This window comes from Corvus hawaiiensis, chromosome 5 (genome assembly GCF_020740725.1).
Source record: "Corvus hawaiiensis isolate bCorHaw1 chromosome 5, bCorHaw1.pri.cur, whole genome shotgun sequence".
NCBI lineage: Eukaryota > Metazoa > Chordata > Aves > Passeriformes > Corvidae > Corvus > Corvus hawaiiensis.
The window spans coordinates 25,303,782-25,375,870 of NC_063217.1; the positions used below are offsets into that span (position 1 = coordinate 25,303,782).

Here is a 72,089-nt window from a genome sequence, read left to right on the forward strand (position 1 = left end):
CATGGAAACAGTACGATACGGTTAACTTTGGCATAGGTAGCAGACTAAGTAATTTCTCCAGGTATCTTGCAGCCCTGTTTGGATAATTCTGTAAAAGACACTTTGAAATATTCATTCTGCTACAGAATGCTCTTTGTTCTGAGTCACATTTTAGTAATAATGAACTATATTTCTTGTCAAAACTCCTGTGGGCAAGTGGCTATGACACAATCAATGTGATTCAGCATCCTCCTCCTCAAATGAATTTCACAAAAAATCTTATAACTGCATTCAATATTAGTACAGACTTTGATACAAGATGTTTCTTTTCTTTGAAAGATAAGTAACAATGTATTTTAACTCTTGTAACTTCTTATTTTTACCTATTTTTTCTGTATTAATTGTAGTAGTTAATAATATGGTGAGTCATCTTATTTAGGAAAGTGTGGCAAACACTCGTGCTATGAAATGCCACTAATCATTGTGTTTCCATTTTGTGGATCGGAAATAAGTAATTTTAGACTTCAGACTTAAAAATCGTGATTTCATTTGGGCTGAAGAGCAATATTTTCGTCACTCTTGTTTGAACTAAAGTCACAGTAACTCCCACATAATTGTTGAAAGATTTGAGCCTGCATTTCTGAAATCTTGACCAGAAAGTCTCTGATGCTTGAAGCTCTGCAGCTGCTCGTGACTGCAGGCATTACCATTCTGGGTTGGCTGAGGATCTAGGGACTCATTTCATGCCTACACTATTGAGGGGTCACTGGCTTCAGGAAGCAATTCAATATTCATGAACCTAGAGAGAAAAATGAAGCTGTAGAGAGTGTCTAGGGAATGTTTGTCGGGAAAGTGAGAAGGGGATTGAGTTCTTGATGCTGCATTTTTCTTTAAATGGAGAAAACACAGAAATAGCACTGTAAGTAGGAATCATCATGCAAACTCAGAACCAGCTTGGGGGTTTAAGGTGCTACTACATGATATTGAGTAGACATAGGCAGAAACTTCAAGTGTGGGTTGGTTATTTTTACATCTAGAGCTGAGTGCTAAACACCATGGCAAACGCTACTTGTGATTTGCTAGGATATAGCAATGTGATTCCCCATGGATGAATCCACGCTACCCTACTTCTCACTGTTGATCCTTGACACCTCAATTAATTAGCTTTCTCCTACTCCTTGTTCAGATTGCTTTGCCCAGTCCCTGACAAAACAGAACATACACTGTGATTGCTGTGTGGTACTAGCCTAGCTATGGCTCAGTTTTATTTAATAACATTGTGTTACTCTGTGCAACAAATTCTGACTAATTGCTTCCCACCACTCTGCCAGTCTGTGAAAAGGTCAGCATTGAAAACCATCAAGTCAAAGCACCCTGACGAATCTCCATAAGGTTGTACAAAAATAGCAGACTTTGGTGAATGAGGTCTGACTGGTAGGGAAGTTAAGTGTTTTGATGAAAGAACTGTGCTCATCATTGATTCAGGTGCTGAAGTTTTGATTTTCCCCCCAGGTGCAATGAACATAAACAGTTTTGACTTTGTAGATCTTGTGAAAAACTCTTCCTTTTTGCCTTTTTTAGCAAATCAAACTACTTTCATATAAACTTGCGTAATTGCTGTTGATTAGTTTATTGCAGAATCACAGACTCAGAGAATATTATGAGTTAGAAGGGATCTATGAGGATCATCAAAGTCCAAGTCCTGGCCCTGCGCAGGACGCCCCAAGAGGTCCTTGCGCCTGAGAGCATTGTCCAAATGCTTCTTGAACTCTGTTGGGCTTGGTACTCCTCTCCTCTCCTCTCCTCTCCTCTCCTCTCCTCTCCTCTCCTCTCCTCTCCTCTCCTCTCCTCTCCTCTCCTCTCCTCTCCTCTCCTCTCCTCTCCTCTCCTCTCCTCTCCTCTCCTCTCCTCTCCTCTCCTCTCCTCTCCTCTCCTCTCCTCTCCTCTCCTCTCCTCTCCTCTCCTCTCCTCTCCTCTCCTCTCCTCTCCTCTCCTCTCCTCTCCTCTCCTCTCCTCTCCTCTCCTCTCCTCTCCTCTCCTCTCCTCTCCTCTCCTCTCCTCTCCTCTCCTCTCCTCTCCTCTCCTCTCCTCTCCTCTCCTCTCCTCTCCTCTCCTCTCCTCTCCTCTTCCCTTAGCTTGAATTTTTATTTTAATCAATGAATATAATTTCTCCCTTTCTTGCTTTCTTCCTCAGTGCTAAAAAGTACACAATGTCTTTTTAATATTTAATTAATGAGATCACTTTACAGGTGTTAGTTTAAAGGTAACCATAGCACAAATGCATCCATTATTAACTGCAGAACTACAGTGGCTTCTTGGGAACCCTCTTCAGTTTAATATGAGAACCCCTGTCAACAGAAAACAGCGCTGATATTGTTGTTAAGTGTGACAGACTGGCAAATGCAATGGGCACCACGCTGGAACAATGCAAACTGCTCATATCAATGAAAGAGGCAACATTTAAAAGCGAGGTGAAGGCGGACAGCGAGAGGCTGGCCAGGAAGGTTCGGTTCCGCGTGGCGTCCTCGCACAGCGGGCGGGTGCTGAAGGAGGTGTACGCTGATGGGGAGGCTGCCGACTCTCTGGACTCCGAGTATGCCAGTAGCTCAGAGACTGACCAAACCAGCCGGCTGAGTGAAGTGGACGGGCAGCAGAATGGACACGTAGGGTCGGAGTGTGATGAAAATGAGAATGAGCAGGATGACTTGCTCATTTTAGTCAGAGCCACAAAAGAGAAAGGATTTGGTACAAAGAGAGTCAACATCCTCAGCAAAAATGGCACAGTCAGGGGAGTCAAGCATAAAGTCAGCGCTGGTCAAACCCTTTTTGACAATTTGGCAAAAGTATTTCAGGTAGGTGATGCAGATCTGCTGTCTGTAAACCCTCTCTCTGTCCCTTTTAACTCCATACATTATTCTTTGCTTTCTTCAAACTGCGCTCATTTCGGATTTCTCAATATTCTGTCTCGTTCCCATTGCTATCCACCTGCTGTTGTTGCACAAGAGAGGCACACTGGTCCTTCTAGTACAAAACAGCTCTGCACTCCATATTGACTGTGAACTTTGTTCTTCAAAATTGACCCAATATTTGCTGAGTAGAAATATGTGTGTTGTGCTTCCCATGCATGGATTAGGAAAGAAATGTAACAGAGGATTTAACTGGGGCTTTTCTGGAGATCCATACAGGTCTCCTGTACAGGGATGTGTCATGTTTCCACTCCTGCTGTATTAAGTCTAACGAGTTTACGATGTTATCTACTGTCCCTACATGTAAATATGTATACTTGCAAATTCCATTCTGTTTAATCTGCAAAGTAGATCGAATTAGGTGCAGGGTGGCAGCAATGATGGTTTTCCCATATGAAAATTTCAGGGGAATGAAATCTTAGTCGGAGGTCTCTTTTATCTATTTTCTATCTATTTTGTAGAAGGAGCAGAATATCTGTATTTGAAACAGTATATGCCACACTAATGCCTTAGGCAGAGAAACACAGGCCTTCAGAAAAATTAAGATAAAAGTTCTAAAATATTTATCTCATATGTATAATTTATCTATATATGCTATTCAAGCCTTTAAACCATTAATCTTCACACAGATAGCAACAAGTGTGCAACCAGACTCTTTCTCAAGGTTCTTAGAATCCAGAATTATGCTTTTCAATTAAATTATCCTGTGATGGCTTCAGGGCATTATTTTAAAACTTTTATGCAGTTTTAAATCATGGGGAATTTGATATTAATAACGAGTGTTTTTACATTTTGAAATTACTTTGAAATGAGGTAATTTCATATTACATTAATAAATGGCAATAGATTAACATTCCCTTGCTTCTGGATATGAATTTATCCTCTATGTGGTACCTAAATTAACAGTCTTTTTGTCAATATGAATGTTCCTGTAGGAGTTGAAGTTTCAGAGAAGAATCGCCTGTTAATTTTTGTTCTTTACGTCACATCACAGAGCACTCAAGTAGTTTGCTTTCTTCCAAGCTGCTCAAAGAAGAGTTTGTCCTTAATTCCTTACTCTGGTAAAATTTGTAACAAACTCACTTTTTCTAAGTAGATTTGAATTTGTAAGTATTAACTGAGGCATGTTTGGGTTCTTACCTAGCTTCAATGCCACTGTTCTGTGCTATTTCATTATGCAGAGTACACCATTTCACCCCACTAACCTCATTCCCTTCTAAAAGCTGTCTTCTACTACATCAGTAACACCAAGCTAAGAAATTTGAATCAGCTAGATAAACAGATCTGCTTGAAGACATATGCACCTTAATTAGTGTCCTTGCCATATTGCTTTTTCTGTCCCCAGTTTTAGATTGGAAGTTCTTCAGGAAAGCCCATGGACTGAAATCAATGTACTTTGATTGCAAAGCTTCTTGTATTTCTAGCAGAGTTAATGCTAGGACCAGGGCTGTTTCCATGAGGTGTTTTGCCAGGAGAAAGTATTTTCTTGAAAGGAGGCATATCCATCTTATAACTTCAGAAAATTACATGTATCCAAGTCTACCACAGAAGTCCTTAATTAAAACCTGTAAAAGAATGAGTGGTTTAAAAGGTGGTAAGGATTTTTTTAATTGACAATATTTTACTGCAGAAGAAAGGGGAAAAATTAAATTATCAGATGAAAACAAACCAAAGTTTTTCATACAGCATTACTATGAAGAACTCTCTGCTACAGGCATTGTAAAGTCCAAAAGAAAAGGCAGATTTTCAAAGTGGATGAGGAAAATATATGTGGAACTGAGAAGCTTCTTCCAAGGCAGGTCTAGATGAGTGATTTCCGAAAATAACTGTATATTCTTACATTAAGCACCTACTGGATCAAAGACATATATTTAATAATACAGAGAATATAATGGTTTGAGGTTTCTACTCAACTTCCCATTTCCCCAGAGATAAAGTTCTAAGTCTAGTGAAAAAGAATGACGGTTTGCATGTCTTTTATGCCATACTGTGAGCCAATTGTGTATGCCACATGGTGAGCACAGAGGAGAGCAAAACACAAAGGTTGGCTTTGAGATGGATTTGAAACTGCTCTATCCTAATGAGAAATATGATTGAAATCCGTCCAATTACAAATGAAATAATGGCCTTTAGAAAGAGATTAGAGAATGATTTCTAGTTTTCTGTAAGCATGTTCCAGACAATTAATTGAGCTGTAATACCAGTTAGAGAACAGCAAGCGTTCTTCTTTCAAAGATTTAGTAATATAGAAAGATGTCTTTATTAGCAGGTAAAACACAAAATCTCCTTATCTGGGCAAGTTTCTAAGTTACCCCCTTGATTATGTGAGGTCATCTCCAGTTACATGTTTCTCTTAGATAAGCAGCAGCAGATGTATAACAATAGCTAAGAGGAGAATGCCCCTCCCTGAGGAGAGTCCATCTCTGCCCTTTTGATGTTTCAGCAGCAGGAACTCGTATGAGATGAATTCATTGTGCATTTCTCAGAGTTAGTGTCAAAGTCAGTATTTTTAATCTCAGAGTATGCATATGAGCTCTTGACAATCCCGTATTCTAGGCACTGATAAGTTCTTGTATGCAAACACTTCTTATTTAGTATTTACTATATCACTTCCTCACTAAAATGTGTATGTAAGAAGCCAAATACCCAGTGTGTGTGAGTGTCTTGTGACCCTAAAACTAGGGGGTGTTTTTCTACTGTAATATCAGCATTCTGCTTCTTCAGACTATATCTGCAAACTCTTCTAATATACTATTTCCCCAAATCCCTAGAGGCTGCCTGTGATAGAGGAGAGATCCTTTAAAGCAAATCACTTTGCTCAGATATTCTAGGGATAAGCATGGATTCATTAACTGGGCTTCGTTATGTTGTGCAGTCAAGACCTTTGATTTTGTCTGTTCAAGTACCTGTGCTAAAAGCACTCATGTATTTTAATATTCTATGGAAATATTTGGATTTTTGAATTTTTTTTACACATTTTCTTACTATAGCCTTTCTACAGAATTGGTTCAGACGCTTTCTTCCCACAAACTTACCTGAAAAAAATCACACCTTCTGGAGCTTTTTTCAATTTTAAGAGAGTGATGTAATGCAGGAAGTATTTCTAGAAGAAAAGGTGTTTCTGGTTGTTGTTTCTATATGATACAAGCCTGGTTTGACAACGTATATCTAGTAGATGTGTGTCCCCTGCAACATCTTCCCACAGTCACGCACTGAGTGCTTCTCTCACCCTCTCAATCCATGACGTCTCATTTCCACTGTTCCCTGAGAAGCTGAGTCCTTCACATTATTCTGTCTGAGGACTGTCTGTGTCCCCAGAGGAGAGCTGCTCCAATGCTGTGACAGTGAAAGGTCTCTCACAGGTCATCCCTGCACAGCTGGTGAAGCTGCTGCCAGGTGAGTGGGAGCAGCTGTGGCAGCTGGGGCTAACACAGCCATGGGGATGGAATGTGGGACAGAGCAGGAATGTGGGACAGAGCAGGACACATCCAGGGGTTGTCTCAGCTTCATGGAAGAACATTCTGGGGGAAGAAAGGTGGGGAAGAGGCCAGCTCTATTGATGCTACAGGAGAGCATGGTTTCCATGGCAACCCCTCCAGCCTTTTCCTCCTTGGGGTGGATGCCACAGGGAGACTGTTGACATAGCAACCACATCCTGTCGGGGTGAGACAGTGGTGGGTGGGGTGATGATGGGTGTTGACATAACAACCGCTCTGGGTGGGGAAAGTGGGAGGGAGGTCACCGGTGGTCATTGGTGGAGGGCAGGGACAGCCACATGTATCACCCAGCCTCCACTAGCACCTAACCTGGGCCTGGGGGTAGCCTCCCACAGTGCTGGAAATACAGGCGTCAGACAGCTGGGAACATTTTATTTGTGAGAAACACACACTACTGAAAATCCTGAAAAGCAGGAGGGGGCTGGAGCTCCCAGTCTCCCCGTTCATGTATCTCCTTGGTATAAATTTTCTCTGGCTGAGACACTAAAACTGACAGCGTCAGCAGCTCTGAAGCTGGGGACATGACTTGCCAATTATGTCAGAAGCATAAGCCCCTTCTTATCTGAAGTAATTGTGGTTGTATTTCAGAACACTATCAGAAATTTTGTTTTCTAATATCACAATACTGTTTAAATGCAAATGGGTATGAATATTTCCTGCGTCTTTATGTAAAAAGTAGTAGAGAAATAGTTCTTTTTTCCTTGAAATAAATACAATTCTCTTCACAACCAATTTTTGTGACGAAGCCATTCCTATGATGGCTTCCGAGTCACATAGAGCAAAAATCCTTGGTTTGTCTAATATATTACTAGGGAGTGCAATGATTATTGTATGCCAAACCGGGTTTCCATCCCAATGTGCAATGTAATGGAGCTCAGCCAAAGGTTTTACACAGGTTTCTCCTCATTTTCCACTGTTTCAGCATGGGTATTTTTCTTCCATTTCCATACTTACACACTCCACTGGCCTTCCAGCCTCCTCTGAAAGGTCACGTTCTGCTAAATTAGCCACAGACCTCATTCTCAGGCAGGGCTTGCTGACATCTATTGCAAAAGGGCAGGCCTGGTTAACAGACCTGATGAATGTCTTTGTGAGCATTGTGTCAGAGAGGATATGGGTGAAGAGTCAGACATAATATACGCAGAATATTTCCAAGCAGTTTCTCAGGTAGAGCTCACCTTTAAGATTGCGAAGTGCAAGTCATTATTCAGCCTGATGTAGAATGAGCTCATTAATGTTTAGAAAGGTGGGAAAGGATAAAGAATCATGTGGAAGTTTGTTAAGAGGAGGGATTTTGGGGTGGTTAAGGGCACTTTGATATTTCTTTACTTGTAGGTGACCTGGAAAAGTCAATACACAGCAGGACATGCAGAGCTTACAAACTGATAGGGCTAGCTAGTACCACAGACAAAATAAAGTGAAATACAGCAGGAAAACCAACCATCTTCCAAAGAAGACAGAGGCTAAAAAGTGATGTTAAGGAAAGTTTCTTGTGTCATAGTACAAGCAAAGGTTTTTAGGGTGGATGGCATGCTGTATACCACTCCAGCCTCTGGAGGATATATCGCTACAATCCCCAAAAGTCTGGGGAGACGAGAGAGAGATCTGCACCTTCACTGGAGAAGTCACAATACTCTCTTCCTCTCTGATCAGCTGATGATCAGCACTGGCACTCCAGAAATCATTGGACTATTTGAATTCAACATCCTCTTCTAGGACTGGACAAAGATTGTAAAAACTCTCCTGAACTTTGCCTTCATATTCTCCTCCATACACACTACTCTGTGACTCCCAAATGGACATAGCCCACCAGAGAAAACAATGGACTGGATTGCTTGCATAGATCATTTGTTGTAGTAATGTCCCTTGTATTGATAGAGATAAATCCCAGTGAGCTGCAGGTATCTGAGGTAGAAACATCCAGTGTATTTTCCTAATATTAGCAAGTCTGGAAGACTAATTACTGAACAGTGTTACACTGAAATCCACTGGAGAACAGGAAAAAATGTAATGACATGGAGGATGAAGTGATTATGAAAAGCAGGATTTCACTTGTTACAGAAAATTCAGAGTTAGAAGGACAACTGGATCACTACTGGGATGGGCATAGCATCCCTTCACCACTTGCTCTGTACCTTCAGAAGGGCTTTGATCTGTGACCACACTGCATGGGACAGTGATTCATCTGATGCCATTGATCATGTCACAGTTAAAACAAGTGGTTTCCGGAGCTGATATCTGAGCAGACACACTGAATTAGAAAGGAAGATGTTCAGGTCTGTGAGCTTTTAACTGGAACCTGGATTTAGCCAGTACTTAGGGTATTGGTTTTTTATTGTTCACATGTTCTTGTAGAAATCAGCTATAAAGCACTGAGGTCAGACAGGTCTATTACTAGACTATTCAGGACATTTTAGGATTTGCTTCTGTTGGACTTGAAATGTATTTGACATAGACTTGAAATGATCAGTAAATAGACTTTTAAATATCTAAACCTCTGGAAGTGATATACAAGTTTTGAGTTAAAAATGAGACTTACCCGTCTCATTTTCAAAAACTGTAGATATGGGATGTCTTGACTTCTCAATACACTCAACACTGGGAAGCTTACCAACAAAACTGTGATTAAATGTATTACTCTTTTGAGACTGAATCAATAACTGAAGAAAAAAATTTATAGGCTTTTATGCTGGCAGTCTGACCAGCATGTACTGGACATCTGTCCAACCTTCCAGTGCACTGCATGGCCTCAAAATTAGTCTTGCTGTGATGAGCAAGATCTTGATCCTTGTGAAGTGTCCATAAATGAGGTCAGTGTTCTTGAGACGCCTCGTCCCTTGCATGGGAAAGGGCATAGCAAGGAAGCTGTGGTATTACTGCAGTGACTATGTGTACACAGAATATGTAGTACTAGAGGGAATCAAGACTTTAGGTATGGATTCAAAAAACTCACAGGCCCCTGTGAGGAAGGACTTAGACATCAAGCTCCAAAACCAAGATTCTCCAAATCTCTCTTTGGTGTACCCTTGCATCAAAGGTGGCAAGAGCCTTTCCTTAATGAAAATTTGACTAATTCTCTGCCTTGGCCACATGCCTCAGCATCTCAGGATTGACAGGACCTGACAGTTACTTACTACCTGTGTCCTATGGGATCTGTAAAATAAGGGTTCCATTGCCTGTCCCACCTGCATGGCTTCATGCAGTAGGTGTTCCATGAGCATGCCTGGTGCCTCAGCTCCTACACAAACTACACATAAACAGATGCTGCTTTGTTATGAATTGTGCCTGCAGGAGGCAGCGGTGGGAAATATACTTTGAAATAGTCACAAGATAGTGAGAATAAGTTGTTGGAGCAGGAGTAGAACACAGGCTTGCTGATTCTCAACTTGCCATAGCAAATACTACTGTGCTCTTCAGCATCATCCTTCCCTTCCCTTCCCTTCCCTTCCCTTCCCTTCCCTTCCCTTCCCTTCCCTTCCCTTCCCTTCCCTTCCCTTCCCTTCCCTTCCCTTCCCTTCCCTTCCCTTCCCTTCCCTTCCCCTTCCCCTTCCCCTTCCCCTTCCCCTTCCCCTTCCCCTTCCCCTTCCCCTTCCCCTTCCCCTTCCCCTTCCCCTTCCCCTTCCCCTTCCCCTTCCCCTTCCCCTTCCCCTTCCCCTTCCATTTTCTCTTAAGCACTATAAGGATCACATTGTTCCAGCATAGAAGCATCCTAGAAAAGCTTGTAGCCTGTGACTTGCTTGTTAGGGAAAAGAGGTAGGGAGGAGACTGAATCAGGTATTCAAGACATGAGAGATTGCAAATTATGATGTTCTGCCACCTTGTTTCATCTTCTCTCTTTTAATCTAAAAATAGATTTTCTTTCTTTTTGAAAGAATAAATGCAAATGCCAAATGGAAAAAGGCTTCCTGGTTGTACTAAGTGGGATTCTTAAGTCATATTGGCCTCAGGAAATTCTCTGATCTGAAAATAGTCATAAAATGAAACAGTATTAGTAGGAAATGCCGTATATACTTTCCAGACTCTTACTTTTAATTATCTGTCTGGTAGATGGCCTGGGATACCAGATGAGCAGTAGGTCTGAGCCTATGTACTGCTCTGGGACTCTTACATAATGTCCCTTTGGGGGGCTGCTCAATAAGGTGCTCAGCCTTTGAATTACCATGGAAAATGCTTCATCTTGCTTCAAACTAACTTGAAAAAGAGTCATGTTACACAAGCAGCCTATCAAAAAAATCTTAGGATGCTAGTACATAATTTTTTTCTACTTATTCTAAGAGTAAGATTTTTTTTCCCCCTGAATTGGCCTCTTACAACAGAGATGAAAAAGATGAACTGATTAGCCTTAATCATTAATTAGTAGCAATAGCTCTTGTCTTTTGCCATCTGTGAAGCTCAATTTGGTAACACAGCAGGAAAATAAGGAGAAAATATCTTTTGAAGTATTCTTAAAACTAGGACTATCAAGAAAATTTGGGGCTATTCACTTTTCTTTGACATGGTAAAACAGGCTGCCTGCTAGTTCATTGCCCCATAATCTTTGCATGCCTTTGACACAGCAAATACAAATATTGTAGAACACATAAAGATGAAATAAATTGCCTATTTGCTTAATTCCTATCATCATACTTGGTCATTGACCCTTAATTTTGTATACAAATAAATTACTCTGCAGCCAAATATTTAAGGGTCCTCATTGCACTTGAGTGTCTTAGGTGAAGTATCTTTTACTTAAAACTTTACAAACATGGAAGCAAATATTTGGCTACATTGGGCTAATTTGTCACCAGAGTGCACAGCTGTGCAATTGCAAAAATATGGTAATAATGAAGATGAAAAAACAGCTCCTTTATTAAAACTTAAAAAAATTTTCTAACAAGTTAAGTGCATTAAAATCCCATTATTTAGTTTGCAGATCTCAAAACTGTTTCAGTTCTTAACTAGGATTTGCAAATACTAGGATTTGTGTAGGTTTACACAAGCTAGGAAATATCAATGTATATGTGCCACAGGTGTTGTGTTTCTAGACTGCTCTGTTCTGTCAACAGCTTGCTGTGATATTTGTCTACTAGGGTTGGCAGTTTATTACATACTGCACCAAAAAAAGGTACATGATTAACAGCTTGAAAGAAAGAAATGGTCAAAGACATCATATTTTTTTTTGGCTAGAACTTTAGCCTGTGACTGCAACATTTGGTGGTACCATAACTTTGTAGCTGAAATATAATAAAACATTCTTCAGAATGGAATTTGCTACCAGAGAGAAAAGAGTACAGCTTTCATGCATGAAAACCTTTCTAATGGCTGCAACATCCATTGCAAGGTAGTACAAAACATGAAAATCAAACCTCAGTGAATTTTCCCAAAGCTTGCAAGAGGAATAATAAATAGGACAGCATCCCCAGCATGTTGGTTTTGAAAAGAAGCTGGAAAGTTACAGCTCCCCATCCAAACAGGAAATCTTGTGGTTTTGCTTGATGCAGGAGTTATATTGTGGAGAAGCTGTCACAGCATGACTCTTTATAGCCTCCATCATAGAAAGCAACAGAAATGGTCACAGATGAGCAGCTGGATTCACTGAGGCAGAGACTCATTTCACGCATGGCAAGAAAGAAGACAGAAAAACTTCACTCATTGCTAGTATGAATTGTGGAAAGCATTTTAACAGCCTTAGTACCATTTTGCTTTGGAATTTTAACAAGAGACACCATCCTTCAATGTCAGACAAGTATGTCTTCTATACTGCAGTAAAACCACACACAGACTCATTCTTTCTCCATTTCTCAAAAAGAAATATAAAAAGCCTTACTGGCCAATATTTGCACACATTTATAACACCATGCAGTGTTACGAGCTGCACTGACAAATCAGCCAATGCTGCTACAAAGGCAAAGAATAGTTTCTTTGAAATTCACTCTCAGTACCCTTGTTTTGAATATTACTGATTGCTAATTATCTAACAAGCTTTAAAACTACTGGGAGTTGTCAGGAGTCATACACTGTTATTTAAGAAAAATCTGTTTCTCCTTGCAAATTCTGTAAGACAGAAAGAACTCAGTCTCTAAAGAACTTACAGCTTTTTAAAGAAAATGTGATATTTTCCTGCCCAGCTGCTCATGTCTTGCTATTGGTTTGCTATACCTAAATGCAAAGGACTCTCCCTCCTAGCCCTACAGGCAAATATGAAACATTTCATTGCTGTTCAAGTGGAGGATATCCTAAGAGGCAGACTGATAGACACAGTGAAAAAGGAGAGCTTTAAGCATTATTGCTTCTTTCCACCTGTCACAGGTCATAATCCGTACCTTGAGAACTTCCCTTTCCAGGTGTTGGCTGATGAGGTCTCTGGCGAGACCCCACCTGAAGTGCTGTGTCACCTCTGGATTTCAATGCGGGAGGGTTATTGTCCTGTTGGAGCAAGTCCAGAGAAAGGCCACCAAGTTGATCAGGCCCCTCTTATGAAGAAAGGCTGAGAGAATTTGGTTTGTTCAGCCTGGAAAAGACAAGTCTTTGGAGTGATCTAATTGTGGACTTCCAGTCCAAAGGGAACTTAGAGGAAAGATGGGGCAAGACTCTTTACAAGAGCATGTAGTGACAGACAAGGGGGAATGGGTTCAAATTCAAAGACAGTAGGTTTAGATTAGATCTTAGGAAAAAATTCCTTACTGTGAGGGTGGTGAGGCACTGGAACAGGTTGCCCAGGGAAGTTGTGAATACCTCAACCCTGGAAGTGTTCAAGGCCAGGTTGGATGAGTCTCTGAGTAACCTGGTCTAGTGAAAGGTGTCCTGCTGATGCCTTCTATGATTCTATGATGGTTTCAATCGGATTCACTCATGCAGTGGGTAAATCTGGTTGTTCTTTCAAATCCCACAATGATTCAAAAATATAAGCACCTACTCAGACCCTCCAAGTTCAAACTTAAACTTGTCATAAGGATTTAAAAGGCTCAGTTTCTAAATGACTTGTTCAGGAAATAGATTCTGTTCATCTAACTGTCTGCAAAATGTTGCCATGACAGCTATTGTTGTATTTGCTGGGTGGTCAAGCCTTTTGCAAACTGGTCTGCTTGGTGGGTGATGTTCTTGTGCATCCTCATGTGGAAGATTGTGGGGTGGAAGGACACTTTTACTGGCCAATATTTGCAGCTGAATGTAGGTAACTAATACTATGGGGAGCTTTTTTAGCTGTTTGTGAGTGGGAACAGACTTGAATAATGTAGTTCCTTCACCCAGGTGGTTTCATCATCAGCTGCTCCAGCAGTTCTCTTTTGAAGACACAACAGATAACAGCAAGAGGTTTCCAAAATGGAGAACTGTCTAGTGAACCTTCTGACCTGTTCTTTATGCTGTCTCAATTCTCATTTTGGCAGGCTATTCAGCTGGCAGAAGTGCAATCAAGTATGGGGTTTCAGCATTGTTTGAAGACATGATATGAAATTAGAATAAATGTTGTTATTGATTGTTCTTGCTACATGGTATTAAATGATATCTATGCAAAGAAGCCATTGAAATGTTGTTCCAAAAGAAAAGCAGACAGATGATTTAATAATCTCAGCTTCTTCATTTGTAGTCTTACTCCTTGAGCAGAACACATTTAACTCTATGACATTATATAGATGATATGATATAGATAAAGTATGATTATATGAACATGAGTTTCTGTTTTATTTAAAAAAATACACATCTCTGGGCGAAATCCTGAATCAGACTAGAATGTAAAGCTGCTTACACTGACCTTGCTAAAACATTAGTTCAACTGCAGATGTGATATATACAGAATAACTAACTCGGTGGCTATTTTGACCAACAGGTTTAGGACCTGGTATAAACCATACAACCTGCTAAATTCTGATTTCCAGACATTATACCTACATGGTTAAAAACCGAAAGAAAACAGAAGCTTATGCCTTAGTGTTTTTCCAGCAATGAAGTTTATAATTCTGCTTCATGAAGTTGACTTGTATTTTGCTCACATGGAACTGGTGGACGAGCCACCTGTCCCCTTTCATACATCAAGGCTAGCTGTGACAGTATAGGCTATTCTAGGTCAGAGCTGGTTTAGGTATGCTGTCTAGGAGTTGTATCTGCATAAAAAATCTCAAGCTCTCTGCCTTTTTTGAAAATCTATTGCTTAAAAAAGAAATTAACCTCTTTAAGTGTGCAATGTAGATGGATCTTTAATTTAAAAAATGGATATTGAGTATATAAGTAATAATTAACTACTCAAGGTTTGAAGATGAAGGTACCAAATATCTAGGTATTATTAAGTAATGAGATAGCTGAGAGCATAGTTCCAATTAGGTTAAGTAATATAGCAGGGAAACAAGGTCCTTCATCACTCAGTGCTAATGCAGAACAAAGTAGTGCTATAACTACAAGATACTCCTTTGCATCACTTCCATAAATTGAGTGATAGGGCTCTCTGAGAGGTGAGGACTGAATCAGCACTTTGGTGCACCAATCTCACTGTAACTTTGATCTTTGCCTCGTTCAAAGGTCTGTGCAGAATTCATTACCAGTTGCTGAGTGCTTTGTGACCCCAGGTGAGATAATGCTTCGTGTCCACCTGACAAATGGTTGTCCTTTTCTTTAACTGTGTAGTGCAAATGACAACTCCAACCTTTACAGAATAGCCTGTTTTTATCTCCACCCACGAGTAACATTTTCAGCTAGACTTCAAGTTGTATAAGGTGTCAGGGAAGAAAAAGTACATAGTTTGTCAGATGTTTGGCATTGAAAATTAAGGGAGGGTGGTGGTTTCTCTGATTTGCTCAACATTCCTTGAGAGTTTCTAGTGAATCTCATTTCAGCTTCCATTTGTAGAAATGCAGTAAAAGATAAAATAACTTTTGACAGAAAGCTTATTATCTGCTGAACATAAAAACTCCATGTATCCCAAATCAAAACCAGAATTTTTTTAACCCTGTCCTCTCATTTTATTGCTTAAGAAGGTTAATTGTGAAGAATTGATAGTAATTTTTCAATTTTCTCTGTTGATGATTGCAGTTGAGAATGACACTTATTTCATTAACGTTATTACCTTCTTTAGTTGTTTTTTGAGTGAGGAGTTCTGTTATATATGACAGACTGACTCTAGGCTGTAATTAATCCATGACAGTCTGAAACACTTTTCAATGAAAATGCAATATATTTTTGATTGAGCTAAGTGTAACTGATTAGGGCTTTCCTGAATACCAGTTTTACTTGCTGATTCTCTCTAGCACTAGGAGAATCACCAGTTGCAACACTGGTGCAAATATAATGAGTAATGGACTATTGTGCTGTTTCCTATCTGGTATATTGAAAGTAAGTGTTGGGAAAACAGGTTCACTTACCACACAAAGCATAGCTGACAAAGAAGGAAGAGCCATGAAATATCATAAGCAGGATCTCACCAGTTTCATTCTCCAGTCAGAAATATGATGAATGGCATTTGTAAGAAGCTCAACAGACTAGAATACAGTTTTCATAGACCTCTAATGCCTGTTAATGAACCAAACTAACTGACATTTGGGAACTATAAAGGGGATCACTGCATGAGTTAACTGCACCTGGCAATGTTTAAATGTAAAATGAGTCAGAGATCCCTGTATGTATGTATTATTATTATGTTATTATTAGCATTTATCAGTCTCTCCAGCAGTCTAAAGACACCAAGGGAATATTTTAGAAAGAATGAGTAGGGAACTGGTGAAAGGGAGGAGCAAAGAGAAAGAGGGAAGGGATAGAAATCTGCTTTTTTTTAAACTTCATCTGCCTGCCAGAGAACACTATACGGGGTATTCCAAAGCTGCTGCCAAGTTTAAAAGAAATGGACCAGAGTAGACATTGTAATTTTCATGGCAGCCATTTGCTGCTGATCACACAAGCCTGTTGCTCTGAAGCATGAAATGTTCTACTGAATGAAGCAGAAGTGATTACAGACAGATGGGGTCAGGGTTCACAAACAAGGACTCACTCAGAGCCATGCTGTTAGCTCACTTTTTCACATCGTCTGAGATAGCAAACACTTTCATCTTGATCTGTCTATTCTCATCAAGTCCTGTTCTAGTTCACTCCTGACTAAAGCCATCCTTACTTGCAGAATATTCTCAGAGAGGACATGAGCTGGCCAATGATTGTCCCCAGATAGACAACATAGGTTCAAACATCTAGAACACTGTGGTAAATAAGAAGCAAAATGAAAAGCTGGTCATGAGAAGAGAAAATAGGATTTGAACTCCACAACTGCTGTTTCAAGCAAATGCATTGTGTTTGTTTTTTAACAAGTCAGGGTGTCATCGTGGGAAATGGTACATAAAAAACCAGTAGAATTACCACCAAAGTCTGAGTATGTAGTAGGATTAAACGTTCCCTTCCAAGAGAATGAAACATATTTTAAAAATTCTATTAATATTATTAGAAAGAAATCCACAAAGTAGCTTAAAATGTGAATTGGTGGTATCAAAAATAATTATGTCAGAAAAATAACTAGTCATTTATCAAGTATTTCATACATGCATCCAAATATAAACAATTCTAGAAGTGTTTAAAGGTCCTTTTTGGTCAAGTGACCAAACACTAAGTGCTAAACAGAACACTTTCAAATGGACCTACATGCCCCCTCCTTTTATTTCCAACCCTTCTTGTTTTGAGTAGAGCCCAGAAAACAGAAAGGCCCAGAAGAAAAAAAAAGGAAAAATTGAACAATATTTTTTAAACTTCAGAAAATTTTCAATTTATCAAAGTTCAATTTTCATTTTACTCAGTCTATGTATTCCTGTTGCTAGCGATAAAAGATAGAAATGAAATAAACACTGATCAACTGTTGAATAATAATTATTTTTCATACTCCCACATATAACTGTTATCACCAAGTGGTAACTCGTAACTGTTAAGCAGCAGGAAATTAAATGATGTAATCTAGAACAAATCTTCTTCTAAGAACGGAGACTTATTCTCAGATTTCTGGGGATTGAAATTTGTTTAGAATTGTGTAATTAATACTAACATTATTCTCATGACCCATCTGTGATCCATTGTTTCAGTTCTCTGGTCTTCCACACTATTTACAGGCACAGCTTCAGGTAGGCAGATGCTATGCAGCTCAAGCCATACATTTTTAATTTACCGATAGCAGCATTTCCTTAGGTGACATGCTGTAGTCTTATTTTCCCTCTTTTACATTAATTCGTTTCTGTTTGCAAGGTACATTGAAATAACAGTGACCTTCAAATTTGCCTGTTCTCTAACTATGTGTCATATGTTAGTAGACACAGAAAATGTGTAGGAATGATAAACTGTGAACAATTTTTACTTTCACATTTAGTTTTACTTCCGCATTTCCCAGCCACTTTAAAGTGCCTGTATCTTACTCATGTCCAAGGCACACTGCGTAAAGTGTTATGCTGCTGTTCTGTGAGCAAAGTCTTCAGTAAACTTTCTCCAGATAAACAGCTGAAAATAGCCAAAGAAATTCAGCTCTCTCCTTGTCCTTTCTTGTACTTTCTGTAACGAAGTCAAAAACCCTCACGGGGATAATTGAAAAGTTGGGTCCCCTTAGTTTCACATAGATCAGACATTTACTGTAGCAGCAGAAGAAAGGCTTCCACATGCTGGCAGCATTAGAGGAAATGAAATCACTCCTGGAGGCCTGGCAAAATTGTGTATTCATTTTAAAACTTATTTTAAAATTAATGAATTTGATGTGGAAGAGAGATAAAGAGCAATCAGGCTTTCTGGAGGGAAAGGGAAGCTTACTCTGCAATCTGGTCAGATCTTTGAAGTAAAGAAAGAAAAAGGGATGAGGGAAACGTGTTTTCAATTACAGCTTGAATTCAGAAATTTTGGCAAAGACAGATTAACGGGAGTATGTAGGAGGTTTTTTAACACTGTACTTCAACCACACTTGTTGGTGACCAACAGTAAGATAAATCCTTTTGTCTGTTCTTTTGATTACAGCTTAAAAATACCTATATTTTAACCCCATATTATGGTGAATTTTCTTTGTAACTTTTTTAGCTAAAAGAAAAAACTGTATTGTCATTTCCACCAGAACTACTGTTCTGACCACAAGGGAATTTGAAGTTTTGCAAAATTTGTGCAGTTTTTACCATTTAATTTTCCCGAATTCAGCTCTTCATCTGTACCTTACTGGCACAGTCTATTTCTTAAGAAGCAGTAATAAAATTTAATAAACACTTCTAATCAGCATTTATTTTATGCAGTTGAAGACCCAAGAAGCAAATCAGAGAGCTGATATAACCTATAACACTGTAACACAATTGTGCAAAAGTATGGGTTTCAATTTCCTGATCCAATGATTACATCAAACAAAGAAAAAATGTTTATGTTGCCACTCAGATTGTTCAGCTGAAAGCCATTCATCAAACATAGCAGATAATCAAACATCAGGAACATTAGCTTATAAATCTCCTACTAGCACTGCACCTGTGGAAAACAAATATTTCCCTGGTTGGATGCCAGATTACAGCACACTACAATGAGCCTTGCAATACAGAGTAGGCACAGAGGGGAAATATGGCATAACCCAATGCCAAAGGAAATTCATTTTTAGGATAGGCGCCGATTGGAGTTTGCACCGTGTGGAACCACAGAACCATAGGATGGTTTGGTTTGGAAGTGACCTTAAAGATGATTCAGTTCCAACCCCCTGCCATGGGGAGGGATGCCACTTGCTAGATGAGGTTTCCCAGAGTCCCATCTAGCCAGGCCTTGAACACTTCCATGGATGGGGAATTCACAACTTCTCTGGGCAATGATGTATTCTGCATAGGTTAAGGTAGGTATTAAGAATGTTCATATTAAATATACTATAAAACAGCTATGAAAAGCAAAAAGCTACTTATTAGAAACAGCAGCATTTCCCCACTGAAAAACTTAGCTTGTTTTGCTGGAAAGAAAAGTTTTATGGTCTAGTGTTGTTTCCTGTCCCAAAGGAGCCATTTTGCAAATACTGTGTTTACAAGTAAAGTGATGCCAGCACCTTTCCTCTTGTACAGGAAATCTTGTTGCTCTTAAATGAATTGATGAGGGAAGAAGAGGGTAATATCTGAACAGGCTGTTTGATGAACAGCATCAGAGCAATCATTAACTTTCTTTACTCTCTCCTTTCGCAATCAGTTTGTTTCAGAGATGACAAAATACGGTTACTGAACTAACAGATGAAAAGACAAGGCCGGAATGTGCCATGGCCCTGCCACTGAAGGCTGAGAAGCATTCAAGCTCTCAGTGAAGATGAAGATCAATGTCAGAAAAAGCAAGTGTACTTCCCATGTGGTCTGAGACCATTTTGGTCACCTGACAAGAAAACACTGTATTTGGTAAAATGCATACACTAGCTCCCATGGAACTTTATCCAGGTGAATAGTCACTAATGTATGCTCAAAGAATTGTGCTCCAAGAGATGGCAAATAAATTTATGAATATACCTCCAGTCAACCTTCTCAATGACAAATAAATTCCCTTTGCCTAGTGTATTCTAGGAAATACTGCTGTTTCATTCACTTTATTTAGTGAATGCCTTGTGAATGACAGAGCATTCTCTCCGTCACATTTACTTTTACAAGGCTGAATCTTGGTTATCAGCTAGAACTGGTTAAAGACCTTGAAATGTATCTGTATTGTTAGTCAGATGAATAGATATAAAATAATAATCCTAGAGTAATTCTTTCCATGGTTTACAATGATTGATATGCTCAAAGGAATCAAAGCAATGGGACAACACCCAATTCCTAATTTGAAGGAATCCAGGAAGTATGTGGCTACAGAGACACATTTTGTAGGAGAGATCATAATGAGGCTGAAAGGTTGTATATGAGGTTTCAATTGTCTATTTTGGTGTGAGATCCCACAGCACACTTTGAAAATGAAGGGGAAAGTTATCATATGCCTTGCTGAACCGTGGCTTAGATATTTTCTCACTGCTGCCTCAATGTTGCACTGGGAGATTCCTGCTGTAAATGGAAAAGAACTGAATCTGTCTTTCCTAAGAAAATTATTGCATATTATTTTTGTATGGTGATTGTGATGGCTGATGAAAATTTTCTGAAATAATTTTCTCTGGCTAATGCAGTTAAGAAAATTGTACTACACTGAATTTTGTGTTGGATTTTTCTGATGTGAAAGAAGTCATAAAAATGTTGTGATAGGACTAGGGAGAATAACTTCCAACAGAATGAGAGTAGGTTGAGATTAGATACTAGAAAGAAATTCTTTACTTTGTGGGTGGTGAGGCACTGGAACAGGTTGCCCAGAAAAGTTGTGGAAGCCCAAGCCCTGGAAGTGTTCAAGGCCAGGCTGGACGGGGTTTTGAGCAACCTGGTCAAGTGGAATGTGTCCCTGCCCATAACATGAAGGGTGCAACTAGGTAGTCTTCGAGTTCTACTTCCAACCCAAACCATTCTATGATCCTATGATTTTCTTTGATAATGGAAATTTCAAAGTTATTGGCAGTGCAACTTTTTACAGGCAAAAAGATTACCTGTGGGATGATGTGACTGGCTCTAATATTTTATTGATGTTTGCTCCATAATATTGTATTTTACTTGGTGTCTTTATAAGGCTAATGTGAGGGGAAGGGGACACTAGCAAATTGAATCACACAGATCTCTGCAACAATTAAGGGGTTTTGAAATAATAGTAACAGCTCAGCTATTACCTCTCTTAGCCTATTCCCCACACAGGAGTCTCTCTACCTGAAGCGGCTTCATATAAATGTCACAGGACAGTCTAGGTACATCTTGTCTGGCTTCTTCTGAATGCAGGAACAGCTCAAAGAACTGCACAATGTGAAAGGAGGTTGTTGGACACTCCTTATTTTGGCTTCTTGTGCCTCACCTAAACTGCTGAGAACAAAACTATTGTCAGTAGCTCCTGCCTCTTCCCCTTCAATCTTTGTGAGGAGTGTCCTTGCAGAACAAAGAAATGCTTGTCCTTTCTTACAAACCAGAGTAACATTTCCAGGACTCTTCTCAGAGACTCTCTCATTTTTCTATTTGAGAAGAATTTCTTGGAGATGTAAAATTGATAAATATGAGGAGAGAGGGAAATAAGGATTGAGCAAGCAAAAGAGAAACAAGAATTACATTACAGTGTTTCTTCCCAGGAGAAGTGCAGACTAGGTTAGGTTTAATCACAGGATCATCTTTTGCTTCTGATTTTCAAATGTTTCATTTTATCCCATCATACACTGAATGGCATAAATACACTAATAAGAAAATACTGATAGAACTTTCAGCACTTGATAAATAAAATCCAATTAGATGTGGACAGATATAGATCTTCTTTCAACTAATTTAAACATATTTCTCATTTATTTTAAATAAATTTTGCCCCAGCTGACTTCACAGCATTGCTGTGCCCTGTTGAACAGGAGCTGCTTTTACCCCAGAGTCAGTGCTAGACCTGTATCACACAGTTTGACTCTAGAGGATACAGGGTCTCACAGAGACCATGAGCCCTGGGCAGATAACCTGTTCTCTTATCGGAGCTCAGGTCACCTGTGAGCAGGCTGTAACCTGGTTGTATGAGTGTGTGCTGGATGAGCAGCAGCAAGGATGCTGGGAGGTGAGCTCAGCTGTAGTCTTTGTGCCTTCTGAACCTGACCATAGCTGAAGCATTACAAAGAGCAGGGAGAGGCCAGGTCATGCCCTGCACTCCTTTGCTGTGGTATTATAAGTATTCTTCTGCTTCAAAATCAAAGCCCTTTGATATCCCTGATATATGAACAGCACTCTGTGCAGAAGATATGTGGAGAAGTCTGAAGTGGCAGAAAAAGAGATGCGATGTTATATGGTATTATTTGAGGAACAGAAATGGTGACAACACACATATACATGGTGTCAGAGGATGGAAAGACTTCCTTTTGGTTTTTCATTTTTTAGTATACTGCCAAGTGATTTTAGGATAAAAGGAACAGTATAAATATCACAAGTAATATTGTTATTACTTTTGTTATTTCCTCTGACATCCCCAACATTGACACACAGTGAAAAGTACAAATGAATTACAGATATAAATATGCTATACCAATATCTGAGGTATAATTGCATTCTGTATCTATTTTACTCTACAGTTGAACAATTTTGAGGATGTCAACCTTCAGGAGGTAAAAGTGCACTATTTTACAAACAGCAGTATATGTTGTGTGTGTAGATAAGAGAGACAAGAATTGCCCAGGAGCTAGAAGATCAAAGAATTTAGGCTGTTGCCGGATCATAGGCCTTCTCTGCAACTATGCCCAGCTCCTCAGAGTTATCCAGCCCTATGAAATGCAAACAGGGACAAAAGGCATGTCTCATGTCCTGTGTTATGACAGGTAGAGGAGCCTGGGCTCCTACACAGCTTTTGGAAACTGATGTATTCTTAGAGCTGCTGTTTGTGGATGAGGTGAGTTACAATGCACAGCCCGAAAAAAGCCACACAAGTATTTGTGCTGTTTTAAAGCCTGAGGAAAACAGTGACCTGACCACTTTTTTGGAGAAAGCAAAGCTAGCATCTCTTTGGGAGTGTCCCAGACTCTCTAGCTACCTTGTTTAGGAGTGCAGCTCTTGGTAGCCTCACATGTAAATTGGTATTGGTGGACCTTCCCAGCTTGCTGATAGTTATGAGGATGGCAACTGGTGATATCATTTCAGTGCCCTAAGGGGTCACAGATTACAAGTCCTACATTTTATACCCCCTTTAATTGCCAAAACTGCATAAGAAAAAGTATAGTGTTATTTCAAGACAAGGCCAGTACATGCTTTGACTTGAGTGTATGAGTGCTGTGTTGCAGAAATCAGTCTTCATTCTATTGAGCTTTTCTAACATGCACAGTTTCCTGAATTTAATAAAGTTCTGAATTTTACTGAATATTGATGTAGTGCTGGGTCCTTGAAGGCAATGCAAACAGTACTGCAGTCTTAATGTAGTAAAGCACTTAAGAGAGAGTGTAAATTCAAAATTATGTGTGCACTGTGCTTTTCTGTGTGAGAGCCCATAAAGGGATGGACTGCAAACAGTGACATGTAAGGGATGTGATTTCATACCAAGAGTACACGCCACGACTGGGGACTGCTTGCAACAGCTTCAGTAGGTGTAAACAGATCTTACTTGCCAAAGAAAAAACATTTTACTTTGGTAGATTAAGTCTGTGTGTTGGAAGAGATCTTATGACCAGCAAATCAATTCTTCTGGGAAGATAGCATTAAAACTTTAATTTGAACCAGACAACCAATAGACAGAATGGACTGGTCCACAACACCATTAGCATTGTTCTGTGTGGTTATGATAGCAAATATTGTAGTTTTTGCTAGAACACAGGTCTTCAATCTTCAGCCATCTCATCCAAAGAATGTTGCATATTTTCTCATAAACAGTGACTTGATGAAAAGTATGTTTTTCATTAAATGCTATACATTTTTGAAAACGTGTATGTTCTCATGAAGTAGCACATAGAAAAACAATGAAACATTTTGGTCATAGCTTTTGAGTTTCAAGTTATCTTTCAGAAAGTATTCACTATTTTTGTATGTATTTTGGAAGTCTTTTAAAATGCAAAAGCTAGTAAAAGCTTTTAAATCTTGCAGAAATGAAATGCTTAATTTTTTTTTTTTTCTGCAGAACTTCTTCAACAAGAAAGTCATAGCTATTTTCTTACCTTCATTTTCTGAGTGTAAAATAAAAACAGAAAGTCCAAACCAGATTGTGATCAGAAAGTTAGATCACAATTCTTCCTGCCACTCAGTTATTGATACAAATTCAAGCTATAAATGATGTAATGACAATTATGAAGTGAGCAGTTTAATTCAATTTTAGATATGCAAGCATACATACAAAATATATATATGCATAACTCATTTTCATTTGCTCAACATTTTTGTTAGATCATGAGAGTTGCATTTACTCACTGAAGCATCTCTGGCACAGGGTTTGTAATGTGCTCTAGATTCCTGCCTCAGCCTACTTAGTGAAGCAGATACTTCTGCCAGTCTGATAGTATCTAATTACAGAGCCATGGGGTGCATAATTCAGCAGAATGCTCTGAGATGCTGAAAGATGATATTCTGAGACAGAGAAGGGTATATCAGCCCTTGATTTAGGTCACACAAGCAATTCAGTACTGCATGAATAACATGTTGAATGTTATACCTGAACATAGTAAAAACCTTTAGAAATCTCTTATGTGATAAAGCTTTTCAGCTTTTACCAAACTGCTATACCAGCTTATTTTTTTTTTCACTTATAACTTTCTTCTTCAAAAGAATCGAGTGTAAATTTGTGGATGATGCTTCCATCAAAATTAATGATATATGAATATGCATGTAAATAGCTATTCTTTTCAACTAATGGGGTTAAAACACATGCTTATACTTTCTACTTAGAGATAGGATTAAAAAACATCCCATGACTACTTTGGTAGCCTTGCTCTCATGGTTTTCATTTGCAACCAAATAAAAATGAGGTTAGCATCATGAGTATAGTATTCCTCTCACTGATGGACTTGTCTGTTTACTTGTTTGCAGACATGGTCATATACAAAGGTTTTCAAAAAGCAAATTTCACCACTGTTTTAGGAGAAATCCCTTTATGCCCCAAGGTATAGCAGTAGTCCTTACAGTACAAGCAGAGAAGCGTTGGCTTGGACCACTGTTAGCTATTAACTGTGCTGCAAAAATGTCCATGTTAAGGGTTTTGGTGAAAAGATAAAAAGCCACTCAAAGCCAGCAAGGCAGACAAAAATGTCATAAAACATATTAAAGAAAATCTATAGAGTGTGTTTAGAGAGTGATTAATGGCAAATACAATGAAGAATTAATTTAGCATTGTTTTTCAATAGTTAATTTTATAAATTCTCCTCACAAACAGGAGAGAAATATCTGCTCAGACTGGTGGGACTGGTCAGGGCCAAGGTAACTATGAAACCAATAGAAAAACACGGACACTTCTGCTGCTGCTTTAGTTGCAGCTGGACCCAGAAGTCAGGGATAAGAGATGGTGGGGAAAGACTGAACTCAGAGATATTCATGAGAGATTTATGGTGTTTATCTGGCTTTCAGAAGCACCATGGAAACACCTGACTGTTGTACTGTTTTTTCAGAGCTACTGAGACGTCTGTTATTATTAACGAGGCAACTGTTATACAGAAAATGTAAATGCTCAAAGACATGTTTTAGGAGTGTGATTCTCAAATATTTCATATTTCTGAAGCTCCGGTAATACACAACTTTTTTTTAAAGACATTCCAAAATTTTTAAGGAACTTGGAAATTCACATATTCAGTAATATATTTGTTGTACAGTTACACTGACTACTGGGATTTCTTTTAAAAAAGGTTCAGGATGTCTTATTTTGGTGACCTTCTCCCTGTTTTATCATGTACTTTGTTTTGTTTTACTGCCTGTCTCTTCGTTATTTTTTCATGCTTTTATTTCTACATTTGGTCTCTACTAGTCTTCCTCTGTCAGTATTCTGACATTTTAGGTTTTAGTTTATCATCTGGTTTTCGTTAGTTCTGTATTTTCAGTCCTTTTTCAGTCCCCAGCATCCCTTCATTTTGTTGCTTATCTGCTTGCTCTATTAAGCCTTCTCTTTTCCAGCAGCAATTTCTTCCTATCTTTTGTGGTCCCTCTTGATAATGAGCTCACAAATTTCACCTCATGGGTGAAAATCCCTCATGTTGCTTGCAGAAGATTTGCCCAGTTAAGGATTACATTGAGTTGCAACCACGTCAGATGGACAGCAGTGGGATGGCAGAGGGATCGATTTCCCCCAGTTGTACACCAGGACCAGGATGGACAGGGCTTTGAACAACCTGGTCTAGTGGGAGGCGTCCATGCTCATGCCAGGGTGTTGGAACTAGATGGTCCTTAAGGTCTCTTACATCCCAAACCATTCTATGATTCTATGACTCTGTGATTTGCAAAAGCCCTGATTGACCTGATGAAGAAGTCTAGGAAAAGACTGAGTCAGGCACAAAGGAAGTAACATGGTTTTTTCGTGTTCAATCATGAACAGGATTGAAGCAATTACTTTTTCTCTCTAGACAGAAAAAAAGGGGCAGCTGTTTCTTAGTCACTGGAAGTGGCAGCTCTGCTGTGAAATGATGCAGGTCATGCTAATGCTGTTTCTGGCTGCTTGACGCTCCCAAGAAAAATGCAAGCTCTTCAGGCTGAGGCAGTAAAGCAGAATGTGCCTTTTGACTATTGGGGAGATGGTAACACTAAAGATGGTTAAACTAAGAGCTGTAAATGATGTAGAGGATTGTTACTAAAGCAAATTTATTTTCCCCTGAAAACTTAAATGTTGCAGTGGGGATCCTGCAACACGCATATATCAAACCAGGAGTCCCGTGGAAAGGAAATATATACGGACAGACAGATTCTTGATAGCTGTTTCAGAGAGATGTTTATTTCTCCAGCCGCATGGCCGGAGCTCTGCTGAGGAACTGTTCCAGTCACGGGACCAAGGGTCCTTCTGCCCGCGCAGGGAACACAAACCAACCAATGGGAACGAGGCTGAGCAGGGACATGGAAGCCCCATGTCTGTGCCCTCAGGGCCCCTCTCCCAGGGCTACACGGCAGGGGAGGGACCCCAACACCTCACCCGTTTTATTTTAATAAAAGGAGAATGAAAACAACTGGATAAACATAACAAGAACAGTTTCAAAACAAAACAAGCCACCCTCCTGAGTCTTTAAATGTCCAAACAGATTCTCTGGAACATCTTAGGGCTGACAGAAGGGAGACAGAATTCTCTGAGCATGCTTTGTGGGGAAACTGAGGCAGGAGAGGGTTTAACTTCTTCCCTCCCCCTTTTCATCCCCCACTCGGCATTGGAAAGGGATTTTTGGGGAAATAATTGGCAAAAGCATGGTTTTGTGAGGGAAACCACGGATGAAAAAACGGATTGGGAATACACTGGGGGTAATAGGACATAGAGTAAAAGGGAAAGGTGGGATTAGGAAAGGGAAACTGTAGGGGGGGCTTACAATGGAGATACTGTCTAACATGACTACGATTTTTTGCATATATACTGCCTTTTACAGGAACACCATCAGGCCCAGTGACCTGCGATGCTTGTAACCCTTTTCTCCCTAGTACAATATTAAATTCCACCACCTCTCCATCTCCCAAGCTTGGGATGCATTTTTCAGGGTTATTCTTTTTAATAGCAGTTCTATGCACGAATATGTCTTGCTGGTTGTCACACCTTGTTATAAAACCATAATTTTGCTTAACATTATACCATTTTACTATCCCTAAGGTCTTAGTTGCTATGATCTTTTCCTTTTTCCGAGTGGCTGCTGTTTTCTGTCTCGCTGCGTCTTTGCTGTCTCTTTCGGTCGCTCCCGTGTTGGAATTGTCGGGGCTGCTGGTGCCTGCGCGCTCTTCCCGGGGTCGCGTTCGGGGCTGCGCGGGCCGGGCCGGGCCACGCCGCTCAGTTCTCCGTGCGTCGCCTCCTCTGGTCACAGCTTCGCTGCCGCTGCCGGGCGCTGCACCCACGTCTCGGCCGGGCCCCCGAGCGACGACTCCCCCGCGCCCTGCTCCAGCGCGCGTCTCGGCTGGGCGCGGCTCCGTTCCGCCGCCACCGCCGCCAGCCGCTGCCCGCGCGCCGCCCCTCTCGGTCGGGCGTTCACGGGGCTCGCTCCACCACGCGCTGCACAGGACCGGGCAGGCACCGCCGGGTCCCGCCGCTCCCCGCTCCGCCACCGACACTGCGGCTCGCGTGGCTCCGCCCGCGCGCGGGAACTGCCTTGCTGCTGCTCTCAGAGCGCTCGGTGCACGTGGCCTGGGCCGCACGGTCCCTGCGCCACGCTTCCCTTCACCAGGACACAGCTGACATTGCTCAACAGTCTCAGTAACTAAATAATATTCACGAAAATATTCTTCCATCGGCATATATTTTGACTCTAGTATTAACTGTGTCCAAACGGTTTTCCAAAAGCCCTTGGTAAGAATTAAATCCCAAGAAACATAGAAAAAGTTCTTAAACAACCATGCCAGGAAGTGTTTCAGTTCTTTTTGAGCTTGAATCAAGCTAAAATTTACAAATCGTTGTTCAAGAATCATTTTAAGATAAATGTCCATATGCGGCTCTGAGAGCCAAGAGTCTTCCCACGGTTCCTCCATAGTTTAGATATGGAATAGCAAAGCAAAACCAAGAAGAGGAATCCAAAGTTTCCAGGGTTTACTCACACAAATCAGTCGCTTAGGGATCGGGGATCGTTCTGCTCACAAATCTCCACCATTTGTTGCAGTGGGGATCCTGCAACACGCATATATCAAACCAGGAGTCCCGTGGAAAGGAAATATATACGGACAGACAGATTCTTGATAGCTGTTTCAGAGAGATGTTTATTTCTCCAGCCGCATGGCTGGGGCTCTGCTGAGGAACTGTTCCAGTCACGGGACCAAGGGTCCTTCTGCCCGCGCAGGGAACACAAACCAACCAATGGGAACGAGGCTGAGCAGGGACAGGGAAGCCCCGTGTCTGTGCCCTCAGGGCCCCTCTCCCAGGGCTACACGGCGGGGGAGGGACCCCAACACTTAAATCCCTTCCTTGGCAGTCTTTCTATTCAGACTCTTTCTCTGAACCACAGTCTTGGCCCATGTGCACAGAGTTTCCTGAATCTGACACAATAGTTGCCGCCTTCAGCCAAACGGTAATCTGTAAGTGTTGCCTACAATCAAGAGAGAAAAACCCCTTGCAACAGTGTTAGAATAGTAAAGTAAAAAGCAGACCTTTATTTGGAAGCTTCCAGGTGTCCCAGTGGTGATGGGCACACCCAGCACCAGATTTCTACAATTTTTATAAGGTTAATTAATTAGGATATCAAATGGGTACATCCAATAGGAGATTCAGTTGCCCCAGTAACCCAGCCCTGGGTCAACCCCTTGGAGCTGGTCCAAGGGCTTCTTTGTCCCCCTTCTTGCTATGATTTCTCAGATTCTGGTTGGAAAACAAAACGTTTTTCTTGTAGGTCCTCTTCCTGACAATAAGACTAAACAGTATTTGAGGAATGTATTACAAGGTTAGCTTGTTGTTCTAAAATCTAGGGGGAAAGGGTAGGAAAATACTGGAGCTACAGCCATTCATTTGCAATCTATCAAGCTACAAAGATATGAAAAATACATAAAAAGCTTAGGCATCATAAGCTTCTTGCTTCAATGAGAATTCCACCTACAAGAAGTGCAAATAAGTGGTTAATGTAAGTTGCTCCAAATCTTTTGGTACATTCATCTGTCTAACTTCCACAGCTTTATTAAAGTTTTGTCATGCCCATTAACCAGAGAATTCTCTTTAATTTCACCCGGAGTTTTATGTGTATTTATGAGTTACATGGGGTGATTCTAATTTCAAGTTTACAAAGCAAAATTGTAAAAGTTTATTTTCTAAAGTGTCTTTCTTTTCATTTGTTTACATTGCTTGTTATTAATTATGCTTTTGCCACAGTTACAACCTAGAAAGGAAAACCACAGTGTTTACTGGTTTACTTCAAGAGTGTATCCTGGTAATTAAATATTACAGTTTGCAGCCTCTATATTGTTTAGAAAAATAAGAATTAACATAGATTCTTATTATAAACCCCCAGTTTTTAGTTACCAATGTGGTTTTCAGACAGGTGACTGACAAGAAGGATTTTCGTGCCATGATAAAAGTCCTTGCAAGGACAAATTGTGTACATTTGTAGCACAGAAAACAAGGTTTTTATCAAAATTTCCCTGAAGAATTATTTAATCCATGTCCTTGATACTTCTTTGCAGGGCAAAAAATGGTATTTCTTTACTGCAACATTAGGAAAAAATAAAGGAATAAACATAAAAGTGACTCTTTGTACACACCTTCCACTTGATATCTTTCCAGATCACTTTACAACTTTCCATTTTTCCACCTCTTCAGCTGCTTATTTGTATGCTGTAGGGACACCACAGTTCTGATGCTTCACTAGATAATGACTGTCTGTACCCATGCTGCCAGCCTCTGGTGTCTGGGAACAAACAGCATTAGAGATTAGAGCTATGGAGGAACAAGAGCTTTCATCCTGTTGAATAGTTTTGCTCTTCAAAACGTATTGTCACTCCAAAGAGGAAGAAATGATGAATGTGTGAAATTTTCTATTTAAGTAATATTTTAGAAACTTCTTATGGTTACTTATGAAAACAACGAACTCCTCTTCCTTCAAGCAACCCATGTGTGGTTACTAAAATATTTTGCAGTATTTATGTAGAGTACTTGTCTTTTACATAGAGAATGAGCTAATTCTCTCACTTGGAATATGTGAACAATATGCTGGAGAAGAGTCAATGCTGCAGTAGCAGTATAACAGATTTTCAACCTAGAAAACGGGCTGGAGAAAAGCAGCCCGTTTTCATAACACTTGTTCCTAAAATTGAATTTCTGACATCCATTCAAAGAGAAAAAATATTGACCTATCACAACATGGTTCCTTTCCAGAATGGGAGATGAAAGTCATAGTTACATATGTTGGCAATTGCACTTCCAGTGCTCTGTAAGTGATCTGTGAAATGCAAATATTTTTCCTAGGAACTCTTTACCATATGAAGAACCTTGTAAACACCTCTCTAAGCAGAATATACTTTTTGCAAGGATCTTTTTTTTTTTTTTATTTAGATAGTAAGATAAATCATGACTGGTTATATCGCAAAATCTGCAATGGCATCTGCCCCATTTAACAACTATGTTTTTATAGCTATTGCATGACATGGGTAGAAAATTATCTATTCACCTGTCAAAGTTCATTTTCTGTACAGTGTTACAGTATAGTAGAGGTATCCTTGCTTTTTGTTTTCTAACTTGTGTTTTGACACCTGGAATACTGATGAAATAATTCAATATAGTTTGCTTAATATAATGGACAATTTGGAAAGCTTGGAATTGCATTACCACCTTTTTAAAAAGCTGGCATTTTAGTTATATATTTGAATATAATGTCTTTGTTTAGACTAATGATTCTCAGGCTTCTTGAAAATTTATCACTCTCTTGGGCAAAATAATCCTTGTAGTATTTACACTATCTAATTATTTTCATCCTAGAAAGGAAAGAAGCAGCATAAACTTTTACATGAGGAGAAGTGGGGTAGAATGTCAAATCTGATCTGTAGAGCGAAACTTTTTCCATCTAGCTGCAGTAGGTTTTTGATTGGACATTGAATACACACAAAATATACCTTTTTATTGTTGTTTGGATGTTAGAGTAATTTGTTGTGGAACTACGTTAAAAATTAGGGATACATCTGTATCTTCTGCAGTCATAATCTAGTTCAGCATGGAGACCCAAAGTATTCTGAGTTACTGTTTGCTCATGGATGTGCTAAGGCGTAGCTCAGGCTCTTGTCTTGAAGGAGATTGTCAACGACACCTAAGGCAGAAAGTTTAGTTTTATTGTGGGTACTACCAGACTCTCTGTGTGCAAACACAAGTGACTGTATTGACAGAATCAGACATCAGCAGAACAGTGTCAAATTATTCACATTTGGAATTCCACCAGGATCTAAAATATATCTGTTTGTTGAAAATATAGAAGTTGACTCACCATCTCTAAGGCTTTCCAAAAAAAGTCAAGTTGCACCTTACTTAAAGCACTTAAATTGCCTTAAGTTGGTGTTTTCAAGAACTTCATTCCTCCTGTTCCATCTTCACATTTGAAAAAAAGATGAATGTTGGACTGTGTTTTTAAGATACTGTTTGGTTTTGTTTTTCTTAAATAATATTTTAAATAAAATTACTCAATACTTGGAAGCTACTGACACTTCTCAATGTAATGAGAACTATTTTTTTTTCAGGTTTCAACAGCCCCAGAGTTTGGCCGCATAGTAATTTATACTACCAGTCTTCGTGTGGTGAGAACCACTTTTGAAAGATGTGAACTGGTTAGAAAGATATTTCAAAATCACAGAGTTAAATTTGAAGAAAAAAACATTGCTCTGAACAGTGATTATGGAAAAGAACTAGATGAAAGATGCAGAAGTGTCTGCGTAGTTCCCTCACTCCCTGTTGTGTTTATTGATGGCCATTATCTCGGGGTAAGTAAAGCATGAACTTATGTTTTATCTTAGAGTTGGGAAGAGCGGATGAAAGTCTTGATGAACGAGAAGCAGGAGTTTTAGAAAATTGTCTGCAGTGCTGCAGAGAGGGCAACAATCAAATACAGAAATCCTTTTGTAGTATGCACTGCACAGATCCTCACTGATAAATTTTATCTAAAGATGCAAAAGACAACCAGGGAGAAACTATCTGGAGGAGTGTAAGAGGCAGTAATACATCTAAGACATCATCTGTTTCTTAAAAAATATCTTATTCTGTAATTGAAACCATGAAAATAGAGATGAATGGATTTTTTCCCTCATGAGAACCCTGCATGTATGAGTGACTCAGGAAGAATATATATAGCATAAACCTGTCATTTAGTAATATCTGTGTTGAATATGAGACTAACACCTTGGGGTGTCAGGCTTTAAATATACATTGAATTTTGGATGATGTAGTTTGTATCAGGACCTATAGTCAGCTGAACATATTTTAGATACAAAATTGGCTAATACTTACTTTTAAAAAAGCCTGGCTATAGAAGAGAAAAAAACCCAGCCCAATTCTGCCCTATTACGAGACATAAACTCCAAATGGAAAACTCTAATCCCCATTTTTACACTAGTATTCTAGGTCTAGAAGACTATTGATATTTGAAATCACCTTTTCATTGAATCTGTACTTTTGAAATGTATTCCTCATAGACAGAAAAAAAAATCAAAAGAAAATGATTCTGGAAAGTGGCATAAAGAAAACAGGCTGAAAGCTCAGAGCAGGTATTTGTTTGGAGTTGTAAAAAGCTAGCAATTAGCACCGACTGCGAGACTGTGATTGTGAAGGAAAACTATATTTAAACACAGTGAGGTTATTGTGTTTGCATCACTTAAGGCTTTCATTTTCACAAAACATTTAAGCAACAAAATGCAGTGTAACCAACAAACAGGGATAAAAAATATTGGGCCTGTATGAACACTTCCTTCTCCTTTTCCCCATGCCTTCCTAGCTTTCCATGTGTTCTGAATGATTTAGACTTCCCTGAGCACTAAAACAAGATCGTTTGCTGTCATAGGCCTTGCCAGTCCACTATAGCAGCTGTAAAATCACCTGTGTGCAGAGTATTAACAGGCAGTGATTTTTACTTCATAGTAGAATATGCTTCTATAAAAACTCTGATTTGGAGAGTTCTCCAGCCAGCTAGGAGTAGAGTGCTGCATTCAACAGCAGCTTAAAATTCAACAGGGTTAAGACTAAGATTTTCTTATCTAATTATCATGTTGAAAGTGTAAGTGGTGAGTTATGGTTGACTCCAAGAAAATCTCAGTCCACATATGATCAATTTGTCAAAAGAATTCAGATAAGATACTGAAATTGATAAAATATGTTATTTGCTTACCTGTGGGAAATGCCTGGATACAGTCATTTTGGTATGATGGATGGCCCATTAAGTCACTGCCAGCTGGTTTTTTTTCTGTTTGATTGTTTTTAAAGATTGTGAGAAACTTGTTTTCTCTCATTAAAACTCTCTAAGTACTGTATGAGATATTTTGGAGGGGTATAGAAAAGAAGTAAAGTGAATTAGGAAGATAGCTTTCTGTGGAAGAGACAAATATACCTCCTATAGATAATGAAAAATGAAATAATTTGGTGTTCTGATCTACAAACATTTACTGCAGCAAGGCAACTGCACTTACGTTGTTTAGCACAAGAAAACTAAAAGCTGTGGCCTGCTGAAAACCAGGAAAAGCCCCAGATATGGAGTGTGTTTTCTTGCTTCTTTTCCTTTGTCTTTTTTATTTTTTTAAATTGATGAGGCACACTGTAGTTAACTGGAACAAATTTTAGTTTCATGAGAGAATTAAAGCTATTCCATGTAAAAGTGACATTATTTGTGGAAAAGCAGATTTGCAGGCAGGGAACAGTGCATGAGACGCCTCCTCTGCTCACAGAGAGCTCATGGCAGCATGTGCCTCACCCCTGCTCCCACATGAGGTTCGTGCCCTGCACTGCTCTCCACTAACTATCACCTTTGGAGGCACTGCTGCTTGCTGCAGCACCACTCTGGGGTGCTTTAGCTGAGACGGACCATGATGAGAAAGCCAAGTTTGGTGTGAGCGGGGCTAAATGGGGCAGCACACTGTGGCTGCAAACAGAGCACCTGTGGCTAGCAGGGAAGTGGGAAAGGAGAGCCCCAGCATGAGCCTGTCACCTGCCCTGGCAAGGGACCTGTGTGCACTCATTGTTTGGTAAATGTGGCAAGCCCCATTATTTTATGGAAGTTTTTTCTCTGTCTTAATATGGCTTCACAAGAGTTTGAAACTCATTCATTTAGGGAAATAAGGAGCGGGGCACTAGGCACGTTGAGAAGGTCTGGCAATGAAGTATTCACCCCCCGTCTCTGTCAATTCACCTTCAGAAAACAGTGCATCATGATCCCAAAGGCAGAATATTGGCTGGAACCTGTGCTAGGCTTGTGTTTCATTAAAATGCAATTGAGAACTAATTACAGAATTTGGTCTCGTTGGTAACAGTGGATATTTCTATAGTGTCTTTTATAATAATTAACTTCTGATATGCAAATGAAACACAAAATCCCAAAGCCTAGTGTGACAGTAAATAAATCATGCGATATTTTCCTCTTTTTTCTCTCTCTTTTTTTTTGAATTTTGAATATTTATTTCCTGAAAAATCCCTCCCTGAAGGAAATTGCATGTAGCAATACAAACGAGAATCTATATTGAGCTTTTAATGAGTCATAAGTAGAAAAAACCCCAACCCTGAACTAAAATATGAACAGTTTTGAAAGGTGAAAGATCATTCTTAATGAGATAAAAGTAACAAAAGCACCAAACCCCAGCATATGTGCACCTGATAGAGTATATGGTACCCAAGCTGTTCAGAAGCATGGACGAAGTTGTTTGAGCACTGCAGGCTGTGGGGATAAATATTCACACTGCTGTGGAATTTATCATTGCCTGCACAGGGACAATGTAACAAATCCATGACTTGGGCAGAAGCAATAGAAAAATCGTATTTAGCCCCTGTCAAGCAAAGTCCTGCATGCTGCAGTACAGGAGGGCTTTTAATCTTCTCATTTTTTTCAGGATTGAATCATTGTATTTCTTGACACATGCTGTCTAAATATCAGTCTGTCAGGAAATTGCTGTTTCTTTCTGCTGCATGCTCTTTACAGGCTGATCTAATCCCTTCTTTTCACCTGAGGTTGTCTCCATCTGAAATGGAATTATGCCATCTGCTGGGATACCAATGCAGAATAAAAAATTACTTCCAGAAAACAGAGAGCCACACAGGAAAAAATAATGGAACATTCATTTACTCTTATAAAGGCATTTAGAATTGTTAAAGTTTGATGTTCTGCAAAGACCCACTCTCCTGAAAAAGGGATGCAAATAAAACAGGCAAATGAAGTCATTCTTTGTAAAAATGTTAACTCACAGAATAATTTTTTAAAAATACATGTATTTGTTTTTTCTACTTGAAATATGTGATTGAATTCCAGCATTCACTTGCCATACAAAACTACTCGATTTGTTTCAGATATGTGAATTTAAGACTGTTTTTTTCTGAGGAAAATATCTCCTGTTTAGTTTTCCCAGCTATAATGAATCCAAAACAGCATGAGGTTTATAGTATTGACACATTGGTTACAATCATTTCCAAAGAATGATGAGGCTGTTTTTGTAGCTGACTTTTGGAAAATACATGTGTAAAATATTTTTTTTGTGAAACAGGAATTAACAGTTTCCTTTTAGCTGATTTCCAGTGGCCATGTGTATTTTAGCTCTCTACAACCTCCGTGTTTTGTTAAATACCTTCTTCTGGTATTCACTTGATGGGAGAATGTGAATGGCTCTGTGACAGTAAAAGTATTATGTAATTATTGCATTCAGTCACCTAGCATTTTCCCCCTTGTTTCCTTCATTTTTCAGTTTTAACATGTCAGGAAATGCAGGATTCAATTGCTTTTTACACATCACCCTTTCCTGTTCTTTGAATATCAAATCCAGAATTCTGGTGCTGGTACTATACCGCAGTGTCACTTTTCTCAGTTTGTGGGCAGATTTCCAGGCAGTTGTTTGTACCCTCTGTGTATCTGCTGCCAAGGGGCCCCTGGCTGCGAGAGGTGTGGTGTTGCACACTGAAGGGAGTGTGAGCTGTGGGCAAAGAGAGGGAAGCACACAGCCCAACTCCTTGCCACGCCACGGTGAAGAGCATGGCAGGGCCAGTGATGGTGAAGGGTGTGAGTGCATTTTTGCTGCCTTAACAAGAGGCCTTTCTTATGTGCTTAGCAAAACAGGAAATAGGGCAGGCAATTTATCTGCAGTGCAAGCGTGTCCACAAGAGGGATGTTGCAGTGCCTTGCTAATTTTTCTCAGGGTATAAGGAATGATGTGGAAGAGAGGCTGCTTCCCAAAACCAGCAGGTATTCTAGTAAAGCCAAGTGCAGAGCCATATACCTGTGTTGATTCCTTGATGAAGAATTACATCATGGAAATGGTAATGGTTTATATCCAAGATAGGTAGCAGCAGACAGGTTCATTGACAGGACAGAATGGGGGCAGTAGAAAAAGTAGTGGACCTTGTCCTAGTTCTACAGTTAAAGGGAATTATATATGGGATTTTAATAGCTGAAATATGATGTTAATTTCTGAATGTTCTCAAGGGATAATTGGGAAAATAATGTTATTAATTAAAATTGTCTGGAAAAATTGTCTAATGATTTAGCCAAGTGTGTGGCATTTCCCTGCCAAAAGAAGGGCAAATATCTGACTGCAACCCCTGGGCTCCTCTGACATGGCAAAGACTCAGCAAAGTGAGTAGATAAAGGATTCACAGGCTTCTGCTTTGAAATCTAACTGGGTAACAAAACTGAAACTCCCTTCTCCCTGCTGATTCTCCAAAGATTATGCCCACTGTCCCTCATGCTCTTTATGTTGCTCTCTGGAGGGACAGGTTATTTAATGCTTTACATACCTTTGTGAGTAATTGTGGACTGAGCACCACCTAGGAAAAGAAAGGCATCACTTTCTGGTCATAAAGCAGCTATTGGACTTACTTAACAGCTGCTTTAATTATTCTATTAATTATAGACTCTGCGTGTTAGGACTCAAAGATCCAAAGGGAAGGTTAACCTCTGCAGATTGTATTTATATTTCACTTGGGCAGCCACTAATCAGAGAAGACAGACTGGAACACTTAAAAACATTGACAGCCATTCTGATGCTTGGGTTTTAATTAAAAAACCATAGCTTTCTACCTTGAAAAGAACACAGCTGACTGACTGACTGTCATCAGAAATATAAATAATTAAAAATATAAATCTATAATGGGAAACCTGTCAAACTTTTAACTACTGTGCTGTAAAAGTCAGTTAGCATTATCACACAACATCACTGTAACATGGGGCAGAACTCACAGGAATGTTTTTGCCTGTGGCAACAGAGAAGAGATCCTTTCCTAAAGGGGGCAAATTGAGGCTTGTCTAGCTTAAGGAATTTGGAGTGCTGCAATCCCATCATCAATAAAGTTGCAAATCTTTAATGTCTCTGCTTCGGATGACCAGCACAAGCTTTGTCTTAAGCTGCTGCAGTGTATTTAGGCCCCAAGCCAATACTCCATGTGCTGCCTTGGCCAGCCCTCACTGTTGTACCAATGACTCCCATTTGCTGCTCTGTGTGAAAGCAGGGAAAGATGAGAGACAAGCGTGAAAGGGCCCAACAGACTGCTAAAAGCTGCTCTGCTGGGAACACAGCCTAATGCATGTGTGGGAGCTGGTGTGCTCTTTGCCCATGATCTATAATGGATTTCAATAGAAGAATCAGCACAATAAGGTTAGCTGATCAGTCCCCTGTCATATTCTGTGATTAACTACAACTAATTACCTTGTGTGATACTTCTTTTTTTAAATAACTCTTTGAAAGTATAACACTGTAAGAGTAGTGTCCACTGAAAAAGTGGCTTTCCACATCCACTAAAATATTTACATTTTCCTTTTTAACTAAAATTAAAATCATAAAATAAGAGTCAAATGTGCTTCTCTTTTGTATGAAGCCAGAGCAAAAAGACTTTCTACAGGGAAAATAACCTTAGTAGGGTGTCATACAAAGACCTTTGAAAGGTTTGGTTGCCTTTAGTTGCCATTTGGGCTACACACTTGCAGCCTCTGTAGTCCCCAGCAAGGTGCTGTGAATGGTTTGACATTTAGAGGAATATTCGAGACACACATATGTTCTCTGTGCTCACCAGCAGCTTTTCCTGCCCCTCCCAGAAACTGGGAGAGGTGCTGGTGGGGAGCTGGGGCTGATTACAGGCAGCTCAAACTAATGGCACATCTGAGACCTGTGCCAGCATCCCACTGCACCTCAGCCCTGTGCCAGTGCCCCACCACATCTTCTAGGTAATGCTGGAAGCAAACTCAAAGACAAAATTTAGAAATCTGGATATGCAGGGACCAGCAAACTGGGGCAGCACAATGGCATGAACTCACCACATGGCGAAGATGTGGCCAATTGCCCCTGGCAGCAAGTAAGGCCTGTGCCTCAGTTTCCTCACCTTTTGTGGGTTTCTGATTAAAAGTGTCTGCAAGTGTTTCACAATATTTAGTATTCAATGAATTTGGCTACATAAGTGAAGTATAGACATTCAAATAGGGCCTCTAATTAGAAGAGGAGAAAACAAAAAGTTCCATATCCTCCCTGACACTTTAATTTTGCCTGCAAATCTCTTTGCATTTACTTTCAGGAGGAAAAAAGTCCCCAACACTTCATTAGAGCCTTGGTTCAGGACACAGAAACCCTAAGAGGCCTGATGTAGTCAGACTAAGTTATTATTACTTATTGTTGTGTCTGACTTTAATGTTGTTATTATATTTTCAATACTCTTTTTCTCCTTGTGTTATACATTAGGCACATTATGTCTTAATTCAGTGCTCAGCTGCCAGAATATTTGAAATACAATCTCCTCTTCTCATTTTGCTACATTCTCTTGTGTATTGCACATTTATATAATTGTAATTTTTTTACATAATAACTAGAAATATTTCTTATTGTGTCAGGAAACATACCCTGTAAAATAAAGGGAACACAATCAGAATTTCCAAGGTGTGTCACCTTTTAGAGAAAAGGCAATGTGATGTGTCACCTGGTGACAAACTTCAGGCATTAATATCAGACCTGTGATTAGATTCTCCTCTCCTTCTAGCTTTACTAAGTTTGACCTAATTGCGATATAATTAATGTGAGTCAAACTTGTCCTCAACCTGTTTAAAATTTCAAGACCAAATCTTCTAATCATCTCTGGTTTTCTCATGGTAAAATGGCTGACATTTTTCATCTTCTTTTTCCCTGATAGGGTGCTGAGAAAATTTTACTAATGAATGAATCTGGGGAACTGCAGGATCTCTTAACCAAAATTGAGGTAATTGTATTTCTGCAAATAAATATAGGGAATATACATTTACTACTTGTAATAGAGTATATTTTCTTCTTTACCATTTTCTTTTCTTCTGCTATAAACTGATGATCCCAAATGCTTTTTTTGTTTTACTCTTTTTTACACTCTGTTTTGGGGAGGGAGCCCTATATTGTTATTACCTAGACTAATTTATGTCGTAATCTTCCGAGAAAAAGTACATATATAAGACAAAAAATGTCATACAACAGGAAACTGATAACTGCTCACTGAATACAACCAATGCTTCACTGCCTTTTGATGTTTTTTTGGAGTGTTTGGTGGGTTTGTTTTATAATTTCTATTTTTCTTTTGTTGTTTTTTTCTCTCAAAAATGGGTTTGCTACAATTGCAAGGGGCAGTCAGGTTTCTTCATTACTGGAGATGCAGAAAGTGGTTGCATAAACTGCCATCTGCTCAAGGAGGAAATGGCCATTGTTCAAGAAACTGAGCTAAGCAATTTTGCTTTGTTTTCTCAACTTTTGTTAGTTCCCTTAACTACATCCAGGGGTATCTATATATTTACAAGCTTAACAAGCAAAAATGAATGTAAAGAATATAAATATTATTCTCTTAAAATTTTTAGATTATTTCAAATAATGTTCAATGAAGTAAACAATCATCAAAAATTATGAAGATGGGAGCACACCTGAGATAAAAAGAATGTTAATTTTACATTAAATATTTGTATAGGTTGTCCCTGGGTGAGCTAATAGTAATAGGATCTGTTTGCCTTGTGAAGAAGAACAGCAAGTATATGAGCTACAGAACAAAAAGAAAAAAATGCCTGTTTTGCATGTTCACCTGAGTTTTCAATAGATTAATACTGTTATTAATGGGTTTGCAGAAATTTTTCATTTTTCTTGATGGTGCTTCAGGTACTACATTTTCTGTGGGTATTTTAGTATACTCTGGTAATAATTAGTCTCTAATTTTAAGTGGTACATAATTCCTCAGACTAACACTAGCAGGAATTGTATGGATTTTTGTTCTTTTTTGTGAATAAACCTGTAAAGTCTTTACTCAACAGTGCAATGCTAAAACATGTGTTAAGTTCCCGAAATGGCACACCTTTCCTTTCTCTGGTTTGAACTTCAAGGCAACCATTAAATAAATTAGCCACATTTTCAGCAAGTGAAACTTAAAAGTGTCTTTGAAATATATTCTGTTCTCCACTGTCTTTAATCCAATAAAAAATAGAGTAAATTTATGGTTTTACTTGGGAATCGGGACAATTGAGAGGCCTCAAGCCTTGCTTGAAGCAATTTTCTCCGGATATAAATGTTGAACACTGATGATCTTTCTTCTTTACACTTAAAGCTTCAGCATTCTACACCCATAAATTTTAATACACCATTTATTTCCTTGAGTACTGTTTGTCAGAAGCTATGAATTGCTTTTTGATATCATCAGCTTTATCTGTAATAGGTATAATATGTTCAGCATGAGCATGCAAATGCTGAAAGTCATAATATCTTAACATACAGTATAGAAAACACAACATCATCATAAAGTGCCTGGAGTTTGGATTCAATCATCGCAATATCTCCTAGATTTAATCTAAACCTAAACAACATCCAAGTAATGCATACAAGCTATCCTTTAGCTTGCTATTTTGGCAAGTATAAATGCAGGCTACTGAGGTGTAAAGTGACCAATGAACCTGCAGTGAGCCTCTCTGACATTGCATGTGGATCTGACCAAAGTAAAGACAGACTTACTGGTCTTCCGTGGGGGTTTTCCATGGGATGGGGTGGTGGATCTTGCCCAAAATGGGAACCAGAATGTGTATTTTTAGCTGTCCTGGAGCCCTCATTGTCCTAGACCTTATGGTGGTTGATGAGGTAACATTTTTGTCTTTCTTACATTCTTTGAGCAGAGAGTCCAGCTTCCTCAAGAGTGCCCCTCCTGCGGGGGCTTTGGTTTCCTGCCGTGCTCAGCGTGCCATGGGAGCAAGATGTCTGTGTTCCGCAACTGCTTTACGGACTCGTTCAAAGCCCTCAAGTGTACTGCTTGCAATGAGAATGGGCTACAGCGCTGCAGGAGCTGTGCAGGCTAAAAAGGGCATCTCCACTTGTTCAAACTAGTTTTATGGTACTGCACCAGTTTGTAATATGACTTTTTTTAAATTAATCCATTTATCCAAAACAGTCAATAAAAATCCATTTGTTGTATACTTCTGGTTTGAGCATTTGAGCTTTTTAATCTTTGTCGACCATATAATGAACTCTAAAATACATCTTTCTAGTTTCCTTATAGAGAGATTTGTAGTCTGGAAAACTTATCACATTATGTGAGTGCTTCCTTTTTCTGTATGGGATCATCAGCAATCATATGTGTCTTTGAACAACGCACTCAAGTTACAGCAAAATGAAGCTTAAACTTCAGGTTATTGAGTAGGGCTGCTTTCAAAATCAGTGAGAATAAAGATTTTGTGATATGGAGTAGCCCAAGACTCTTCCACACAGCACTTCCCTGAAAAGTCACCTGGGCTGAATTCTGTCCTGAATTCTATGTGGCAACAGAAGAACAGAAATATTTCTTGCAAGTCCCATGAATCAGCTTTCTCTTTAGTACTGCTTTCTGTTTGTTACAAAATTAATGTTGTTAGACAAAGTTCATAGACATTTAACATAGTAGATGTTCATAACCATGACAGTATCTCAGAGCTTTATGGTTCTATATATCACAATAGATCTTATAATGATTCAGTGAGAATGCCTGACAGCTTTGTAAATTGCATATAAAGAAATTGAGGATGAGATTTCAGCTTTTTCAGCTTAGCAACTGTTGTGGTTTTATGACTAGCCTGGCATGAGTGTTTCAGGACATCTGTTCTCCAGGGAGGCCCAGGTCTATGCCCAGACAACTCCAGTATTGTATATACCTTTGCCATTTTTGGTGGATTTCCCCAACACAAGCACAAGAGAATTAGCCAGTGATTAGTCTCAATGAACTGTGGGCTCTCCATACTGAATATATTCCAATTTGGAAGTGCATTACCAATCATGCACTTCCAAAGAATATTTTTTAACAGGATAACTTTAGCGAGCCATCACCAACTGCTCATTTTGACATTGCACGTTTGTATCATGTTCCTGCTGTCAGTCTGTACTGGCACAAGAAGTAGAAAGGTAGTAGAAAGCACCTTGCTGAGACTGGTGTTGGCTAGAAAACACTTCCCTGGTAGCCATTTCACCCTGACTAAACTGTGTTAGCAAGTGTTAAGCCACCTTGCTTTATGCTTCTAGCCTTATTCTTTGTAAAGCTATGCTGGCTGGAGTTTAGGGAAGTGCGGTTGGCTTTACTAGATGTTGCTTACTCTGGTTGGGTACCCCATTTCCCTTCCCTCTTTCCCATATAACCTTCCTTAATTTCTCTGTGATGAAAAATTCAAATATTCTTTCAGTGTTTTGGGAACAGCGTAGCTGTGGTGTAAACCAGGATAGCCACAGCTGCACAAAACATGGCTTGCAAAAAAAGCTGTGTCTGAAAACACTTGTTTTTCTGATGCCTTATTTTCCTCACCCGAATCATCAGACAACCATCTTTCCTCCACCTCCCTTCCACTTGTTATATCTAGAGGTGGTGGCTGGTGCTGAAGAGTTGGACAAGCTGAGCTTACTTGTATTTTTGAACATTTGAATCTAAGGGACTTACACATATTCTATTACATATTGAATGTGCAGGCTTGAAAGCGCTTGTATGATCCTACTGCTCCTACAGCTTGTACCTTAAGGCTCAGAGGAAGCATCTGGATCTTTGGCATTACATGAGAGAGACTAAATTTTATGCAGAAGCCATTCATAATGCTTAGCAGCACCTCAGCTATAAAACTCTGACTTGCAGATGTGCTTACTTTTTTTACTGCATGGGTAAGAAGAAAAGAAAGAAAATACATTACCCTTCTTTTATTTAACAGTTGTGTGCCTTCTATTTCTGGCTGGTATTGCAGTCCAGACTGGTATGATACAGAACGAAAGGCAGCATAAAGCAGAATACTGATGATTAGAATGTCATCATTTCTGATGCATTAAAACAATTTTTTTTAGTTGTTAACTTGCTATGGATCTAGAGAGTGAGATCATTCACTGTAGTGAATACTGAACTCAAGATGGCATAATCAAATTCATCCTTGAGGGAAATTACTAGTGAAGAAAATGCCAGTGCATTTGTGATACTGTAATTCCACAGTCTGCACCCCTGAGAAGACATACTGCTTGATGAGATGGTCCATATCACCATTCACCCACTGAAGCCACATATGACCAAATTACTATGACTGGTCAAAGTATGTTAAACATTTTCAGTTTCACTGAAAATGAAGTTTCTTCATTGACCTGGAAGAAGGGTTGGAAGTTGGTTTTCTTCCCATTCAGGCAACCAGAAAATGACTTCTCTTCAGAGTGGGACAAATGCACTAAATCCCGTTTCTTTCCTGATTTATCTCCAGGGGCTGTGAAAGAAACCTAGAGAGAGACTGTCCTAGCCAAAGCTCTAACCCTTCAGAGGCACTTAATGTCAATGAGAAAAGATAAGGCAAAACCTCCTTAGTTTTCTTTTTTAGAAGGAGAATGGTGAAAGCAAAAGGTCAAGTTCTGCAGAACTTTTTTTCCCCAAGGATTTTTATGGGAGACACAGGACACCTAACGCTGACAAATACAGCATTCTTCAGGCACTGCATATTTGTCAGTGTACTAGAAAAATATCTTTTCTCCTCTCACATCAACTGAATTACTAGCTTTTTCTCTCCAGCTATATTTTTCTTCTAACAGCCTACATGAAAAACAAAAACTTTTTTTTTTTTAAAAGGGTCATTTTTACTGTATTGTTTACAGTCTTTCCTAGGGTTTTGGGTCTGGGTGCTCAGCTCTCCACAGCCATCCTAGAAACACTAAGTGTGGAAGAATGACAACATTACTAAGGCAAGCCCAGGAGCCAGTTGAGGGATATGATGATTTCTATTACAACAGATGTAACAGGCAGCTAACAATATAGCTTTTAAGTCAGTCTGAAATAAAATGAGGTATGCAGCTCTGTTCTGATTTACACCAGCAGTGCCTCTTTACTTCCAAGGAGTTAGCAGCCATCTCCTCTGGTATAACAAACAAGACTCGTCCAACTGCATCTTTGTATGGGAAATTTTCTATTTCTAAATGCATCAAGCTCTGCTTCTCTTGTTTCTGGCCCTCATGACAAGGTCGAAGTAAGGGTCCAAGTAAATGTCTCTGCCTGACAGCTCAGCATATTGACATATATGAGAGCAATTATCAGAGAGGAAGGTAATCCTTAGGCTGTTTGCTTTGCAAAAGTCTTTCTGAGCTTAAGAAAGAGAATGGTTTGGAGTTCTCAGTCCAGTAGCTTTCAGCACTCTTTCCAGTGGACTATGTGAGCATAAGATTTCTCTTTAACTCCGTAGAGAATTTTGCTGCCATGAGAGCAGAGGGTAAGAAAATTTCTTACTCTAAATAGTGAGGATGACATAAAGCAGGGTGTTTGTTCTCACATTTTTTTTTCTTTGTAATGGGTTATTTAAGAGTAATGTGCTTCTCACTTGCACTAAAAGACTAGGGATTATGAATTTTATTTAATATTGCACTATTTAATAAACATATTTGGGTTTGTTCTGTTGGGGAGTAGTTTGCACTTTTAACACACCAATGGGCATTAATTTTCTGTGGGAAAAAAATCTGGGCATTTTCAATAAGAAATAGTGCATCTGGGAGTTGATTTCCACTCAAACTTTATTTTCTTGGTGTATTCTTTCTAAAGATACCTCAAACAGATAGACTATCTTATGTGTCTACAGCCTACTGTAATAAAATATTTTATATTAATTTGGAATGGTGAGAGTTTATGCAGACAGTGCTGCAAAAACAATCTTGGCCTTTTACTTAAAGCGAAAAACTACATCAGACATACATCTTACCAACCTCCATACTTAATTCTGAAGTTTTCTGACCTCAGCCATGGTCCTGTCAAATCAATGAGAACCATTCTACTGATTTAAGTTCCTGGTCAACTGGGTCTAACCTATCTTCCCTTTACAGGTGAAGTGATGTGAAACATAGAATTATGTAAGTAATGCTTTATTGTGTATAGTATAAATTCCTCTCCTAAAGTAAGAATGTGGTGTCTTGAAGTCCTCCAAAATGTTCACTCACTCTGTGATTCATTTCTCTTATACCTGTGAACACATAACAGTGAACGAAAAGAATCTGATAGATCTTGAAATAAGAGAAGTTAATTCAGCTGTAAGTAAACATGCATTATAAGAAAACTTGCTACTTTTGACTCTCGTGTACTGCGAAAAATGTAACAAGAAATTAATGAGTATTTTGGGGCTTTATTAATGAAAATAAGGAATGAATTCTACTGAGATGAATTTCAAAATTTCGTGAGTGAATACATAATGGAAGACACTTCAGCTACTTTTCCTAGCTATTGCCATTGTATAATTGCATTAAAATGAATTTCATTCTCTTAGCTTGAGATACATTATTTGACCACAAAAGCATTCAACAGGAAACATTTATGGCCTAAATAATTTAGTAGGGAGAAGAATTAAGATTGCTTAGCTTTAAATAATTTAGAGACGATAGTAAAGGACATTGTAATCCAACAATAACTTGAAAAGTAAAAATTATTAGAACTTAATCTTTACGTTTAATCCAATTTTTCTTTCTTCTAGCATTAATTTGCTTAGGGATAGTGAATAAGAAAATAATTGCTTTAGAAGGAAATGACTGTGAAAAAGCACTTGCAGTTTAAGCTTCTTCTAGCTTATCAGCTCTACTTTGAAAAATTGATTTCAAATGAGTAAAAAGATTTATGAAAACCAGTAAGTTTTCCACTCAAGAAAAACCACACTGCAACAAGACATATACTGCCCGTTTCTCTTTGAGGTCTCATATTTTTTCCACTGATGGAAAAATCATCTTAATGAAAACAAAGGTTTATTTAAAAGACTCTATGCCATCCCAATAATCAGAAATTAATTTCAACAAAAATCATTATCTTTTAGTGGATTGAAATTTGGAAGTTTTTATAAAAGAAATATGCTGCAGGGTATATGCTGCCCTTTGGCAGCTGACAGTTATATTTTGATCTGGAGAAAAAGCTTGTTGTGACAACACAAGCAATAGTTTTATGACCAGTCAGAAGAGTTGACTACAAGTTGCTATTTTTATTATTGATCATGATCTGTTTAAAGTAGGCAAATAATGATCAATAAAAATTCATCAAACGTCATCATTGAAATGTGATCACTCATCAACTCACTACTTAGAAGTGGCTATTTTACTCTATAAATATTTAATCTGGTGGATGAATTCTTGTCTGTCAGATAAGGGAAAAATTCCCTCTGATTTCAAGTCTGGTAAATTATAAATGAGTGAGGGTGACAAATATACAAAACATCATCTAAATGTGGATCCTTTCTGAGCTAACTCAGAGCACCAACATTATACTATTTATTTGGGACTCTGCCCCTGATTTGAGCCAACATCCGAGACTTTGAAGAACATCTAGACCCTGTCTTGCCCTCAAAATTTATTTGCACATTAATTTTCCCCATCATATGTCATGTGGGAATAGCACACAGTAGGACAGAGATCTTGCACTCCAGCAGAAATCCTCCAAACCTGTGGGATGATATATTTAATCCTTATGCCTCAATAGAGCTGCACAGGCAATGAATGCTTTATACTGCCTCAGGGATCTAACCAGACAGACAGAACATAAGATCAATACTTCAGCCTGCAAAATTAAGGGACTCAGTAAAAACTTGTCCTTTTTTCTGTTAAGTATAAGCAGAAAAATAATAAACAGTCATCATCATTACTCTTATATGTGAGATATTGCAATCATTGCTTTTAACATTATAAGAAAATCATGCTGCCTCTCATTATAGCTTGATGGTAATAGCTGATGCTGATAAGTTATCCTTTCCAACATAGTCACAGAGTAAAATTTAATAGAACACTATCAAGCATCAGAACTGTACTTTTAAACATAAGTAGAATATTATTATCATTATTAGTCCCTCCATCATTCAGGCTCTCTCTCAGGAAAAGCCAAAATAACCAAAGCAGGATTAACAGACAAACCTATCAGAAAGTTTAGTCTGTAATCCTCTTCCTCAGTGTTTTAGAGAGATCCCTTAATGCATCTTCTGTGGGATGCAGAGTTTCCCAACATGGTTTCTTGGTATTTGATGTTGTACTCTTGTGATATCCCCAACAGGGCACACAGTGCTCCGAGACAGGTGGCGCTGTGCTGCCTTTTTCCGCATCCCGTGTACTTTTACTGGTTTGGAACATAATGATCCTAAATTTGTCAGTGTTTTCTCATCTTCTTAACTAAATGTACACATCCTGTATCAAAGAAAAGTTAACAATTAAACCCTCTCCTCTCTTTATAGGCACCAAATCTCATCTTCTAAGACATTCTTCATGAACAATATGGTTTGAAAAACCCTGGAATATTTTTCCACATTTATTCTCCACTCCTTTGTCAGTTCTATGACGGCAGTAAGTCTTTCCTATTGCAGCCTCTACCTCTGGCAGAGCACCTAATGTTCAGTAATGCCAAATTTGTCATGCCACATTTTATGCTTGCTTTCAGCCAACTTGGTATATCTACTAACAGCATGATTTATAGCCTCAGGGCCTATTCACAAATCCTATTGTCCTCTCTTGGACATTTTCTACCTTCTGTCTCTGCTGTACTATGAATTAGGGTCCACAACACCTTGCTATAACATAACTTGGTTTTAGAATTTGATCCCAGATCATTAGTTGCATCCTCTCTCCTTCATACTGTTTATCTGCCCTGCTTAGTAGAGGTAGTTTTTCCCACCCTTCTCTCCTAAATCCTCAACTGGTGTCACCTTTGTCCTTCAGATCTCCTGACAACCACCTCAGGGGGGGCTACTAACCTACTGTAAGCAGCTGTCTTTATCCAATACACCTACAGAGAAACAGCATAAAGCCAAAGCAGACAATATCTTTTCAACTTAACTTCAGAGTGAGCTTTGTTCTTTTCAAGTTATACTAAATCCCCAAAGTACTTTTTTTCCTAACATGGCATTTCATATTGATAATGACAGTAATAATTACAAACTTATAAAGGACTATTTGGCTGTGAATCTGTAAGTATTTCATAAACAGAGAAGACCAGCACAACAACTCTGAATGGTAAATCGGATTTAATACCCCTGTTTTAACATCCCAGCTTGCCTCAGAGGCACAGAATCTAAATCTCCAGACAAAAAAAAATGTATTGATGCCCAGATTCATGTAGATGTTATCAACCAGAAATTGGAATACACTAAGTCTTCCACCCCTAAAAAAATTTCTTTGAGGTATTTATCTTTTTTAAGTATAAAGTTTTACCAAAAGCTTTATAGCTGAGAAACTAAGTCTCTAACTTTCCTTCTTTCCTTCCTCCATTGATGTTATTAGATTCCTAGAAATAATTAAATATTAAACATCGATATAACATCTGCTTTAACTTTTAAAGTCTCGTTGTGCGTAAGAATCAAATGGGTTGCAAAGTACATAAAAAATTTATCTTTCTGTTGCAAATTTGTTCCTAACATGAAGCAGCAGATTCTCCGTGTCATCACTGCTCACTAGGGATAGATGTCAATAGTGACGTGCTAGTAGCAAGTTTGGTAACTTTTTTAATCTTTATCAGTATTTCATTTTATGACATTAAATACCTATTAAGATCATCATCAGCCATTATATTTTGAGTGTTTTTATGTGATAGCACAAAAGGGTCAGACTATGTTGTCTTGGTTTGAAAGGCAGGTGTCTGCTAAGGAAGGCAGGAGCCTCCCTTGGAAGGGCAGATGCGACCTCCCCCCTTCCCTCCAAGTTATTATAATTTTGAAATCAAGGGGCTTTTAGGCAAAGATGTGGGAAATAGGAGTAACAGTTCTTTACTATTATATATCTATAATGTGTATAACCAGTCAAACAAACAACAGTAACTACGGCAGTAACAGCAAACAATCACAAACCCAGTCCCAGCCTTCTCGGCTGTCAGGCCCTTTCCCAGCAGGGGCGCTGGCGGCTCCCGGTGAGCAGGGCAGGTGCGATGGTTCCCCCGCGGCTGCAGGGGGCGCTCCGGAGCGAGCTCGGGGAGCACGCGGCACTGGTGCCCTGGGATCCCGGGAAGGGATGGAACAAAGGCTTCACAAACCCCTGGGCAGCTGACCCCGGTGTCCGGCCGGACCCTCGGGAACAGCAGGCTGGAACGGCAGGGACGAGCACAAATCCCGGTATGGCAAAGGAGATGTACCCAAACAGAGACCCCCCGAGAGGTCTGGGCAGGCAGAGTGAGCAGGGCTACAACGTAGCGAAGGCTCGAAGCAACAGCAGGGGCAGGGCAGCCATGGCCCAGCTCCCAGCAGGGCAGGGAAGGCAGCCTGGGGATCCTGGGTTTTCTCCAGCAGAAGGTAAAGGCAGCCCAAGAAAGCAGCCTCTCTCTCTGTCCAAACGCCAATCGACGTGCACCCGGGTGAAACAAAAGAGTAGCCAGATGCACCCCACCCTCAGCGGGTAGCTCTTTGTTTTTTTAAATACCCAGCCATTTTTTCCCCCTAGCAACACGTACGGGGAAAATTCCTTTAACGCAAAAAAAACCGAAACAGGAGAGCTCCTGAAGCCCCAACATCTGTCTACAGAAGCAAGGATTTACATTTCATAATAATAGAGGTTGTCAGAATTTTTTGGAAAATTTTTCTACTTTGAGCATTGTGCTAGTGATAAATTTTTTCTCCTGTAAGTTGCAATTGAAACTGACTGCCAATATTTTGTCATTTCACACAGAAAGGTGAGAATTTTTCAGTGCTTTTTCTATTGACCAAATACTAGAAAATGTGTGTTATCCATGAAGGACAACTATTACCTTGATTTCAAGAGAAAGAACTAAATGATGACGCATACATTTGCTGGATACTTTATCTAGTTGAAATAAAAATATCTACCACTCTTCAGGCTTGAAATGGTTTATGAATTTTGCTATTAAATGCAATCAACCAAATAAAGATTTATTAACTAACTACAGTTCAGCTTCCTACTCTCATGCACTTTTGTTCTAGAACTTGTTATATGTGCAGTCTGCTCATAATGTTTGCTTTCATTTGAAGGAAAATTATGAAAAAAAGGAAGCGTTATATTTACCACAAGTGACATCAGCTAGGGCCTAAGCACTCACGTAGCTAAAACCAAAACTTAGAACAGTAAAGCCCCATTTTTACTCCTTTGTTTCTGAAGAAAATAACTTGATCATTTGTGTCACTGTACTCAGCAATTTGTTTTGCTACTCTCACGATGCCATGTTCCATTCTCATTTTTATTGCAAAATTCTCAGAAGTGGGCCCGAAGCTGTGTTTGGAAGAACCTTTTCCTGGCACAATACTTAGAGGAGTTGCTCTAGACTCTACTGGAGCAGACTAGTTCACATTCTCCATTAGCACTTTTAGTCCTGTGTGAGACTTGGGGAAAGACTGCAGCACTTCAGCAGAGGTTTTGGATATCATGTCATGCCCTACATATAACCATGCCTTCTGCAGCCCACTGTGAGTGAATTTTGGATGCTGTAGCACATATTGGCAGGTCTCCTAATATGCCTCCAGGAACTGGCCAAAATCTGTGCCATAGCTTGGAACCCATGATAGATCTTAGGTAAGGTTTCTGTTTCACAAAATAAACTTAACTATCTGTCATGTTACTCAACACAAACGTGATTACCCTGATTTTTTGTTACAGTTTAGAAGCACCTCCTTCTAGCGTTTTACTTTATGTCACCTATTTTAAGCTTAGAAATTCCTACTAATAAGTGTGTATAGACCTACAGCTCATACAAGAACTTAATAAGAAACAAATAAGAAACAAACACTTCTGTTCACACCTGAAAATAAAAAGAAAGTAAAATGCAATCTGAAGTATTCTGTTTAGAATGGGAGCTTGTGTATCTTCACTTCCCTCTTCTCAGTAACCCCTTCATTTCCGAAAGAAATGTGCAGAGAAACATTTTTATCTATAAAAAATATATAATGAATCAGTAGCAGTGTTTATACTTATTAATTAAAAGATGCCTAGTAATTACTGTGTATGCTGCAAGAACAGTCAGAGTGATTTATCCTGGACCATATGCATTCATGGACACTGTAGGACAATCCTTCTCGCAAGGTCCCATATTCGGCCACTTAATTCTAGTGCTCTCCAATAACATTCCACCAAGTAAAAGTTTAAATGCCAGTTCTTACAGATGAAAGAGATTATACCAATTCAGCTCTTAAACTAGTGAAATTCAACCAGCTAATTAAAATTTTAAAAAAAGTGTTTGCCCTTAACAAACATAAGCAGTGTGTTCAGTTATTTTTTTATATAACTTTAAAATAACCACAAATAAAACCCCCTCCAAAAAAGCATAAGTTCACATCAGTCATTTAATAGTAGTAAAATCATGCCATTTCAAACATTTTCCATATATTTATCTGGTAGTTTTCCAGCCTTTCAGTCACTGCACAAAGGAGAGACTCTTCACAACTTTTCTCTTGCCCATGAGTATCTCATCTCAATGACAAATGGAATGCTTTCTCTTCCAGTATGTTCTCAGTGGCACAGCCTAACAGGGTCTTACACAGACCTCACAGCTTCCTCTCTACAGTTCTGGAAGGCTCTTTGCTACATTTTACTGGGTCTGCTAACTTCTTAGGTTTTCTTTCTATTATGGATATTCTTCAGTCATTTTCTTTCTTTTATACCAAAGAACCTTGAGTTTTTCACAGAGACCTGGGTTTGCCCTTTTTGAGAGAAAATATGAAGAAGTGATAACCTTTCTGGTCTGTGGTGGGGCAGGACTCATTACCCCTGGGATAGGGAATTACATGAAATGGTGAGATCATGTCTCCTTTGTTGTTTGCTGGACTATTTTTTGTTCTGGAAGGCAACTATGATGCAATCCAAGTCAATCTTGCTACTCTGAATAGTGTCCCTCTCAAGTACACAGTTAAAGTTAAATCTCTGGCATTGGCTTCTTGACCAGTTCCCTTTAGGTAACTTGATTTGTTTCAAATTTCTACAGTGCCAGTAATCCACCTAAGAGAATAAAATAAGCTAAACTTTTGTGTTCTGTATAAAAGTTACATTATATAACAGTTTAATTCCTAATTATTTGAATAGTGAAAAGGTTTCCTTGGTGCAAAACATTGCTGGCATCACAGTCTCCTAGTGTAAATTTTCTTTCCATTAGAATGAATTCCTTTTTTTAATAACAGGGAAAATTAACCTGATTAAATTTATCACAACCTTATAACAAGTGGAAAGTGCTGCCTCAGTCCAGAGTCAGTGATCATGTAAAATGATCATGTAAAATTGAAACTAAGAGCATTCCCCAAAATGGCATTTAAGTAGCTTTGATGTGCATCTTCGCAAAAAAAGTCACATCTCTGATGACACGGTGGTCTCATGTTGCCTGTAATAAAAAAAAAAATGAAGCTGAGTTGCATTCTAATATTAACTGCCAATGTTCCTGCTGTGAAAGTACTATGTTACTGTTTGGTTGGGGTTTTTTTCTATCCTATGATACTGGAACAAATCACCATCCAGTACAATGCATTTCATATTAGCTTTACTAGAAGCCATGTCCCTTCTCCTTAATATAACTTAATTTATGCATACTTTGTTTCTTGGGAGGAAAAAGACTGAATAGAATAGCCCTAAACTGGAAGCAGTCTGTTAGGCAAACCAGAACAGATAGTGAGACTGAGAGACTTGTAACGGGGGGGAAAAAATGATGATACATGATACTGTAGTTTCTTTAAGTTATGCCATGCAGCCTTTTATTGAGTTTCTAGCAAGTTTGGGATTTTTAGCTCTTTACCTTCTGCTGCAAGCTTTGTATTATTGTAGGAGATCTAAAGCAGCTGATCTTGGAAATGCAGTTTTAGAATAGATTTTTGGCAGCACTGAGTTCTTTAATAGGAGAAAGGATTTGAGATTGTACTCAGTAATAGCTGTAGATAAGACAGAGACTGAGCAGAAATGTTGCCTAGATGTCTTCAAAGTTATTTGATCTGGAGGTAGTCATTTGTTGGTCTGCTTTTACTTAATGGGGGAAGGTCATGGAATCCTGAAAAATACTGCTGGAAAATGACAGCCTGCCCACAGTAATCATGCAAGGATCACATGTCTTCTGGATTGGATGCAACAGAAATTCTGGCACAGCACAAGTGATGTTGAAAGACTTTTAAAGCAATCCTAAAGTAATTGGTATAACAACCAAAGGGGCAGAAGGGTTATTTAATTCTACGGAATGTAGAGATATCTTTGAAGAAGAATCATTAGACAAAAGTTGTCACTGCATGTCTCAAATCATGCTAAATGATGCAACTATATACATGATATAAATAAGATGGAGATTGCTGCAAATGAGAGATATGATGAGCAGGACTGAACAGGCAGTGAAACCATTCCTGTTTTGTAATGATGATGATGATGATTTCCTTTGGATTTTAAATTCCTCATCAAAGTAGATGCTGGTTCCACCTCTCTTAATCTAGGGGGTTGCTCACTCTAATTTCAGCTACTCTAAACTCATGATTTAGGTGCATATTGTATATCACAAGAGATCATAAGTTAGATGAGCTGGCTGAATTTTAATGATGTGGTGGGAGAAATCCCCTTTGAGAGGGTTCCCAGTGATCCAGTGCCATAGCTCAGGTGCCAAAGTTATGCAAATAGTCACAGGATCACTTGTCCCTAAATGTTTATATGTATTTTCTTGGAAGAAAATACCTTCTGCTTAAATTCTTTGCATCTCTTGTCTCACATGGCCATAGCACCTGAACTGACAGCAGGCCCTGGCCTATTACATTACCCAGTATTTCAATCTGAAATGTGACACAGGGGAACTATGTAACCTCTGCAGTACGACACACACTGGAGCCATGATGTTAGCAAGTCATGATATCTTTGGAAGGCAAATAAAAATATTGACTGTCAAAAAAAATTTAAGGCTGGTCTCAGTTTGTAAGGTACCTTGTCAACTTTGGCACACACTTATTAGAGTCCTAGAAATCAAAAAGAATGTTTCATAATATATTTGGGATTTGGTTGGTTTTCTGTCCTCAGTGATAACATACTAAGAATGAGGGAATGAAGATAAATAATTTGTCTATTGATAAATCCTTGAAACATTGTGAAATAAGTAGGTATTACAATCAAAGTCTACTTTTTCTCATCTTGAACTAAAGAATAATAACAAACAAATAGACAGAATTTTACTAGTACAGCAGTACAAGAGATTGATTGCTTACAGGAAAAAGGAGAGCCTATCTACACTAGTTCCAAAAGATGAGATTTCATTTTAGAATTAAAATGATTATTTGGAATATATCACATAACTTTAGAGTCTTAAGAAAGTGAAAAATAAATTCCCTATCGAATAAATTCTAAAAGCTCAGAGCTGAGGCTGCTCTTCCCTTCTCACTTCTTTAGTCTTGTTTGACAAATCCAGACTTATTAGCAGAGCTGTTGAGTGCCTTTAGCTTGAGCACCTCTTGAAGGATTTCTTGAAGCACCTTTCAGAAAGGTCCAAAGTGAAGATGTAGAAGAACTGAAGTGCTCCCGTTTGCTTTCTTACTGCTGTTCTGAATTATTAAGGTGGACAAAAGATAGGAAAGAACCTGTCTTTGGCAGGATGGAGCTTAATACCTCTTTTAAATCTGCAGCATTTCTTATGAGTGCCTCATGTTTGATTTTCCCCACTTGGAAAGCAAAAGATGCGTGTAGGTGGAGATATAGTCAAAAACTCCTTTGTATGGTTTGTGCTAGGAACTTTTACATCACGATGACAGCCATTTCTGGAAGTACAAAATACTTGGTTTGTAGTGCTGGCAGTGAACCGCAGGGATCTGAAGAAATATTACCAACAATATACAAGAAAACAGTGATACCACAACTCTGATGAAAACAGCACCTGGAGGACAGCAGAGGAAAATGTTCTTCCTAATATTGCTGTGAATGAGAACCCAGCAGAGTAGGTAGACGTCCATGTGGGAAATGTTGTATATTATCAGTGAACTTCTTTCCTGAAAGCATTTTATTGTCAGGAGTTTTATAGATACCAGAAGCAATTCAAAATGGTTAGAAAGCTCCTTAATGACTATATTGTTCACATGTTAGGGAAAATTTGTGGTCACACTGAGACATCTAGTGATACCATGGACATGCTGTAACACAGTGTTACAGTACACTTTTGTCATATTTTTGTCTTTTCCGACAATAAAAAAATGTGCAAGAGCAAAAAATTTGGAAGAAAGTGGCTGAACTTGCTGGTTATTCAAGAGTGTTATCTGCAGTCCCAGTTGTTTCTGTCCCAGGCAATTCAGCTCTGTAAGCTTATTCTCAAGCTCTCTTTTATCATGATGGCAAAACTGTCATTGCTTTTCCCAAAGCTACTCTTGCTTCTTGAGGGCTAAATCTGTGTACCGTGATGTAAGAGGGAAAGATCTGTTTACTTGCCTGCTGCTTTCTCCACTGGCAGCACAATTCCCTGCTTCCCTGTTTTGTTACTCAGAAAGCTTCTGTCACTTTGATAAAAATGAATCATAAGAAAAAAGGCACAGCAATAGAAGAGAAACAATTTCTGTTTGAATAAGAAAGAGAATCTGTAGTTCCCAAAATCTTCAGCACAGCGTAAGGTTAAAAGTGGAGGACAAAGCCTCCAGCTCTGGAGCAGTGGTTTTATGTTGTCTCAAGAATAATTAGCTGCCTGTTGAAAAGGGCTGCTCTTTTTCACAGGAAATATATTACACGGAGACAATCCAAACAACTTTACTGCTGGATAAGAAGTCTGGTGAGGATCAGCAGTAGCTGAGGACCTTTATTCACAAGCAGGTACACAGAAAGAGAGGCAGCCTCAGCTGAGATTAAAGGGATAAATAATGAACAAACACAAAAGGGAACTACTTCTTTTGCTCTAACGTCTTTAAACCATAGCTTAAAAGAATCTGCTTCAAAGAAATAGTCTTCTTCAGTGAGTCAACTTTTTCCAACCCAGAGAAATGTACAACTAAATTGTTGTGGTGCTTTCTCTTCTGACCCATGAAAATATTACTGCATTTAGGCTAGCAAAAATGAATTAAAATAATTTTTTTTAAATGCTTATGATTATTTGGATGATGTAAACAGGTTTGAAAATGTAAGAGTGAATCTATAGTGTTTGGACAACTTTAAATATAAGCATATAATTTTTTCCAAAATGAAACCATGTCTCAGGATGTCTTAAGTAGGTCATGCGTATGTTAATTATAGACAAATATGTAAATATATATATATAAGTATATACTATTGATATAGCATCTATATGTATAAACACAGACATAAACAAATAAATTTACACCATGAACAGCCATATGGGCCTCTTTAAACCTTCCCTTTAATGCTTTGACATGCATCATCATGCTCATATTTATAGTGCATGCTCTTTAGGGCACTGAATCATCCCTTACATTTTATGTTAAATATATTAATTGGAGAAAGTGTAATAAATAACTAGAATATTTACAAACAATGTTATATGTATATGAGTTTATAATTTTTCAGAGGTCTTACAGCACCTCTAAGAGTTCAATAAACAAGACTGATCATGACATAGTGAGACAGATTATTTTGCCTCCAGACCTGACTCTGAAGGAGAATCAGATTAAACATTATCCTTACAGGGCATTTCTGTACTCTGGGAAGAGGTGGTAGATTATAATGAAGTTGATGAGTTCATGTAGGAAGCTATCAAGGTAGAACTGTCTCTATATAAAAAATAATTATCCTAAACAGAGAAAGCGTGAAAATATATTGATCATTGATGATACTATGAACCACAGATGAAAAGGTAAAATAAATTGCACTTGTATGGAATAACATTTATAGTAACTTTTATTTTCCCCCTGAAAAAAAAAAATCCTGCTACTACAGTTTTCATTTGGCAATGAGGATAAATTTATATCAGATAAATCTTTTAATAGTAATTACTCAGTTGGGGACATACAAAGATTTTAGGCTCTCCCATATGGAGGAAAAAAGCTATTTTAGCTCCTAATTTCAAACCAGTGGTGTTACTCCTGTTCCTGTTCTTTCCTTCCTCCGTCACCAAACCCTGCTCTGACCCAGCACAGTCCTTCAAATGGGAGATAAAAAGTATGGTATGGCACACCAGGCTCCTGTGATTCCCACTGAAACACCATGGAGTAAAGAAAACCTGTTGGGTGGAAAACCTGCTGATCCTTAGGGATGACTTGGAGGACATTTTGCCTTTATAGCTTCATCCCTTGCCAGACTATAACTCACTTGCATTTTTGTTAACAACTTCATCAATGTAAGACTATGACCTTATTGAATATTCCTGTGCTATAAAACTTTCTGTACTCTGTGTTCTTAATTGACTGATACATGGGAGCAGAAAGACAATAGAGCCATTATAGTGATTATTTTGCTGTCTGCTAGGAAATAAAATGAAAGGCAGGACCTTTGCAAATGATTTTTACATGCCTTTGAAAAGACAGCAAGTGAAAGGGCAAGTGGCCTTAACCAGCAAAAATCACAAAAAAGCCACAGAAAGGCACCTGAAGTGAAAAAAGGTGTTTAGGCTGGGATTGGTCAGTCAGTCCAGCCCTCGTTTTCATGAGTAGGAGGGCTCACTTGCCAAGGACTGATTTTAAAATCAAGGCCTTGCTGGCAGTGAGCACTGGGAAAGCATTTCCAGCCTAGTATTTTCTGGGGGACACTGACAGCAGTATGACAACCATAACTGAAAGACAGGAAGAACCAGGTGTTTTTGGCTGTGCACAGTAAGTTATCTTGATCACGTAGTACAGCATAAAGGAAGACTGAAGACAATTTGAGCACAGCTTTATCGTTGCACTGGAGGCAACGGCATTTCAGCGAAGGAAGTCCACATGAGCAAGACTGATACTGTTATGCAAGTTGTGCAAGAGGGGTGGAAATGAAAACTGCCTTGCCCCAGCACAAAAAGGTCAGCATGCATTGACTGAGTCAGTGTGTGTTCACATTGGGACCAGCTGGTTATGAGGGAATTTAATTGGCTTCTGCAGAATTTGGGAAAAGACAGATGTTTCAGGGCTGGCTGTGTTCCTGCAGAATGATTGTCATAGTGTAATTTCCCACTGGTGTGTTTCACATCCTCGGAAGCCCAATTATCCAATGAAGCTTTGCTTGCAGCAGGCAGAACAAGGAGTGCACTGGTTTTCCCCCGAGCAGCTACTTTCTTGTTTCGTGCATGCAAGAAAAGATAAAAAGTCGTCTTTTTCAGTTAACTGAGCCAGAGCACCAGCAGTTCATACTAGCAAACCTTTAAAAAGAGGCTGTTCTGTATATTCACAATGTCTCATATCTCCAGAGCCCTCTGTTTTCTTTTCAAAATTACACACTCAGGATTTTTTGTTCCCTTTTCTGGGAAGCACATAGCTTTATACCAGACTCAATCTCCCCTTCTCCAAGCCATTTCCAAAACACAGTGTCTTTAGCTGTACAGCTTTATGACCACTATTTTCAGGGCCTTAGTCCTCTCATCTAGATGAGTCTGCTTACTTTTCTTTCCCAGACTCTCCTGTTCCCCTTGTATCTACCAAAATCAGATATACTGCAGCCCAGTCCACATACAGAACATTTTTTAATTCTTCACAGAGTTCAGCGAAGACACCAGAGGCAGTCTGGCCTTTTCATGCTGGTCTGGATAGTCTACCTCTTTCACATGGATGGAAATGGTTGAACACTGCATCAATTAAAGAACAAACGTGACAGTAGAAGGTTTATATTCTTCCTCTTATTGTCAGAGAAACAGTCTTCTAGTTTTCTGCTTCCTTTCTCCAAGTCATGTACTTGAATTTTTGCCAATCATGGTCCGAAGGAAGTTGATTGTTCTCATTGGTATCAGCTACATTTTATTGAGTTCAACCACCCGTGCTTCTTGTCTGCATAAGCTTGTGCATTGCCAAAGATACTGTGACGATACTTCTCATGAAACTCGCTGGAGTGTGTTAGAGAATGTTGTCCATTAACACAGAATCCATGCTGGATTTTATAACCCTTGTTCCATGGTAACAGGTTGTGAAGATCAGCATTTGAAGACTGATTATAAACACACAATCAATCAAGAGTATCTACTGGCTCTCTGGATGACTTGAAAATGCAAATGAATAGTGCTAACTTCTTTGTCTTCAGAATCCAGAGGTCTGGAGGGAGAAGAATAGTTCCTGGCCTTTGCAGCAATCCTAGAGCAGGCCTCCACTGTGAAACAAAAGAAACACACACACACAAAAAGTGCACATGTAGAAATGACTGTTATAAGGGAGACTTCCTAACTGTCCATAAAATTCATGTAAGAAGATAAGTAATTTTTTATGATCTATCTCCATCTGTTGAGGTTCAAGGTTTACTAAAACTCCAAACTGAAAGTTTGTGATGTAATAACTTACAAAACTTGTTCTGTTATGATAAACAGTGACAGTTAGAGAATCACAATGAAAAAGAGGGCTTCACTCTAACACAAAATATTGCATTGGTACTACATGTGAACTGTTAGCATCACTGGGTGTTCTTGAACTTCCCCAAAGAAGGATGAGAATAGACATACACATGCTTCCATGGAGGTTTATAGTTTCAGGATAGAAAACAGTTACTTTTGTAATACAGGAAGAACTCTGTGCCTTAGAGACCTTGCACAGGTCTTGTCCTAGTGTACAGATCTCCAGGATTTATAGACATTACAGAATCTTGAATAATTTTCTTTCACCTAGTTGACACCAAGCAGGTTGCATTTAACAAATTTATATCTCCAGGAGAGACATTTAATCTTCATACAAAGACATGAAACAATTAAAAATTCACCATTTCCCTTAAGATTCCCTACAATGATTAATCATCTTCATTGCTGGAAAAGTATCATGCCAGAAGTGTCTGGCATTACCTTCTGTCCATATGTTCTTATTATGACCCTATCATATTAAATATCTTCTTAATACATAATTTATTACTGTGAAGGCACTTGCAAGCAGTAATCAAGCCACTTCTCAAGCCCCTGCTCTTGGGCTGAACAGATTGGGCTCTCAAACTCTCACTGCAAGGCAATTTCTCCAGGGTTTAAATCATTTATGTTGCTTTCATCTAGAGATTTCCTAGCTACCTTTTTACTATGCAGACATTTAAACTGTACACAGTTTCATAATATTAATGTCAGTCTTGGCCTAGCTAAAAATAAATTCATTTCTCATATACCTATTGCTAATTTAAGTATCAAGTGACTGCCAGCTCTTTTCAGTGCTACATCACATGAGTGGTTATGTGGAGTTGTTTTCTTATTAGGGGCTTGTACCAGCTCCTTAATTTCTTTGAAGCCTGCACTTGGTTTCTAATAACAAAACCTTGATCAGATGTTTATTTCCATATTTACTAAAATACTAATTTAGTTCACTCATCCTGCTAATATATTCAGCTTTTTTTTTTTTTTTTTTTTTTTTTTTTGCCATTGTCCCTCTGCTCTCCATGGTTTTGCTTATCTATTTATTATGGATAAACATTTTGGTTGTTAATGGACAAAAGCATTCTATGATCCTTGGAGTAGAAGCAGAAAATACTACCACAAGAAAAAACAGAAACGTTAAAGAAAAAAAACCCAACAGATTACCTGCAAATGCATTTGCACTTCCACATCCTGACTGGCTATGCTGTCTTTTTCTGAAGTTTCCAGGGTTTTTTTTTCTTATCATAATTTTAAACTCCTTTTTAGAAACCTTAGCTCTCCTCAGTATAGATATGAATTTTGTTTCTTTCATTAAGATCTTTAGCTTTGGTTAATTTTCAGCAAATTGATTGCTCATAAGCTTTATGGATTCCATGGCTTTTTTCCCTTCTACATGCATTTGCCAGATACTGATTTCCCACACTGTCCAAACTGTTGCCTTGACTTCAGTGTTGATCCAAGTAGTCTTAATAAGATTTTCCTCCATATTGAAAATATAAGTCTTGAAACAGACCCAATTTTATGGATTTTTTTAAACAATATTCTAGGAAAAGGATCATAATTTTGTTTCCAGCAGAATTCTTACTCTTACATATTTGTCATAATTTTAATCAGTTTGGGGACACAGAGGCAGACTGGCTAGAACTCGTCTGTCCTTCCCTAAAAAGCCATGCCTTTAAATATCACTCCTGAAGAAATTCTACCAATCATATAGAAAACTTCAAGTACATAAAGGCCACACAAATGCCTGGTAAGGCCTAGGATATAAATGTGCACAAGAGAGAAACGTAAAAGACTGCTGAAGGTAAAACATAAAATGAGCAACTAGACCACACTGCTTGGGTAGTTTTATTTTTATCTGACAAAAAGCTTGTTCTACTCAAATAAGCAGACCAAACAAACCCATTACACCCTGGTAACCTACATATAGCTTGAACACTATCAAAAACAAGCAAAGGCAGAAACAAAATAAATCACTCCTCTTAACAGAGCCTACCTAATGCTCTAATCTCTCTCCCTTTTTATCTCTCTCCTTTCTTTTTAATTTTCTCTTTGTATTGTGTATTCCAAGCTTTTACTTAACAAAGGTTTTGATCTTAAATATATTTAAATTCAACCACTTATTTCCCAGATAAGATGCTGCCAAGCCTAAACGCTGATTTAACTCACTAGGTACCTATCCACAATCTGACAAAGAAAGGCCATTCCCCCATAAAAAAGGCTGTGCTGCTGAGAGCTGCTAAACCCATGTGTATCTTTCCATAAGTGGCAAAGGAACAAAATTTCTTTCTCACCCCTCAGCTTGCTGTCCTGCTGGTCTGTGGGATGGATGTAACCTCTGCAGGCTGTGGATTATAGCAGTGTGATTATACTGTACCTTTGGGACACCTTACAGCTCAGAACCCATTTCTGGGTGAAATCAGTCCCTTTGGTAATGATGTGAGACTGTTGTCACCTTTGAAATCATGGAAGATGGGAGATACTTTGGATGTCACATGTGAACCTTAGAAAGCTCTAGTTGTAGAAGGAATATTTAAAGCACTTAATGTGTTCTTTTTTCATGTCTGGTTGATAGTATTTTTCCTTTTTGTTTCCTTTTGTTTCATGTCCCTTTTCCTCCACTGCAGCCTAAGGGACCTGTACTGGGTTTTCAGGAGTGGCTGAATGTGTGAATTCCCATGTGTGGAATCTTGTTCTATCTTAAATAGGAGATATTCATGAAAGGAAACACCCAGGGGTTACTGAGAAGCTTCCCCACCACCCCAGATGCAGCTTGCTTGCTATTAGAATTAGCACAATGGTTAAGTAAAATATGCTAAGTAGCTGTGTAACTGAATGCCCTAGATTTTCCACCAGATTAACAGCTGGGATGTGACAAGCATACATGTAGTCCCAGAGATAGTAAAGTCAATAGCTGTAAAAAGTTTGTTCTGGACTTTTTCTTCACAGAATAGCAAACATTTCACTAGAACACAATCTAAAAAAAAAAAAAAACCAAACAAAAAACCCCAAAAACAACAACAAAAAAAACTTGGTCAAGAAGATCAAGCACAGGAAGAAGTTTCTCATCACCTCTTGTGGGACACAACCCTCCCAGCTAACTGAACACTAAGCACAGATCTTGATAATTAGAATCCTGAGTAAGTACAGCAGGAGCTAATAAGCCAATCCTACATGTGGGGTGTGTTTAATATTAATAACCTCTGTGGGCCCACAGATACACTGGTGAAATGATGCCAGAACAAAGCACTTCATGTACCTTAGCAAGGGTAAAGCTTTGAAAATCTGCATCAAAAGAGTCTGTGGTTAAGGGTGTGTTGCTCAGAAGCAATAGAAAACTTTGCTATTCAGTTTTTGTGTACGTGCTATTTCCTTTGCCTTTGTGGTTGTCGCTACTTTTGTTTTTTCCACTGTAGGTCTATACCCCTTTTCATCCTTCTAGCTGCCCTTGGGGCCAGAAGCCAACCAAGACTTCTGGGTCTTCATTGGGTACAGAACACCCACAGTGAGGACTAGGACTGATTTGCACTGTCCAGTAATTTCCTGGTCTGGACAACTCTAAGTTTTTCCACACTTGAAATAGATCTTGGGACCTTCTGTTAATCTCCACAGAAAGACTATCACAGAGCTTGTTTCATTAGCAGTTGCATGTGAAAACAATATGTTAGTAGGGTTGTTTCACCTGACTGAGGTATTCTTCTGTTCATTCATGCTATGATTTAAGGACATTTGGAAGCCTTTCTTTAGGATTTAAACTGTTCTGGTTTTTTGTCTGGTCTTTTAAAGTTTACTTTAAAGTGGGGAACAATCATTGTTTAGCATTTCTGCAAACTGTAAGGACTTATTAGTCAGAAAAATTCTTGCCTCATCTCTGGTGCTCTAGCTCTTGAACAGGATTCAGTGTCACATGAATTAGTGGCTACATACCAACCTGAGGTATCCTCAGAAGGAATTCTTTATTTTGTTGTGTTTACTTTATATATTTTTCTTTATTTTCTTTTGGTTCTGCTGCCCCCAGTTTTTCTTGATATAAGCTGCAAAAATACAGATTTCAGTGATTTCTATGAAGAATTCTAATTCTAACAGTACTTCAGATCATTTTCTCTGGTGGGGGTAGGAGGTGAAAAATTGTCACTTGCTTTTCCTTTACAGTCAATTTACAAATTTTTCATGAGTAACAAGAAAAGTATTCATCCTGATATTAAATCTATTTTACATGAAAGAGACACAATCTTCTGAATTAAAGTTTAATTCAGCCTGCCCTTACATATAAATATCACAATATAAATGTTACTTTTGTGATAAAAATCTTTTAAATCTGGTTAAAAATTGCCTAGTAATTATAGGAATGTTAAAATAAATGGAGGACAGCAAAGTCAGGAAATTGAAAGACTAGTGATTAATTTTTGTAATGAAGCTGTTTATTCTTACTGTGAAAGACTGCATTTCTACAAAGTAGACTTTGAGACAACATTGTTAATGTACTATGTTTTTATTGAGTCAACTTTGACAAAGAGACTTTCATTGCAGTCTTACCTACTTTCAGTACTCATCTCTCTGTATCAGCTGGATGATGTGAATAAATCTCTTATTTAACCTGGATATCTGTATAAAGCTCTGGAGAAGGAGTTTCAGCAGATGGAGCTAGTGTGCTTCCAATCTTTGACAGCTGTTCTCAACGAAAAGGATTAGCAGAATAGTATTCAGAACTGTGGCTGGGGATATGTCAGGGTCGGGGTGAAGATTTTCTTTTGGCTTAGTGGAAAAGTAGCAAGCATAAGAGGGAATTACCTATAATTTATCAAGTGCTGGTAGATAAGGGGAGGGCAGCTTAGTGATCCAGATACCAGTGATGTGCCATAATATGGGAAATAACTTGAGAAGAATAACAATTGTTGCATTTGTCTCCAAAATTTTTTATGATATATTGCTAAATAAGATGTGTTTTTGGAGCTGCAGTCACTTAATTCAAGCCTGTCCTGATCTGAAGAATGTACTTCAGTTGTTTCCTCTGACAAGAGCCTTGCGCAGTCACTGACACTCCTTGAGATTTTTAAAATAGGGAGATGGTAGAAACACCTCTCTTCCCAGCAGAGTGATGCCTGAAACTTAGTGAAAATTAAGCCTGTTGTTCTCCACTTTTTAAACCATGAATTTCCACACTGAAGCCCAGGCTTCTCGGCTCCAGAGGTACCTCCAACCTTCCCAGCAGTCAGGGTACCGATTGCAATGGGACCTCATCAACAGTTCCCATTCAGACCAAGGTTTTCTCCTTTTTACCTCCAATCTTATTTAACATGTTCTCTCCTGCAGAGTTCTTCCTGCAACAGGGTTTTTATCTCATGAAGACCCATAGCTAAAGGTCACAAGGAAGGAAAGGACAGGTTCTTGGATATAATGTGCAGGTATGTAGTGCCCATAGTCCGTGCAGAGCTCTACAGCTGTATCTGGCACATGCAGAAGGCCATAACCTACACTGAGGAGTGCATGTGAGGGACACAAAGAGATGGGCAGAACTGTCTGTACTGTGACAATTGTGCTGGCTCAGTTTTCAAGGTCAGTGGTTTTCATTAAATGCACTAGCAAGCACAGAGGCTGGGAGCTTCTCACAAACCCCGCTTCAATGCAGTGCTAGAGGCTAACAGCAGGGAAAAAAAAAATGCTTGGAGTTATTAGCCAGTTTTTGGAGTGGTCCTGCCATGAGAAGAGCACCTGAGAGACTTGTGATTCAACACGCATATCCGTACATTCAGGCTGGGAAAGAGAAGGAAGGCAAGAAAGCAAAACAGTTCAGGAAACTTTCCAGGATTTTCTCTTTGTGACATTAACTTTCCAACAGCAAAATATGCAAATGCTGGTGGCATCCTGATAAGAGGAGAGTTATGTGCTATTTCAGAAGTTAATATACGGTGTCGGTGCTATCACGCTGTACCTTCTCTGCAGTTCTTCAGTTCCTACATTGTGATTTAGTGTAGCACATTATAAGAGCAGAGTGTGAAAGTTTCAAAGCCATCATTGGTCATTGTTACAGCAGCATAATACTGACAAGCAACTGATGGAAAGAAAGGTTTTATTGCTGCACTGTTCTCTCCTTCTTTCCTATTCAGGTCTTGAGCTTCAGCACTTTAGTGACTCCATACACTACTGAATTCTTGCACAAAGTTTCAGTGGGTAAAAAGTAAGGCATTACTGTGTTATATGCATGTCTGATACCGAAAGGACACTTTTATTTTACTGTAAATTGCCTACTGCAGCAACCAAATGAGCCATGGTTTTTGCACATACGTATAAATTTTTTGTTCAGGTTTTGAATTCACATTGATTAGATTCTAGTAATCTAATTGGAATTTCGTCATCTTTAAGAGATTGTCCTGTGCAAATTTGAATCTATTTTTCCATAAATCGGCCAGTCCTGAACACTTACTGGTGATTACTGCTCTCAGATACCAGGAATGTAGTACAAAAATGTAGGCAAAGAAATTAAACATATACCAGAATCTCCTCTAGGTTTTCATGTGGCCAGTATTAGTTACATAGAGCATACATCCATCACTAATTATATTTGCAATGTAATTTCCTCTAAAGGAGTCAACAGTGTAAAGTGTTGCTTAGTTTTCCTTGTTACAGTAAGTCAGCTGAATAATGACAATAAATCTTGGCTGGAAACCCAGAGATTTGGGGGTTGTGCCAGGTCTCTGATAGGACTGCTGAATGACTAGTGTTTGTACCGCTTGTTGTCTTGGTTTCTAAAACAGTACTTGTGTTCATCTGTTTTTGTAAATTCCTTGAAATCAGTGGATGAAAAGTGTGGCATAAAAGTTTAGTTTAACATTGCAGCATTGTCTACAAAAGAACAGGTTCACCATTTCCTTTTTGGCCATGAATGACTTGTCCATTGAAAAGCTGGTTCACAATAAATTAGAGACTGAATTTACAGCAGGTGGTTTACTCTGTACTGGCTCCAGGTGAGGACATTCTCACTATAACTATCCATCTCACCCAGCTGCAGCTGTTCCCAGGCTTTTGCACTGCCAATGGAGAGCATCCTGCGAAGGGAGAGTTTCAGAGCATGCAAGTTAGATGTGTTGTGATCTCCACTTTACAGAAACTTCTCTCTCCCCTCCTCCCCAACTACAGAATCGGGGGAGATCAGCTTACACTTCAAGCAATGTGATACCTTTCCCTCTCACCTGCTCTGCCTCTTGTAATTATTTGCGAGACAAATTCTTCCACAGTTTATTTTGGAATTAATTGTACATGTTCTAGAGGGAATACTCATGAGGCCCAGACTCCCTCTACAACTTACAGGACAAAAGGTAAATTTATTTAGGAGAGGAAAAAAGTAGGAGACTGCCATAGGCATAACAGAGATACCTCTGCTTCTCTCTTTCTTACTGTCCTTCTGAGCATAAAGTTAACCTTTGTGATGAGCAGACAAGGAGGTGGATTGAAGAAACTCACAATTCACACCCTCCCTAATTCACAGCACTCACTAACTCCTCTGTGTTGTCAAACCAAAGTGATATACAGCTTAATAGCAAAAATGCCATCTTTACAGAACCTCCCGCAAAGTGAATCACGGTCCTGGGGACAAAGACTCCACCTTTACTCTTGGGAGTTGCTAGTATCCTAGGTACTACCAGTGGAACACTTAAATATGCACTTACAGCATTAATTTCCTAGTTGTAATACTTCATGAAACTAAAAGTACTTTTGGTTCTTTACTACTGTACTGATAAGACTATTGCAATGAAATTTTATTTTCTTGCTGTTGCTACAGTTTTACACCTGTGTGACCTACCAGAACTGTAGTATGCAGAAAAACAACTTTAAGGGGAAAAGGGTTCATATGTATGGCTAACAACAGCACCTGGGAGGCAGAGCTGTGCACGGACTAGCGTAGGAATTGCAGAATTTGCTAGTAAATGATTTCTGTCAGGTTCTTGGCAGCAATCAGATTAAAAAAGCTGTAAATCTACTGCAAAGAGAAGTAGAGATGTTGTTTATTGGAACAACAGATAAAGTCTGACTACCAAGAGAAGAGATCTGAATTCTGGGCTGGCAAAGAAATCTTATCTCCTTGACAGTATCAGTAAAGCACTCATCAAGGATTGGAGACTGAAGCAGGTACATGAAAGAGCTTCTATATTGCATTGGCTATGGCTGAAGAACCTCAATTGATTATTGAGCAAAACTTAGAACATCATGCCTTTGAATTATTCCTGCAGACAAGTTCATGAACAATTACAGTGATGAATGAGATCTTAAATAATTCTGTAAAATACCAAGAAAAATATTCACAGTAACTGGAGAAATCTTTCTAAAAGCTGTGTGTTGGAGGTGTGGGACAGGATAGAGTTAGCAAGAGATTTAGCTGCTGACATAGTTTTGGTTCTTCTTTAATGAGGAATCTACTCTTATTTAGGTGCTCTAATAATGTAATGCTCCATTGGTTGTAAATGAAGATTTATTGTTACAATGTAAAAGGATCTTTCTCTGTCATGTGTATTCTAGGATCTAGCTGTTACGACCTGCTCTAATAACAGAGGAGCAAAGTGAGGTCTCAGTGGATTATGAATCCTGAGGTTCAAGATATTCCCCAAAACATGATTAAAACCAAGTGAGGTTAAATGTTGATACCAAACAATTGATATATTTTATTTAACTGTAAAAGGGGCAAAGAGGAAGAAAGAGAAAGGAAGAAAATATAGAAAAAGAGGTGTGTGGGGCTCCAGGGAGGGTGACAGAGACAAATTAAGTAGAAACATATCACCCCTCCATGGGTCCCAATGATGTCTTGTTGCTTCCCTCCATCTGGTCTTCTTGGTGGTGAGGATTGACCGCTGAAAATATAGAATCCAATGGATTAATATATGTTTGGGCCAGTTGGGAACGCCCAGGTACCTCACCTGCAGGGGGGCAGTTTGACACTGTCCCTTGCAAGACTGGATCTGTTGCATCACATTTGGCACCATGCACAGTGCTCTGGCGCAGGATTTGGGGAACCATTTGGGGGGCGTTTGACAGACCATGACACTTCCTCAGCTGTCCCTCACGTGACAGACGTGGCTCTCCCAGGGTGGGGGCTCCTGCAGCTGGGCTAGTCTGCACAGAGGAGGATGGGCATTCACTGCCTCTGACCAGAGGCTTTTTTGCCATAGACGCAAACCCCTCCTCCTCCTCCCGTTGGTGGGGGGATCTGTGCAAGCCTGGCAGCAAACAAGCCTGGGGTTGTGTCCTCCACTCCAAAGCTGCTGGGTTTATCTCTCCTGTGAATATTTACCCATTACTTTCCAGACCTTAGATGCTTAAAACAATAGTGTCACTTTCTCTTATCTCTATCCCTTAGGCAGTTTAACTCATAGCTCAGGGTTTTAGTCAGCAGGCCAGTTAAGGGTGGGCTTCAGTGGTGCAGCTTCATTATACAGTTTTGCTATAACAGGCAAAAATCCTTCATAAAAGTGTTTAAGCCATAAACCATAACGTTTCAGCCTCTGACACTAGCATAGTAGGATTTGGTCTCACTAGCTAAGTTAATATAAACAATTATTAAAAATAGAACTAATAAATCCCCTCAGCCAAATGTACTCTGATTTTATGGATAGTTTGTTTTTTTTTTTTAAAGTTAGCTGAAAACTATTCTGCAGTAATTTTTAAACATTTTCTCCCCCAGTATGGATATTTGCTCTTTCTTTTTCCCTTTGCATACTTGATTTCTTATCACTCTCCATTTATTTTCACTGATGTGAAAACAGGCAAGAGAAATGCTTTTCAACTCTTTTATTTTGTATATAACTCAGCAACTACACATGGAACAGATGAAAAGCGTCCTATGCAGTATATTTCATCTGAATGACTATTCATGGCGTGTGTATCTTGCTTAGAACTTTTTTTTTTAATTAATATTCAGTTACATACCATTTTCTCTGGAGATTAACATACATGCCTAGACATTTTTTTCTTGGGTCAAGGCTCACCAAAATGCAGCTAAAAAGACATTTATGACCCATTAAGCCCTTGTATGTGGTTCACAAATTACTTATGTCCTTTTGTCTACCCTAAACAGAATAAAAGGATAGAATCACAGAAAGCTTGGGGTTGGAAGCTTGGGGACATCTGGAAGCAATCTTATCCAAACTCCTTGCTCATCCAGGGTCACCTGGAGTAGGGTGTCCAGGACTGTATCCAGATGATTTTGAATATCTCTAAGAATGAAAACCCTGCAACCACCCTGAGCAACTTTTGTCTGTGCTCAGTTACACCCTCACAGTGAAAAAATATTTCCTGATGTTCAGAGGCAACCTCCTGTATTCTGATTTGTGCCCATTGCCTTGTGTCCCGTGACTGGGCACCACTGAAAAGGTGCTGGCTGCATTTGAACACGCTGCTTTGCACCCTCCCTTGAGTTATTTATATACATTGGTAAGATCACCCTTCTACCTTTTCTTTGCTAAGCTGAAGAGTTGATTTTTTTGTCTATGTTTGAAAGTAAGGCAGCGTGCATGCCATTAAATAAGCCAAAGCTGAGAAAAGGGGTTTGACCATTACACTATAACCATACACACTGTTTATCTGTTAACATGGTTCACAACTTTCTCATGGCTTACTAATTGTCTAGACAATGTCTGATCAAGGTTTCAGGCACCTTGTACCAAGGACTGTTCCCACAATGCAGGATGGATGGGACTACACCAGGTTTGTCTCTCTCCCCTCTCTGCAGTCCCCTGGGTCTGAGTGAGAAGGCTGTGTACCCTTAGACATCCCTTATGCTCTGCTTTAGGGCTATTGCACATTCTTTCAGACTCATACTGTGAAAATGCCTCTTTAGCTGTAAAGGCCTACATAATGTGCAGAAACTCAACATTTCTACTCTGGGCAGTTATACAGGACAGGAATGGGGATGTATAGGACTGCATAGGTAGAAAATAAAATGCTCCTTACGTAGAAATTTGAGTCCATCCTTGCTGCCTTACATTTTGGGCAGTCAGCCTTACAAAAATGTCGTGCATGATAGAAGGCATCAGCAATGATGTTGAAAAGCATATTCAGCAGGAGAAAAGAAAGCACGTTAAACTTGATGTAGCATAGAACAGGGTACTGATAACAGGAATGCTGTTTTCATCTGTGGAGTGACAGAAAAACTCCCAGAGGGCCTTGATGCTCTTTAGAGCCTCAAAGATCACGTTGATTCAAAAAATAACTATTCTGAGTGCCACACTATTGATAAAAACAACACATGGAAAGTTCATCTCTCATGGTGTCATAACAGATGGTGCCTCTTTTATGATGGTGAGATATAAGGGTGTTGCAGCACTTAAGAATAAAAATTGTTGTAGAGTATGGAGACGAAGACACTGTTTTATTCATTAGCAAACTTTTATTGCAAACCTCCTTAAAATAGATCATGTCATGCACAGTCATGCACATTGATGTTATATGTATGAAAGTCTCCATACCCAAAAGTCTAGTCCTCTGTGGAAGACCATGAGTCTGAACCTGGCGATGATCTATATTCACAGCCATTCAGCACACGTGTTGTTTCGTTGTGTTGGAGGACATAGATGTATTCCTGCAAAAGAGAAGTAAGGATAACAAC

The 72,089-nt window shown here is 39.0% G+C and overlaps 1 protein-coding gene across 1 annotated transcript; it reads left to right on the forward strand.

The window, feature by feature from the left end:
• The first annotated feature begins 2,384 nt into the window (after positions 1-2,384).
• GRXCR1 (glutaredoxin and cysteine rich domain containing 1) lies at positions 2,385-41,996 on the forward strand. Its single transcript, XM_048305402.1, has 4 exons — positions 2,385-2,831; positions 32,227-32,466; positions 39,839-39,904; positions 41,817-41,996. The coding sequence occupies exons 1-4, from the start codon at positions 2,385-2,387 to the stop codon at positions 41,994-41,996; spliced, it is 933 nt and encodes a 310-aa protein (XP_048161359.1).
• Positions 41,997-72,089: the final 30,093 nt, after the last annotated feature.

Bases quoted from the DNA above. Each gene is read 5' to 3' on its own strand.
- GRXCR1 (XM_048305402.1), top strand. From the start codon at position 2,385: ATGGGCACCACGCTGGAACAATGCAAACTGCTCATATCAATGAAAGAG. The intron at 2,832-32,226 runs GTAGGTGATGCA...TTTTTTTTTCAG, and splicing joins ATTTGGCAAAAGTATTTCAG to GTTTCAACAGCCCCAGAGTT. The intron at 39,905-41,816 runs GTAATTGTATTT...TTCTTTGAGCAG, and splicing joins ATCTCTTAACCAAAATTGAG to AGAGTCCAGCTTCCTCAAGA.